Raw genomic sequence first — 72089 nt, 5'->3', positions numbered from 1 at the left:
GATGATGATAAAATGAAAACACTCCCACTCAGTCACGAGCGGAAAAAGTCCGATCCCATCTGGAATCGAACCAGGTACTCCTGGATTGTGAGTCAGAAAGGCAAACCGCTCAGTCTCGATCTGTTGTTGCGAAACAATACACGTTTTAGAAGTCATAACACAAGCGATATGCTGATCGGCTAAGGTGTGACCGGCTTGTCACTGATATTACTATAGAAGTATGGATTAAACATATAGAAGATTGTATAAGTATTGTATTGAAAACGCTCAACCGTATTATGTAGAAAATATCAAACAATAAAAGCACTTTCACAAACATAATACAATTCTAAAGTCAAAGAGTTAATAACTTTTTCAGAGGGTAATTATTAATTCATATTTCGCGTTACATTCGTCAAATCAATAAATATGTGGTAATACACAGCTTATAAACTAGCCTATGTTCTTCCTCAACATTCAAGCTACCTCCATATCAAATTTCATCAAAATCGGTTCAGCTTTTTAGTCGTGAAAGCGTAACAGACAGAGTTACTTTCGAATTTTTAATATTATTAGTAAGTATTAGTATTGAAAGTATTAGCACAGTATAGTATAAAGTATGTATCAGTATTAGTATTAGTATGGATGATTAAGGGGAGCACGAACTGCAACTCAGCTTATCTGCTTCGGGAAATAAAAGCGAAGAGGCTTTTACTGTTGACGGCTGTGTATATAACACTTCTCACTCTTATATCACTTTGATCTCAGTTACAGATCGACGCTGCTCTCTTGCCCATGGGATATCCGTGCAAGGTCAGCAGAGAGAAATTCTTGGGCATTACATGCCTGTTTCAAGAAACTTTATGTTGACTGGCTTGTCTCCACTAACAAGTTGTTCAAAATAACTGCTGAAGGTCTGATTTTAAACAAAAATACTGCTGTAATATTGGCAAGTAAATGTACAGGAAAACAGAGGAAGCCGTAAAATATGGGCAACATACGTTGTAAGGATAACTGGGTTACTACCATTGATTCATCTGCAGTGGATCTGATACGTTGCCATGTTAGTGATTATTACTCCAGAAAGGGACATCCAACACTCAACAAATTATTGGCCACACTTAAGGTAGCAAGTCATTTTCCAGGCAACTGCACATTGCTGTTTATAGTTCAATACAATGTGGGTTTTCACTCCGAACATTTCTGTAGCTGCAAAGTTGTTGTAGGAGAAAGAAACTATGGCTTGCTGACGACGCCAGCAGCATTAGTAAGGGGCGAAATTAAAAATTACATTGCCATTAACAACAAAAACCTCTCTTTCTGCAGTCGAAGTACTGGCGAACGAAGCTGTCAGGAGAGTCATCACTGAAGACTGCAAGAAAGCCGCCATTCATACATACATACATATCATGGTAAAACATTGTAAAATAAAGATATTTTAGAAAATCCAAGAGAGGGAACAGGTCATTAAACAAGACAGTGTCACTTCAAGCATATGTGATGGCAAAGAGAGTAGTGTTAGTGGGGTTCTTCCATTGTCACCACAAAAGATGATGCACAGGCGAAGTTAGCTGAATCTTTGGAGTTAGCAGTTTAAGTGACTGCATTATACTGTCGTTTATTTTGACTCTTAATAACAAGGATATTGTTCGACATCTGAGTTAAAATAAATTTTATCACAGAAATTCAGTTGTTGCCATACAGAAGAGATCTGTCGCAATGTTTACAACATAACGGTAGAGAGACAGCATGAAGGTGGTTCATTGAACCCTCTGCTAGGCACTTTATTGTGAATAGCAGAGTAAGAACGTAGATGTAGATTTGGATGTAGATAATTGCTGCAATAATGAGGTAAAATATTTTGTATCACTATCATTCTTTTTTACAAACTTATAAGAATTCTTACCTCGATTAGGGCTCATAATTTTTTTATGTTAGAAATAAGTACAAAATCTGCTCAAAACAAATAATAATGAGGCAATTATAAATCTAGCTATCTGCATATCGTAATAAAACCAAAAAGGCTACATTTTGTCCAAATTACCTCATTTTGCAGGTATCTGACAGAGTTCTGGTTCGGACCAAATGAAGATGTAGGGTCCAACGTATTTGTAAGATTCTGTTAGGAGAATACGCTCACTTAAATTCAAAAGCAAAAGTTTCTCGCAATATGAAAATTTGCTAACATCAGCAGGAAATCTATTTTCGTAAAATTTCCATACATCATCTTAAAAAAATTGTTGCCGAACGAGTAAATAAAACAAAAATAAAATACAGTGCAGCTCTTACAGGACACAGGGATGTCAGTTTCATCTTTGTACATTGAATTGTTTCGAGTTTGAGAGAGTTAAATGAAATGAAAGATAACGCTTTGCGTTCTCTGCAGGAGACAACTCTGCTCCGTGCGTCCGTGTGCTCATGCTGAAGTATCAGCTCTAAAATGATTTCGAATAGAGTACAGAAGCATAATGCATAAAAAGAAACCGTAAACTATTGTCAAACATTAGACCATTTCTAGCATGTTATATAATTTCACACTTCATTTTCGTTTGATTATTCAATCAGAACAAAATATAAATTTATTTCATCTTAGGGCATGACATCACTGCATAATCGCGAAATGACCCTTCTATTAAAAAGTGTTTAGTAGGCATATGAAAAAGAATCTTAAATAGTTTTATGTCGTATTTGTTGCCATTTGTTTTTAAATTGTAACCACTACAGTTGAATCAGTTGCTTTCTTTCGAAACAGGTGTTTTTCAGATTTAAATGGTAGTGATGACCACGGCACTCAGAGAATCGTAGCAAATTAAAGAATTCTTCAGTCGGTCACCCTCATCTGCCTCATGTCGTTGCAGGCTACAGCTGTCCATACAACAGAATTCATTTGAAATGTGAATTTCCCAAGACTCCTTCAGGAAGAGTAACTGACCAGCCGACAGTTTCCACTAGCTTCGCTAGATGGCGGCGATGATGCAACTTCAGAACTTAACGCGGGATGTTGCGCTCTTACTGAAGTCTCCTTTTGCCATCCAGGAACTTGGTTGGCATCCTTAGGTATGATGATTGTCCATATTTACAGATAACACAGTTTTTCCCGGGTGTTACTCAGATGAAACAGTATAAAGAACAGTACCAGGCAAAACCCATCAAGGCGTGCTGCTGAGGTGCTTCAAATATTTAGTTTGCGATGGTCCAGTTTTAAGATATAAATGACAGAAACAAGTGAGCAACTGATCTATTATGAGAATTAGGAAGAAAACCACAGATGAAAATGATGAAAATCTTAATCTTTTTATTGTTGATTATGACGGTTAGAAGTTTTCTTCGTACGAATATAAAAGCTTTTTAGACCAAATCCTTATTTAAAGGTCGTAGATGCCACTTTAAATGGCAGCTTGCAGAGTGAAACACACCCACTTGTTGCTCTATGACTTCTCTTAATTCATAAGCCTAAGGATATTTTTTCCTCTGCTTTGAGCTTTCAGAAGTTGTTTGTTCTCTTATTCAGTTATTCCCTAAAGTAATAAGTAACATATGGTTTTTTTTGCTTCTAAGCAAAGAAATACCGAGGCTGACTTCCAAAGAGTTCAAAAAAATGATCTGATGGACCTGGAAGAAAGAACACAATTAATGTAATATTAGGTTTGTGTGTGGCATGCGTACCATTGGAATGAAGTCAACACTTGATGTGCCATTATGAACCTGATAAGTCTTCTTACAATATTTCAGAAATATAATTCTTTACTGCTTGCTGATTGCAAATCAATGGCAGTATACTCTATGAGCGATGCGGTGAAAGAAACTGTGAATTTAAATGATGAATGCATAGCAGGAATATATTATAGACACTGTAAGTCCAATAAAATTTTAAACTTAATTTCCTGTACCTTCCATATTTTTCTAGCCAAATGTGCCTTTTCTCTGAAACCACTTATCCAGGAGCAATGAAATTCTAACAGTCAGTCGTCTTAATATTGGTGCATGAAGTGAGATTTTTCTTGACTTCCTAGTTCTATTATAGTGTCTTTTATTTTAAAAATACGTCCCAAAACGGGTCAATATTAAATTTTTTTCGAAATTATAATTTAATATATTACTCCTAAAAATGTCATCTTCTTGGCGAACAATGTAAATGTATGTGAAAAAATTTAAGTGTCCTACTATTAACGCTTCCTGAGAACGGATACATTGAAAATGATCAATTTAACAAGGCGGAGATAGAAAGTACCTACTCTCCTAAAAACTTGGAACTAGCTCTCCTCTTGCAACTGATATTAAGCATAGCAAATTCTGAAGGTTTTTAAAAATATTTCTTTTCTTTTAAAACAAATACGTTTCAACCTTCCTTATACACCAACAATAGAAGGAGGAAAGAAGGGATGAAGGTTCTTAGCTTCGATATGATTAAGAACAAAAGGCCGTGTCGCATCTAGGAAACTGCTTAAGTCGGGGTGCCCAGTTTAGGATTTGAATCCTGATAATCGGGAACGTCGCCACCTGTAGTCTACAGAAACATGTTAGGAAAAGCAATGTACAAATTTTAAGTACAGCTAGCTACTGAAGAGTTCCAATAAATAATTTCGGTTCCAGATGGAATATTATGATCTCTGTTGAAAAACTGTAGATATGTTAAGGTTGATCTTGTTTCGTCACATTCGGTTATCTTTACTTTTTATCGCTGAAGAGAACTTGGGGAGATGGGAGTATGCACGTCCATTATTTAATAATAATCATTCAAGTGAACAAAACGGTATACAAACTTAATATTGTCCCATGGCTTATTCTTCGAGGCTGTAGAAGGAGGTAAGTGATAACGGATTAGACCCTCGATGGCTTGGACGGCGTCAAAATGGTCTCTTGCAGATTACGTAATAATTAATCGAGTATAATTACCGCCCTTTTTAAGAGCTTGCAGTATTTCACAATCAAAACATAAAAGGAATAATAGTTTTCCCAAGTCATCTCATCAGAGAAGCCCTCTGCCTCCTGCATGCCAATCTAAGGAGAGACAGGTATTTTTTTCTAGATCGCAAAACTAAATACAATCAATGAAATACGGCACAAGGGCATAACCCGTTCGCATCTCTATCGCTGAAGTAAATCCAGTTTGTGTGCTGCGACTAAAGATTCTTTCGAGAATCATCCCCAAATTGCGTGCGTATCTGATTTTCAAAATTATTAAATTATGGGAATTTATGTAGACGAATGAGTCCACTTTTTATACACAGCTCTTTCTGTTCTGCAAAGTTCCTCTTATTGCCTAAGGATATGGAATACATACGTGAGAACAGTGTAATTTTCCTTGTGTCCGACCATGCACTGATTGTCGCATGGCCTACGGAACGTACTGACGGTACCAGGTTTCATCTCCTGTACTGATACGGATATCAAACAACACGTGACGACGGTGCTTCGACGACTCCACAAGATGCATTTGCTGTCTGTTTGCAACAGTCTTACGACAAATGTCATAAGTGTGTTGTAGCAAATGGTGATTACTTTTCAACACCACTAAAAGTATTTTGTTTGTAACTTTTGTTTCCTTTATTATCTGAGGCAATTTATCGAAGTTTTCAGACCCACCATGTATTTTTTGTTCCTTTGAACTAACGTATCAATACATATAACGTTAAACATGAGGCTGAGTGTAAAATTAATTATTAAAATTTTCTTCCCCCACGTTTTGAGCAAAATGCAATGCAAACTGCAATGTTTTATTCAAATTTGCTCGTAAAAAGTAAACATTAAAGCTAATCTGTACTTTCTTTGTGTCTCCTGACACTCGCCATTGACTTTTGCAATGTAGAAAGTATGCACGCGACAAGCGCGACAGGGGTCAGGTTTTGTGCGGTGAATGGCAAAAATTTGGCGCCGCGGGGGGGACCAGGCGGCTTCGGCCGTGGCTATATAAGCTGTGACCGCCGCCCAAGCAGGCACACAGCAGCGGAACGTAGCAGCAGCAGCAGCAGCAGCAGCATGGCGTGCAAGGTGAGGCAGCCGGCAGCAGCGCACTCTCGTGTTTACCAGGCGCCGTGGCGACGGCTTTGCCAAGCATTAATTTGAGTTTACTTTCACTTTCCGTATACTCGTAAAAGAATTGAACACAGTGGACGGTAATGAACGATAGACGTGTCTTAGACGGCGAATTTTTTGTTGTTTTCGTAACACCATAATGAGATCGTCTATTAAAACATTATTCCAAGTTCCTCCATGTCAAACTTTTAGGCTACTTGAACCAGGATGATTATCAAAGAAACAAGGGATATTCGTGCTATTTAGAGGAAACACAGTTACTACATTATGCAGTGATATCTGAAAAACTTTTAGAATTGGAATACATTAATATAGTGCGTTGCTTTGCTATTTAAATAAGGATGGGTGCCATTGACAAGCAGTGCTACCAACCTGGACTTCCCATCTTTCTGTAAAAAAAAAAAAAAAAAAAAAAAATAAATAAATAAATAAATAAATAAAAAAAAAATTGATGAATTTTGTATTATATTCAACGGATTCAGATACAATTATATATTTCTTCGAATAACATCTAAAGCGTATGTTCTAGTGGTCATTAGCGGTTTTCAAAGAGCCATGTCCCTGCGTTATCTGCTTTGCTTCGAATGGACTCTTCATACAGCAGAAAATCTCCACTTCATTTTGGCCAAATTTTTCTTGACTTCACATTCCCACTTAGGAATATTGCAGATACCTTCTCCAAGGCCATACCAATACTGGAACATATGTTCTACACAAAAGAGGTAGCACTTTTTATCTGAGACTGTGATGATAGAAAGAATGATAACAGTCTTCTCTTTCTCTGGCAGTTCATCATTCTGTCCGTGGTGGTGGCCGTGGCAAGCGCCGGCTATCTGGGCGCCCCCGCCGTCTACGCCCCTGGCGCACCTCTGGCTGCCCGAGGATACGCCGCCCCCGCCTACGCCGCCCCCGTTGCCCGTTACGCCGCCCCCGTCGCTAGGGCTTACGCCGCCCCCGTAGCCAGGGCCTACGCCCCAGCTGTCGCTGCCGCCCCCGCCGCCGTGGAGTACGACCCGCACCCCGAGTACAGCTTCGCCTACAACGTCCAGGACGCCCACACTGGTGACTCCAAGACCCAGCACGAGAGCCGCAGCGGAGACGTCGTCCAGGGCAGCTACAGCCTGGCCGAACCCGACGGCTCCATCCGCGTCGTCGACTACACGGCTGACCCCGTCAACGGCTTCAACGCCGTCGTGCACAAGGAGGCCGGCGCCCACCCCGCCGTAGCCGCCCCCGTGGCCGTCGCCCACGCCCCCGTGGCCGTCGCCGCCCCCGCCAGGGCTTACGCCGCTCCCATCGCCAGGGCTGCCTACGCCGCCCCCATCGCTAGGGCTTCCTACGCTCCCGCCTTGGCCTATGGTGGCGCCTACCATGGTTAAGGGCTGACATGGACCAACCAACCAACTACTCATCCTCATTTTGTACAAATTTTTGTATCCATTAATGAACATCAATATAATATTTGTCTAAACTATTTAGTGGTACATTATTACTTACTTTCATTTTCATCCCAAACCCAGCCTTTCCAATGTATGCTAAATTACGATGGTTCTCCCAAATGTACGTAATTGAGCTACAGTATTATAACTATTTTCAGTACTTGTAAATTATAATACGTAGCCAATGTGAGACGTCCCCTTTGAACAATTATAGATGACTGTCCTTAAACTGACACACAATATTTTGTTAGCGCAACGCAATCTGACTTTCAAAATTCCCTACAAAAGAATGGCCCTGACTAACATTAAACTATACCTTTCACAAATCACTTACCTCACAAAAATCTTCGCTGCTCAAGCTACTGCAATACAGCGAGCGCCACTACTGCCAGCTAAATAAAAGATTCAAACTATGGAAGGCACTAACTACTGATAGGGATAGTTAGCAAATGAAAGATATTAATAGAGAACAAACAATGTATTTACCTTGATATCATCATATATAAATATAGCAGTTCATGACAAATTTCAAAACTCCGCCATCTCTCTCTCCACATCCACCACTGCTGGCGGCTCACCTCCAACTGCGCAACGCTACGCGCTGTTCACATCCAGCTGCCGCTGCCCAACACTACAATGGCGAGTATTACAACAATGCAAAGCAGACACAGACTGCCCACAGCACAGCCAGTGATTTTCATACAGAGGTGGCGTTACCAATAAAAAAACCTAAACAGCCTACTTACATAGCCCCCATGCTCCCCACAAAAAATTTTACAAATTGGATTGGGCAGTGGCCAATACAGATTTGAAGAAAATTTTTCATAATTACAATAACAAAGAAATCAAATGCACACACTCATTGATACAATGTTGGTCAAAAGCTAAAATTGTCTCACAGTCCATAAAGACAGTCCTAATCGTACATAACAGGAGAATAGCAGTGTTTTTCTCAAAGTCTGAGCAGTAAACGAAAATGCACACAGAAGTAGTGGATTTCCATGCAGTCTTGAAGAAGTAGTGTTGTCCTTCCAATGGAAAGACAGTGCTGACTCTCGACATGCAGACAGGTAATGGGCCACAACAGAGCAAACCCACAGCAGAGTCAGTCGAAATTTTGAAGAGTATTGGTAGGTAGGTCTTCACAGAGCAGACCCACTGTAGTCCTGGTAGAGATTACGGTATTGGTGGGCCACCAGAGGTGCAGACCCACTGCAGTCCTTGTAGAGATAATGGTACTGGTGGGTCATCAAAGATGCAGACCCACTGTAGTCCTTGGAGAGATAGCCAGCAGCCATCTGTTGTGACTGTGCAGGCGCACAATCACCGTTGAAGAGTCTTGCGGATAATATAGCAAGTCCATAACCATCACTTGTGCACTCACAAAGTTTTTGGAATTGTCCTTAGAACCAGCAATGCTGTTATCCAGTCCCTTGCTGAATTATTAACGCACGTGCAAACATTATCAGTCCCTACTTCTCACATATTGTCCATATACTATGACCAACGGAAATGTGTGCAGTGAAATGAATGCTTACAAGTTACTTAGTTTGATAAACTGGTGTCAATTACAATTTTGTAACATGAGAATACAATAACAAAGGTACAGAATACATCATTAAAGAACATAACAATACAGATAACATTTGTAGTAAAACAGGCTTTACAAAAGAATAGGAATAGACATATACATCAGTGTTACAGGAATTATGACATGAGTACATACATAGAAGATCAGAATAACTTGCGAAACATCAACTTCACACATGAGCATTTAAACAGAATGAATAAGGTCTAACATCTTTACAAAGTAAATAACATATTATTAATGCCAATTATATTCGAGGATAACAGTATTCCTCATCATAGTGAATGTAGCTTAATATTAAAAGAAGAAAAAATTCTATGAAACTACACAGAGACAGGAAGAAAACAAATACACAAGGGTACACAAACACATAGTGGGATAACACCAATAGGAAAGGACAGGGTTCGTTTTCAGTGTAACATTTGGTACTGCAGTCCAACCCAAAACTTCATATATCTTTCCTCTTATTTCATCCTTTGTTTCCACCAAAAACATTCTATCTAAGCATGCTTTCTGTATTTATATGTTCACACATTTCTTACCTCAACATTTATTTCCAAGAAAATCCTACCTAAACCTGTTTTCTGTACTTTTTTTTGTATAACTTCTCAATGCATTTCTTATAAATTTATAATAGTTAGTTTCTTATATAGTCTCCTCTTAAGCTAACTTAAATCTACTGAGCTCAGATACTAAACTAAGGGACGAGGCAATGCAGCAGCACATAACAAATTAACACAAACAGCAATGCAAAAAAAATGGAAAATTGCAAAGCAAGCTACAGTAAATATAAATTACCAAGCAATGCAACATTACAACTAATATGAGCCAATGTACAGTAGCAAGAAAAATAAGTCAGTAGTAAAATTAGCTTAACAGAGTAACACAATTTAAAATTCAGTAGCACTATGCCTGGCAAACAGCAGCAGCAAATATAAAAAATATAAAACTTATATCTATACATGACAAAGCTCAAGCAGAAAAGATATTACAGTAAAAACAACAATGCAGATAAGGAAAATGTATATTCACATCTTAATATCTATGTAATTAAAGTGGTGCACCACAACAACTGATTGTAAAAAGAAATATTACCATGTACTTGAAAAGAAAATTATGTGTTACTGTTACTAGTTCCTTCCTATTGTTCTTTCCTTTCCAAGTGCTCCTTTTTTAAAGAATGTGGATCATAAAATAATTATTTAATAGATCTGTTGACAGAAAGTGTTCACATTAGCAAATGCATTTTAATTTAATAAAAGCAATGCTGCAACACAGCTGGAAACCAGATATCAAGTGAAATAAGCAACTACGAAAAGCAAAGCATAAAAATATCATTCAATAGTCATGTGGCATTTCGTAAGTCAGTAGCTCTCAACTCCCATAGAAAGACACTTGTCATAATCAGGTGTGCAGATGTACGAATATTTCCCATCAATTCATAAGCATTGCAGTAATTAGCACAAAGTACGAGTAATCATATGTTTTCAGGTAATGAGCGTGTAATATTTGCGATGCTTTCTACAAAGGAATGTCAATAGCAAGGTTAATGGAAGTAATGAGGGTGTCGCATTTGCAATATTTTCTCTAAAGGAATGCCAATGGCGAGGATAAAGGCCTGCCTTTTTTCTTTTTTTTCTACCTGTGCTTCCGGAAAGGCACACCCTAATGGCTTGTTCTCCAGGTGTTTGACACAGCTGCGTGCCCACGACGCATTACGTGCAGGTGGTCACTTAACTTTCTTACGGAAATATTTACGACACCAGTTTCCGCAACAGTGACAGTCTCACATAAAATTATTTCACAGGTCAAGAATTAGCGTTGCAAATCTGTAGAAAGAAAATCCTATGAATATAACGTTGTCCAAAAAATTTTCGCCGGCATTGTGATACATTCACGCATTTACACACATTTCATAACTCTTAAAGTACGATTCTTGGTTTCCAACATCCTTTTTCACAAGTCAAGAGTCCCTACCCACTATTCATTACTCCTTACCTTATTACACATATACGTATCCATCGACACTCGTCAATATTTCGTCATTATAAATATGAAGCATAATCAAATAACTCATATAGCCTCAACGTATTAATCGTAAACATACCTCAGCAGCATAATACACATCGTCGTCGTAAAAATAACATCATAACACCTCAGTCAAATCTCAAAATCGTCGTAGCTTCCTCCAATAATTAAAAAAATTCTCTGCTCATGTCAAAAGTGTCATCTGCCTCAAACGTACTTTAAAAATCATGAATCCATACCAAATACATCATTCAAAGCTCTCATAGTATCACAATGATTCCGAAAAAATATGAACAGTTTACAAAGTACAGACAAAATACAATTTCATAAGTGTGAAGTTATCCAACTGTGTAATTGCGTAAACATCTGTCACTGATATAGTAAAATAAATGTTTGTCTCTCTCAGTTAAATGATCAGATAGCTGTGTAATTTGTGTGTTAGAGAAATATGGTACCGATGTGTAAAGTTGTATAAGCAAATACCATATTAGCTAGGGTTCCTTGTGCTTGCCAAACACATGGTACACAAAGTAGGCGTGTACCCCCCTGAGGATTAATGTAATTATACCCTCAGGTGTTACAGATTACACCAATGGAATGAAATGTATCACTGAAAACCTTTGTATCATTGTACTTCAAATATCTTTAAAAATAAATGTTTTAAGTACAAAATTAATCACTCAAATACGTGTACTGTAGCGCTAAACTGTGCGTCTTGTAATATAATCTCTGTGGAAGTGTCGTAGTTATCGTCCTCCGAAAGCTAAGTTCTGCAGAAGTCAATGTACTTACCTGATGATAAGCAAAAGTGAAATGCTTTGCGTATAGATATCGTAGTTATTATGCTTATTGGCGTGATGAAGAAAGTACTGTACAGTAACGTATTGTTGTGCCACGAAAAAGGCTGTCTCATTGTTGCTATACCACAAAAGTTACTACTAAAACATGTTTTTCTTTCCAGAAGAATTCAGAAAACTGTGCAGATATAAAACAGATACACCGAAAAAGCAACATTGTAAATTGTCACTCATTAGTAGCGTCGTGATAAAAATCGTGTAGCTGTCACACAAACTAACCTCTGTGTCATCTGGTATCTCTCAGAAAGCACTTTAAATTCAGAATGTATTTTCAAATAAACCAAAATGTTGCATTAAAATCTCATTAGCAGTACTGGTAAATGTTCTAAGTATGTGAGCCTTATAGTCGTTACGTAATCGTGCAACAAACAAGCAAGAATGTACACACACAATAACACTGTGACGTCTGTTCACTATAACAATGCATTCGTCATTTCTGTTTAAATAAGTTCTCTTGGTTCTTGATTGGATATTTAACTTCAAACATTGTTGTATGTTAACAGATTCTAAGTCTGACAAAGCATATTAGTAATGTGAAGCGAAAAATTTTATGACAAAGACAAAGTTAAAAAGCAGATTATCTTTCAATAAATGGTTTTACATGTGAAACCTGGTGTAAACCTTTACTCTTCCTAGTGCACAGAGTTTCAACTCCAAAGCAATTATCATGTTGTATACATCGGTAAAGAATACTAAAATTTTTCTCCAGGCTAGCGTCTTATGTTATTTTTCTCGGAGCCAGCGGGCGCACGCGGCTGCCTGCTGTGCGAGTCATTGTCTGTCTCTTTGTTGGCGCGCGTTGTTATTGGGATTAGGAGACCTAACTTCTACAAATTCGCCTTGCCGAGAGGGCCCAGCTCTATTAGAATCCCGCCAGTTCTGATGAAATTCACGTCCGTCGTTTTGTCGGTAGTTCCTGTAGTTTCTTTCTTGTCGGTTAAGTGGTGGAGAATTTCTCCCTGAATCGTAACTCTGCGCCGAACTGTTGCGTCTGAAGTTATTCTGCCTCCCTTGATAATGCTTGTTTTGGTTCCCATATTGTCTGTTTCTCTGATTGTCTCTGTGATATTCTTTACTACGGAAATGCGATCTTTCTCTGTAACTATTATTACACTGCCAGTGGTTGTCATATTGGTGGTGTCTGTTTTGGTCACGATTTGCGTTGTAAGAATAGGCTTGTCGTGTCCAGTTATTGCTTCTGTCGTCACGAAATTGTGACGGATGTGACCTGTAGTGATTGTTTTCCTGTTTCCGCATTCCGCGATTGTCAGTGTCACTTTCCAGTTCTTGTAACAGTCCCTGAAAAACCTTCAATGTCGTCTTTGCAACGTCCTGCCAAAATAATATGTCGTAAATGTTCAGGTAATTTGATTAAGCAAATGCGGATGAGTTCTGAGGGGCTGTATGGGTTTGTCAGGTACTGATTCTTGTGCAACATGTCTTCAAAATATTTCACAAGACTGGAGAATTCAGATTGTTCGAAATGTTTCATCATTATGATGCCATGTTTTACGCGGTCTTGTGTGGCTTGAGACCAATATGCTGAGAGGAAGGCATGGTAAAATTCTCCTTCACTGTGGCAATCGTGAATGACCGATCGCATTCTTACAGCTGGTTCATTCTCTAAGTAGCCACACATAAATTCTAATCTGTGCTCTAATGACCAGTTGGGAGGAAAACAATGAGAGAATTGATGGAGCCATGCTTGTGGATGACTGTCGTTGCCAGAATTCTTAAATGTTTTGAATTTACGCGTAGTAATGAACAGCTTATAGTCAAAATCGTCATGTCGGCGAGTCGCATATCGGTCATTGTTAAGTCGTTTCGGCGGTTCCATTTCAAAATTCGGTGCACCTTGCCAATTTCTTTCATAACTTCCGAAGTGTCCTGTGTTATTATTTTGTGGTTGTTCCGTATTTCTAAGTCCCTCTTCCCGTATTGCAGCGCGAGTGGCCTCTGAAATACGTAATTCTTGTATTACCTGAGTCAGCTGATCTTGTACTTCCCGGATTTCTCTTTGGTGTTGCGTATTAATTTGATTCTGATTTTGTTTGAATTTCCTAATTTGTTCGCACTCTTCTGTGTCATTAAAGACTACCGGTTTTGTGTCGTTCAGATTATCATCTACCTTCGTAGATAAGTTAGTGAACTGATCCGAAAGTTCGGCTACTTTCTCCGATAGTGAACACATTTCCTCAATGTGTTTTTCTGAACCAAGTTTCAGAGTGTCCATTTGTGTTGAAATCGAATCTACTGTGTTCTTTAAGTTTTCCTGAGTTTTTGCAAGTTGCGTAACCGAATCGGTAGATGCAACTGAGTCAAATTTAGCTTGCGAGGTCTCATGATTTTCATGAACAATAATTTGCAGTTCTTTTATGGCTGCTTCGTGATTCTGTAATGCCTTTTCATGCCGCGAAAAAATAGGTTGAAAATGCTCACAAATTTGAGTTTTTACGTCATTACAGACTTTTTGACATTTCGATTCAATGTTATGTAACTCAGTAGTTAAATCTTCACGCGTTTGTTCAAGAGTTTGTTCCAATGAGTCTAACTTTTGAAGCTGTTGCTGTGTTTGTCTCTGATTTTGTTCCGTTGTGTCTAACTTTTTAAGATTTTGTTCCACTGTGTCTAACTTTTTGAGATTTTGTTCCACTGTGTCTAACTGTTGCTGTGTTTGTCTCTGGTGTTGTTCCATTGTGTCTAACTTTTCAAGCTTTTGTCCCATTTGTTGCATTAATTGTAATAACAATGCAATGGTGTCTGAAACATGTTTCTCAGTGCTTTTAGGCAGTGAAGTTGCACCGGCAACATTCACATTTTGACAAGCGGAAAATGTGTCTTGACTCATTTGAGAAAACGGTGAGAACGCAAAACCTGAATCTACAGTATTTGCAAAATTGTGTCCTGTCATTTCGGATTCCTGAGGCGACCTGTTGCCGACCAATCGATCGATAACGCTTCCCTGTTCACTACCTGTTTCACTGTCTACACCATTGTTTGCAGCCTGCTCCATTTCCCTATGCGCAATTACCAAATTACTACTTTGAACATTAGTTAATTCATTACTCTGCGGCGCTAACACACTGCTTTCGTCTTCACTGTCATTTCTCAGTTTACTTTGGAGCCTAGTATTACGTTTTTCACACGCCATAATTGTCACAATATTTCAAACGATAGCACAGAAAAGCACAATTTGAAGAGCAAAATAAAATAACATAGCAATGGAAATAATGTCTACTTAATTGCCAGCGCAGCTGCGAAATACTTGGTGCAAATCTACATGCATGCCAGAACTGTGTTACTGTACAACAATGAAAAACTACAACTACAAAGGAAATTCTCTCTATGATTACGCGCTATCAATAAACAAAATCTACACTAATTACACAAACTACAAGAAAAAAAATCAGAAGATTCCAGTGAGGTATCCTCGGCTAAGGGTCGACATATGAAACGTCCCCTTTGAACAATTATAGATGACTGTCCTTAAACTGACACACAATATTTTGTTAGCGCAACGCAATCTGACTTTCAAAATTCCCTACAAAACAATGGCCCTGACTAACATTAAACTATACCTTTCACAAATCACTTACCTCACAAAAATCTTCGCTGCTCAAGCTACTGCAATACAGCGAGCGCCACTACTGCCAGCTAAATAAAAGATTCAAACTATGGAAGGCACTAACTACTGATAGGGATAGTTAGCAAATGAAAGATATTAATAGAGAACAAACAATGTATTTACCTTGATATCATCATATATAAATATAGCAGTTCATGACAAATTTCAAAACTCCGCCATCTCTCTCTCCACATCCACCACTGCTGGCGGCTCACCTCCAACTGCGCAACGCTACGCGCTGTTCACATCCAGCTGCCGCTGCCCAACACTACAATGGCAAGTATTACAACAATGCAAAGCAGACACAGACTGCCCACAGCACAGCCAGTGATTTTCATACAGAGGTGGCGTTACCAATAAAAAAACCTAAACAGCCTACTTACAAATGCTGTATGCCATGTAGCACAAGTTGTAGAATGTCTACGCCATAAAACATTTCCAGCAATTTAACCAATTACCAGAAAATAAGGTAAATCTGTCACCATCTAAAAGGTTGTTTGAACACTGCTGTGCCTTACAACCACTGGCTGTGAACAGGTTGCATATGGATCAAAGGTACCGACCAACCACCGAGTCATCCTCAGCCATTAGGCTTCACTGGATGCAGGTATAGAGAGGCATGTAGTCAGCACATCCCTCTCCCGGTCGCTGTCGGTTTTGCAGCTGCTACCTCTCAGTCATGTAGCTCCTCAATTGGAACCGGTGTTACTACTGCGGCAAGGCCGTTGGCACTGTGCTGTACTAGGCATGGTTTTATTGGGCGCAGTACTCTCTGAACGGACTTACCCAACCAGTTATACAGATATACTTACAGCGTGACTTGGAGTCCGATTCACGACACGTTGGAGCTCAGCGTTTCCACATTAACAAACATAGCCAGGGGGGACAGATGTCATAATTGACATATAGGAATCTGAAGCCATATTGATGGGAAGTAGTAGTAGCAGTGTGCTGTGCAAGGTGAGAACCAATTGGATTGAGCCATTGGGCGAGAACAACACAGTTTATCCATGTTCCAGAAAGAGATTTCGTGTCATGTACCACTGTTAGGGAAAGAGCTCAAGGTGACATCTATCTCTGTGTTGTCCTGCTATGTAGGTATGTGTTACTTTTCCAAGTAAATGTTTCACAATGGTACACACTCCGTTTCAGAGAGTAAGATTAATTCTGGATCAGGTCTTGTAGACTGTGACTAAGCCATTTCTCCGCAGTATCATATTTAAGGATCCGTGACTCAATCGGTGAAACCGAAACTTTTAAAGGATCACTTTGTTGTCCGTATGTTTGTGTATCCGTCTGGTTACCCGACTGTTAAAACCTTTTACCTCGGGAACGAGTAGACGTATCAAGTTCAAATTTATGTGATGTCCTAAGGTCTATGATTCCCTGGCGGTGTAATAGATGTAACCTTCTAAGTTAATACAGTCAAAACGTGCGGCCATTTATGTCACCTATTCTGTCACTCGCAAACTCATCAAAACCGACAGGGTACTTCCCATTGATCTAGAATCATGAAAGTTGGCAAGAAGAAAGGCTTTACAGTATAAGTATAGGAAAAGTCCTAAATCATTAAATTGTAATTATGTCACAAAAAAAATTTTTTTGGCGTCATAATACGGAAGATAAATGTAATACACGGTCAACTCTTTTAATAATGAAGGAAAAAGTCAATAAATTGTAATTATATCAGACTGTCTCCGTGTTCGTCCGTATGTTAACACGCCATGTTCTCATGAACGGGTGGGAGTATCAAGTTGAAATTTATGTGTACTCCTTAGGTGGTGTAAAGAAGTTAAGCTTCTAAGTAAGTGGAATTAAAATATACGGCCGTTTACGTCACTTATTTTTATAATCTCAAATTTAGGTTTTAAAACGCCTAAGCTACTTCCCATTCACCTAAAATCACTATATGTGGCAAGAAACAAGCCTTAACAGTCCTAGTAAAGGAAAAAATTGAAAAACGGTTATTTCGAAATTATATCAAATGAAACAAATATTATTTGTCATTAGTTATCCGACTTCAAAGTTAAAATTAAAACGTTCTCGAAAGTTTTGGGATTCTCAGACAGATATCTTGCCGGTATCAATGTCGATAACCATCAAAACTCGTCGTGATTCTCGATTCCTGGAATGTATTAACTGTGTACATACATAATTGAGTTTGTACTGAACCTTCATAGCGCGAGTCCCACTCGCATCTGGCACTGTTTGCTGGAGTGTCAGTCCCACAAGATACGCAGGAGAACTTCTATTAAGTTTGGACAGCAGAAAAGAAGTACTGCTAGAAATATAGTTTCGAGGACGGGTTGTGAGTCACGAGTGGACAGCTTAACCAGACTTTGGCAGTTCCGCAGTGCGGACTGCTCACAGCCGTCCCCGCCTCTGCGCGCGTGCGGTGTTCGTTTACTTCCGCTTCACAGCGCCTCTAAGTCGAACAAACTGTCATACCCAACTCTTATGTGATGATGTCAAGATACTTTGTGACGATCTCATCGGCATTCACATATCGATGGTCAGCAGCGTTCTTTATGTACCTCTTCAGGCTTTCCCGGCGCTCTAATGACATCTTGGGTTGTCGGGTGTTCTACCGGATATCAGCGTCGTACTTGCACGATATTTCGGTCACGTAGCTCGTAACCTTCATCAGGTGCGACCTGAGACTGCTCCTCGAGTGGATCTGGTCCAGTATTTATGCCTATGGCCTTCCCCCTCCACCAACGGCTGCAGGCGCTTCCTCTCTGGTCCGCGCCCATTTCCTGCGACCTGCTGGAGCGTTGCTGCTCCGTTTTCCGTCCGCTGCGGTTCTAGGTGTTGCCTCTGCGGTCCGCGCCCACCAAACCCGCTCCTGGGGGTTCATCTACGGTCTTGGGTACCAAACGTTCCCCCTGCGGTCCGCGCCCGCTCACCACGACCTGTTGGAGCGTTGCCGCTCCGTTTTTCATCCGCTGAGGCTCTGGATGTTCCCTCTGCGGTCCACGCCCACCAGTCTCACTTCTGGGTGTTCCATCTTCGGTCTGGTGCGCCTGGCAGTCCGTCAGGGGCTCGTTTTCCATCTCCGCGTCTCTGGTTCTTCTGTTTGTGTAGTGTTGCAGCTGGCCCCATTGCTCCTTTAACAATTCCAGAGCCGGATCCCAGGCTCTGCTTAGCTGATACCCTGTGTCACGGTTCATAAGATCGTCAGTGATTTTAATTTCTATCGATTCTCTTATAACACTGTCCCAAAATCTGGGTGTTTGTGCTAGAATCTTGGTATCCTCATACTTCATGGCATGATCTAGTTCTAGACAGTGTTCAGCAATGGCTGACTTAGTCACCCGTCTTACTCTAGTGTGCCTCTGATGTTCTTTGCACCTGATCTCCACAGTTCTTGTCGTCTGGCCAATGTAGGACATGCCACATTGACAAGGTATATTGTAAATCCTTGGTTTTCGTAACCCCAGGTCGTCTTTGACATCCCCAGTAGTCCCCCAATCTTGTTGGATGGACAGAAAACACACTTGATATTGTGTTTACGGAGGATCCTACTGATTCTGGCAGAAATAGAGCCAGCATAGGGCAGATATGTCACCTTCTTTGTTTCATCTTGATCTTCTTCAGGAACCTGTGGTATAGTGGCTGGTTGGAGTGCCCTCTCAATTTGTCTGTCCGTGTATCCATTCTTGGAGAAAACTGTTTTGAGAAGTTCTATCTCTATAGGTAGATTCTCTTGGTCTGACAGGGCACGTGCTCTGTGGACCAAAGTCTTCAGAACCCCATTCTTCTGTGCAGGGTGGTGACAGCTGCTGGCCTGCAGATATAAATCAGTGTGTGTTGGTTTTCGGTACACACTGTGGCCAATTGATCCATCTGCTTTCCTCTGGACTAGTACATCCAGAAATGGCAGCTGGCCATTCTTCTCCAGTTCCATGGTGAACTTGATATTAGGGTGGCTTGAGTTAAGACGTTCAAGAAACTCATTGAGCTTGTCCATCTCACGTGGCCAGATCACGAAGGTGTCATCCACATCCAGAAACCATGGGTAACAGAAGAAATACTTCAGTTGATTGATGAAAGGAGGAAGTACAAACATGTTCCGGGAAAATCAGGAATACAGAAATACAAGTCGCTGAGGAATGAAATAAATGGGAAGTGCAGGGAAGGTAAGACGAAATGGCTGCAGGAAAAATGTGAAGACATCGAAAAAGATATGATTGTCGGAAGGACAGACTCAGCATACAGGAAAGTCAAAACAACCTTTGGTGACATTAAAAGCAACGGTAGTAACATTAAGAGTGCAATGGAAATTCCACTGCTAAATGCAGAGAAGAGAGAAGATAGGTGGAAAGAATACATTGAAAGCCTCTATGAGGGTGAAGATTTGTCTGATGTGATAGAAGAAGAAACAGGAGTCGATTTAGAAGAGATAGGGGATCCAGTATTAGAATCGGAATTTAAAAGACTTTCGGAAAAGCATCATCCACACAATTCCGAAGACGGCAAGAGCTGACAAGTGCGAGAATCATCGCACAATCAGCTTAACGGCTCATGCATCGAAGCTGCTTACAAGAATAATATACAGAAGAATGGAAAAGAAAATTGAGAATGCGCTAGGTGACGATAAGTTTGGCTTTAGGAGAAGTAAAGGGACGAGAGAGGCAATTCTGACGTCACGGCTAATAATGAAAGCAAGGCTAAAGAAAAATCAAGACACTTTCATAGGATTTGTCGACCTGGAAAAAGCGTTCGACAACATAAAATGGTGCAAGCTGTTCGAGATTCTGAAAAAAGTAGGGGTAAGCTATAGGGAGAGACGGGTCATATACAATTTGTACAACAACCAAGAGGGAATAATAAGAGTGGACGATCAAGGACGAAGTGCTCGTATTAAGAAGGGTGTAAGACAAGGGTGTAGCCTTTCGCCCCTACTCTTCAATCTGTACATCGAGGAAGCAATGATGGAAATAAAGGATAGGTTCAGGAGTGGAATTATAATACAAGGTGAAAGGATATCAATGATACGATTCGCTGATGACATTGTTATCCTGAGTGAAAGTGAAGAAGAATTAAATGATCTGCTGAACGGAATGAACAGTCTAATGAGTACACAGTACGGTTTGAGAGTAAATCGGAGAAAGACGAAGGTAATGAGAAGTAGTAGAAATGAGAACAGCGAGAAACTTAACATCAGGATTGATGGTCACGAAGTCAATGAAGTTAAGGAATTCTGCTACCTAGGCAGTAAAATAACCAATGACGGACGGAGCAAGGAGGACATCAAAAGCAGACTTGCTATGGCAAAAAAGGCATTTCTGGCCAAGAGAAGTCTACTAATATCAAATACCGGCCTTAATTTGAGGAAGAAATTTCTGAGGATGTACGTCTGGAGTACAGCATTGTATGGCAGTGAAACATGGACTGTGGGAAAACCGGAACAGAAGAGAATCGAAGCATTTGAGATGTGGTGCTATAGACGAATGTTGAAAATTAGGTGGACTGAGAAGGTAAGGAATGAGGAGGTCCTACGCAGAATCGGAGAGGAAAGGAATATGTGGAAAACACTGATAAGGAGAAGGGACAGGATGATAGGACATCTGCTAAGACATGAGGAAATGACTTCCATGGTACTAGAGGGAGCTGTAGAGGGCAAAAACTGTAGAGGAAGACAGAGATTGGAATACGTCAAGCAAATAATTGAGGACGTAGGTTGCGAGTGTTACTCTAAGATGAAGAGGTTAGCACAGGAAAGGAATTCGTGGCGGGCCGCATCAAACCAGTCAGATGACTGAGGACCAAAAAAAAAAAAAAAAGAACCTCCTTGAAGGGGAGGTGTCCATGCTTCTCGTCATTAGAAGACGTAGAGAATCCATACGGATGAAACGCTAAGTACGGCAGGATTGCCCACTGTCGACCTCGCTTTACGCCACTGCGATGGGACCATTTATCTGCGGACTACGGCGACGCTTCATGTGTATTTCACTCCGGGAGCACGTGTTCTGCTGCCATACCTACACGGACGACTTGCCACTCGTCGCATGTTCAGTGGCCGAAGTACAAGGCACGATGCAATGGGTTTTACCCGTTACAGTGCGGGGACAGGGAGTGCTATGAAGGACGTAAAACCACGCGCCATTAAGAACGGCCGTGGCCTTCCCACCGATAGCGTGGCTCTCTTTCAGCTGGTGGACACCCTTCGCTCTCTCAGAGCGGCGTACACGTGAGACATTCGCTGTTCCGCGACGATCATTTTCGGGCGCTATTGCAACGCATGCGGGCGAACAAACAGAGCCACCTACTACGCCAACTGAATATGTGCCAGAGGGTCAACTTTGTCAATACACACCTGGCAGCCCGGATCCCGCAGATTATGCCCATCACTGCGACAATGGCGACCAGACTACAGGCAGCCTTCGCGTATTTTATATGTACCGGAAACATCTTCAATGAGGAGTATGATGCCCTTATCTTACCGAAGGGGGATGGTGGCCTCACGCTTGTTGACGTAAGAGCAAGTACCTCAGCACTTTACAACAATACTATCCTCCAGCTGTGAAAAAGCCAGGATATTAGTTTCATTGGGAATGTTGACCACCGAATTCGCGTGTATTTCGAGACGCCTGCTGATATCATTGGAACATAGCCCACTTCCATTTCCACACACCGTACTTTCCTTTCTGGAATACTGCTACATATGCACCGCACTCCCCACGAATAACCGCCGCATCTACCGCCTTCTCCGACCGTACCCACGCCTAAATTCTGCTGAAGCACGTAGGCCCCTGGTTTTCTGGCCTACAGTTTGAAAAACGAGCCATCAACTATACCAAAACACTGACATCGCCGCGACGAGGTTCTTTCTCATCAACGGCAAATATACTACAAGGCAGGAACTGCACCGCGTCGTGCTGGTGGAGTCACACCTGTACCTCAATTACAATATCGAAGACACGGATTTAAACCATTTTCAGTGTGGTGCAGCAGCAGCTGTCTGGACCCTCGTGCAGAAGATTGTGGCTTTCTACCATGCCGATATATCCTGATGAGACTTAATATCCATCGTATAAATGGCACGCCGTCACACGGATCAGTGGCTTGGCTTTCAAATACCTCTTCCGGGGCGACGTCATCGATACGGCGGACTTCTGGACACGTATCCAAGTACAGTACCACACTCTACGCCGACATCGACACTATAGGGCCTCTTTCGTGAACTATTTAAAACCCGCCCAGGAGCTGGAATCTCGGCGAAACGCGCCACCAAGGCTGGAAACGCCTCCACCCTCTCCAACGATAGAACAGCATTTGTACTGATGGCGAGACGACGGGAAGCACGGCCTAGCAACTCTTCCTACTTTTTTCATATTCCTTTTTATTTTCATCTTCTCAATATTTGTCCTTACACGTGTTTAATCCACGGATGGCTTTGAAACAGCAGCCTCATTTGTTTTTCTTTCGCATGTGCTCTGCTATTGCAGCCATTTATTAATTATGTAAAACTAGAAAGAAAAAAAACGATCACAAACAAAGATCATAAACTCTGTATAGCGTCTCCTCATGACTAGTTTTTTTGTTTCTAAAATATAAGAATACGTCGGACTGTGGCGGATGGAAAAAAAAAGAAGAGCCCTTGTGTCCTGAGTTTTTTTGTTTTGTTACCATAGCTAATATCTCATTTTGTCGTGAGTTTAGAAAATGAGACTGATAAATATTATTTATTTAAAATAAAAAATTTATGTAAAAACTGGAAATGTCCAACAATTCTTATTTAATTTGGTTTGAAAAATAAATACATAGAAAGAAAAGTTGGTAGGGAAAAATGTAAGCAGGAGATCCCTGGTTTCTGGTTCGTGTCCTGGTAACAAAAAAAATTACAGCAAAGTGCATGGTAACTGCAAAGGAACACATGAATATCAGATGTAAATAATAGTTTACTTTCAGTTAATCTCAGGGTACCAGAATAGAGCTCAGATACCTTGCCTAATTTGTTAGTTTATAAATTTGTTTACTGTGTTGTATTAGGTGAGAAATGGTGCATATCTGATGTTACACAGTCGACGCTGTGAAGATATAGCTTGGGATTACTCACATGACATCTGCTGGGACACTTCGAATGTTCACTAATTGATTGTGAAGTGCTTGCTGTTTGCAGATATGTGGACTCTCATATTCAGTTTGTCTTTCTTACCGCGTTTTGATTTTATATCAAAACGGTGGGACTGGGCTCACTGAAATACTCTTGGAGGATTTCAATAATTTCGTAGCACTGAAATGTGCTCAATACCAAAAGGAGCGGTAAAGCAGTTGTGGGATGTGCCGTGAGTAATTTGACTTCACAGTCTCTTCACAAGCTATAAACAGCTCTCTGAACAATAATCTGCCCGGTCTTCTTTTACTCTGGACATTTGTTCTTTCTAAGAAGCTCATGATTGTGTGAGTCACTTACGTAAAGTCACTTCTGAAGCTAAATACGTAGTATACATACCCTTGCCGTTTAAACACGTGATCACATTACTGCCTAAGCTTGGAATTTACTAATGCCTTCTGCCTGAATGGCACTTCCACGACAAATGAATGTCTATAGCTTTGAACCAATCGCAGCGTGCACTAGCCTGTACACTAGCCTGTCCAAGTTGTCCACGTTGGGTGGAGGAAACTTCTTGCGCTTCTCGTTTCAGACTGTCTTTCGAGACTTTTGTGTGCTGGCTGACCTACACTGAGTTTTACAACTGAGAACTTGCATTCCCAGCCATCAGGGATATGGTATATCTATTCATGCAAGAAACTGTACTTCGTTGGAATTTTTAGAAGTTTGTTTGTGATTATGGTTCACAATGGTTCAAATAGCTCTGAGCACTATGGGACTTAACTTCTGAGGTCATCAGTCCCCTAGAACCTAGAATTCCTTAAACCTAACTAACTGAAGGACATCACACACATCCATGCCTGAGGCAGGATTCGAACCTGCGACCGTAGCGGTCGCCCGGTTCCAGACTGTAGCGCCTAGAACTGCTCGGCCACCCCAACCGGCCTTGTGATTATGTAATTAACATAGCTGAGTTCTACATTATGATATTAAACTGAAACATTGGATGTTAACTAGCAAGCTCACTGTGCCTGCAGGAGAAGGGTATATCGTTGCACTCACAAGGAACATTCCCAAGAGTCAATGAAAAATTTTGATAAAATTTGGCAGGTGTTTGTAAGGAGCAAAATAAATCAAAAAAATATTTTTGTTTTTGTCCAGTTTCATGTTTAAGGGGTGAAACACACACCGAAAGCTAATTTGACGTATTAGGTTTAGAGGGAATAGCTTCGAAACAATGAAATATAAAAAAGGTTTTTATGTAAAAGTTGAAGTGTAACTGACGTTCTTGAAAACTGTATAATCTACTTTTGAAAAAATCTGAAAATTTACAAATCACTCCTACACCGTTAATGAATTCTACAAAATAGAAACTTTTATTACAACATATATTAAAGAAGCTCGCATTCTAAGTACATCCATGTGTGATGAAGATAGTTTCTGCAATACCATTATTGGAAAATAAATTGTACACATGTGCTGTTGGAGTATGTACAATATATGTATAAGGGGCGTTCAAAAAGAAACGAGCGGGAGGCATAATTACAGAAACCAGTACCTGTATTTTAGAAGTACTGACCCTGGCTGTTGAGACACTTGTCCCATTGTGAAACAAGGCGGTGAATGACTGTCTCATAAAATACCCGGGCTGCGATGTTAACAGGTTCCACACGTACAGTTGGACGTCATAGTAATCACAGGAGAGAGGTCCGGACTGTATGGAGAGTGGCCGAGAACCTCTCATTCGAATTTCTGCAGGAGTGCCGTGACTATGTTGGCCGTATGAGGTTTTGCATTGTTGTGGAGCAGAGTGACCCCACGGGTGAGATTGCCTGGTCGTTTTGATCTGATCGCTTGGCGGAGGGTGGTCAAGGTTTGCGAGTAGCGCTGGATATTCACTGTTGCCCCGTGCGGCATGAAGTGAATCAGAAGGGAGCCATTTCGGTCAAAGAAGAACGTCAGCATAACCGTTCCTGCACTCGCGTGGACGACGACGTCCAGCTGTACATGTAGAACTGGTTGGCATTGCATCCCCGGGAATTTCATGAGACAGCCGTTCACCACCTTTTCACAGTGGGACAAGTGTCTCAACAGCCAGGGTCAATACTTCTTACGTACAAGTACTGGTTTCTGTAATTATGCCTCCGGCTCGTTTCTTTTCGAACGCCCCTTAAACCTAATTAAAATATCTAAACTTTCATTTTTATTCCAGTTATTTGTTGTACATATTGCTCTATTATGGAGACCGTTATTTCACTTTTTCTGTTCATATTTCTTTTTCTTTTTTTAGTTAACCCTTTCAAATACGTATATTTTGTTAACACAAAATAATGAGCAACCAATTATTACGATACAAAATCGTTGCAGTAATGGTTATCAGTAAAGAAATGTTTAAAACTGAATTGTACCAGTCATATTTCAGTACATTGTAAAACGTCGACGAAGAGAACTGCCAATGTACTAGTGACTGCAGCTTCATTATACCTCTTCTCAGGTCGAGATTGACATCATAATCATGGAGCAGAACTAGATCTCAAAATATTTTCACAAAGTCCTTTCAACACTGAAAGCCGTGTGCGTCAACTGCTGTATTTACCCTGTCGTGCCTTTTGGGATCACCAGATCACTGAAATCACTGAAAAACATTTGTTTTGTTGTTTTATTGAAATATGAACGAATAAAATATGTACAAAGACAGAAATCACCTTCTATGAAGCTAACGTGATGAGAAGTTGTACGGTGTAGCTAGATGCGTTAGAATGATGTTTTGTTTGTAAAGACAGAATTTTGAGCGTTACTACAAATGAAAGAACAGTACGCCAGACCATTTGATGTTACTGTAAAAATTGATATTTGAAAGTACCACGTACGTGGTAACGAAACCAGAAAGCAACATGGACAACAATGAATACTAAGATTTTAAAATACCCAAGAACAGTCTGGCACAAATGAAAGATATTTTGTGAACTTTGCTCAGCCGTGTGAAAGTGAACTGCACAGACTTCGCCCGAGGGAGCAGTGAAAATTTACACTACATAATTTCGGTGTCAGATGGAATATTACGATCTCTGTAGAAAAACAGTAGATATGCTAATGACAATTTTGTTTCTTCACATTCGAGTATCCTTACTTTTTAGCTCTCTGAACAATACTCTGCCCGGTCTTCTTTTACTCTGGATGTTTGTTCGTTCTAAGATGCTCATGATTGTGTGAGTCACTTACGTAAAGTCATTTTTCAAGCTAAATACGTAGTATACATACCCTTGCCGTTCAAACACGTGGGCCGGCCGCGGTGGTCTCGCGGTTCTAGGCGCGCAGTCCGGAACCGTGCGACTGCTACGGTCGCAGGTTCGAATCCTGCCTCGGGCATGGCTATGTGTGATGTCCTTAGGTTAGTTAGGTTTAAGTAGTTCTAAGTTCTAGGGGACTGATGACCACAGCAGTTGAGTCCCATAGTGCTCAGAGCCATTTGAACCATTTTTTTTTTCAAACACGTGATCACACTACTGCCTAAGCTCGGAATTTACTAATGCCTTCTGCCTGAATGGCACTTATTTCTTCCACGACAAATGAATGTCTGTAGCTTTGAACCAATCTCAGCGTACACTAGCCTGTACACTAGCCTGTCCAAGTTGTCCACAGTGGGTGGAGCAAACTCCTTGCGCTACTCGTTCCAGACTGTCTTTCGAGGCTTCTGTGTTTTGAGAGATCTACATTGAGTTGTACAACTGAGAACTTGCATTCCTAGCCATCAGGGATAAGGTGTATCTATTCATGCAAGAAGCTGTATTTCGTTGGAATTTTTAAAAGTTTGTTTGTATTATGTAACAAACATAGTTTAGTTCTACATTATGATATTAAACTGAAACATTGGATGTTAATTAGCATGCTCATTGTGCCTGAAGGAGACAGGTATATCGTTACACTCACAAGGAACATTCCCAAGAGTCAATGAAAAATTTTGATGAATTTTGGCAGGTATCCGTATGGGGCAAAATAAATCAATACGTGTTTTTGTTTTTGCCCAGTTTCACGTTTAAGAGGTAAAACACACACCGAAAGGTAATTTGACGTATTAGGTTTAGAGGGAATAGCTTCCAAATAATGAAATATAAAAAAGGTTTTTATATAACTGTTGAAGTGTAACTGACGTTTTCAAAACTGTATAATCAACTTTTGAAAAAATCAAAAAAATTACAAATCACTCCTACACCGTTAATGAATTCTACAAAACAGAAACTTTTATTACAACATAAATTAAAGAAGCTCGCATTCCAAGTACATCCATGTGTGATGAAGATAGTTTCTGCTATACCATTATTGGAAAATAAGTTGTACACAACGTGCTGTTGGAGTATGTACAATATATAAGGGGCGTTCAAAAAGAAACGAGTGGGAGGCATAATTACAGAAACCCATACCTGTATGTTAGAAGTATGGACCCTGGCTGTTGAGACACATGTGCCACTGTGACACAAGGCGGTGAATGACTGTCTCATAAAATACCCGGGCTGCGATGTTTACCAGTTACGCACGTGCAGCTGGACGTCATCGTCCGAGGCGAATCGTTTGCCCCTCAGAGCTTTTTTAAAAGGACCAAAAAAGCGCAATCACAGTGAGAGAGGTCAGGGCTGTATGGAGGGTGGCCGAGAACCTCCCATTTGAATTTCTGCAGGAGTGCCGCGACTGTGTTGGCCGTATGAGGCTTTGCATTGTCGTGGAGCAGGACGATGCCACAGGTGAGATTGCTTGGTCATTTTGATCTGATTGCTTGGCGAAGGGTGGTCAAGGTTTGCGAGTAACACTGGGTATTCACTGTTGTCCCGTGCTGCAGGAAGTGAATCAGAAGGGGGCCATCTTGATCAAAGAAGAACGTCAGCATAACCGTTCTTGCACTCGTGTGGACGACTTTCAGCTGTACATGTAGAACTGGTTGGCATTGCAGCCCCGGGAATTCCATGAGACAGCCGTTAACCACCTTTTCACAGTGGGACAAGTGTCTCAACAGCCAGGGTCAGTACTTCTAACATACAAGTACTGGTTTCTGTGATTATGCCTCCGGCTCGTTTCTTTCCGAACGCCCCTTATACTTAATTAAAATATCTGAACTTTCATTTTTATTCCAGTTATTTGTTGTAAATATTTTGTTGCATTATGGAAACTGTTATTTCACTTTTTCGGTTCATATTTCATTTCCTTTTTTTAGTTTACACTTTCAAATACGTATATTTTGTTAACAGAAAGTAATGAGCAAACAAGTATTATGATACAAATGATTTGTGCCTGTCGTATTTAAGTTCATTGGAAAACCTCAACGAAGAGAACTGCCAATGTACTAGTGACTGCAGCTTCATTGTACTTCTTCTCATGTCGAGATTGACATCATAATCATGCTGCAGAACTACGAGGGCAGTTCAATAAGTAATGCAACACATTTTTTTTCTCGGCCAATTTTGGTTGAAAATACCGGAAATTTCTTGTGGAATATTTTCAAACATTCCCGCTTCGTCTCGTATAGTTTCATTGACTTCCGACAGGTGGCAGCGCTGTACGGAGCTGTTAAAATGGCGTCTGTAACGGATGTGCATTGCAAACGACGGGCAGTGATCGAGTTTCTTTTGGCGGAAAACCAGGGCATCTCAGATATTCATAGGTGCTTGCAGAATGTCTACGGTGATCTGGCAGTGGACAAAAGCACGGCGAGTCGTTGGGCAAAGCGTGTGTCATCATCGCCGCAAGGTCAAGCAAGACTGTCTGATCTCCCGCGTGCGGGCCGGCCGTGCACAGCTGTGACTCCTGCAATGGCGGAGCGTGCGAACACACTCGTTGGAGATGATGGACGGATCACCATCAAACAACTCGGTGCTCAACTTGACATCTCTGTTGGTAGTGCTGTCACAATTGTTCACCAGTTGGGATATTCAAAGGTTTGTTCCCGCTGGGTCCCTCGTTGTCTAACCGAACACCATAAAGAGCAAAGGAGAACCATCTGTGCGGAATTGCTTGCTCGTCATGTGGCTGAGGGTGACAATTTCTTGTCAAAGATTGTTACAGGCGATGAAACATGGGTTCATCACTTCGAACCTGAAACAAAACGGCAATCAATGGAGTGGCGCCACACCCACTCCCCTACCAAGAAAAAGTTTAAAGCCATTCCCCGCAGCCGGTAAAGTCATGGTTACAGTCTTCTGGGACGCTGAAGGGTTTATTCTGTTCGATGTCCTTCCCCATGGTCAAACGATCAACTCTGAAGTGTATTGTGCTACTCGTCAGAAATTGAAGAAACGACTTCAGCGTGTTCGTAGGCACAAAAATCTGAACGAACTTCTCCTTCTTCATGACAACGCAAGACCTCACACAAGTCTTCGCACCCGAGAGGAGCTCACAAAACTTCAGTGGACTGTTCTTCCTCATGCACCCTACAGCCCCAATCTCGCACCGTCGGATTTCCATATGTTTGGCCCAATGAAGGACGCAATCCGTGGGAGGCACTACGCGGATGATGAAGAAGTTATTGATGCAGTACGACGTTGGCTCCGACATCGACCAGTGGAATGGTACCGTGCAGGCATACAGGCCCTCATTTCAAGGTGGCGTAAGGCCGTAGCATTGAATGGAGATTACGTTGAAAAATAGTGTTGTGTAGCTAAAAGATTGGGGAATAACCTGGTGTATTTCAATGCTGAATAAAACAACACCTGTTTCAGAAAAAAAAGTGTTGCATTACTTACTGAACTACCCTCGTAGATCTCAAAATCTCTTCACAAAGTCCTTTCAACATTGAAAGCCGTATGCGCCAACTGCTGTATTTGCCCCGTCGTGCCTTTTGGGATCACCAGATCACTGAAATCACTGAAAAATACTTGTTTTGTTGTTTTATTGAAATATGAACGAATAAAATATGTACAAAGACAGAAATCACCTTGTATGAAGCTAACGTGATGAGAGATAAGTTATGCAATGTAGTTAGATGACTTGGAATGAATTTTTGTGTGTAAAGACAGTATTGTGAGCTTTACTACGGATTAAAGAACAGAACGCCAGAGCATTTGATGTTACTGTAAAAATTGATATTTCAAAGTACCACAAACGAGGTAACGAAACCTGAAAGCAACATGGACAACAATGAATACTAAGATTTTAAAACAGTCTGGCACAAACGAAAGATAGTATGTGACAAACATTTTGTGAACTGGGCCCAGCTGTGTGAGTCGATTGCACAGACTTCGCCCAAGGGAGCAGTGAAGATTAACACTAAATAATTTCGGTGCCAGATGGAATATTACAATCTCTGTAGAAAAACAGTAGATATGCTAATGCTAATCTTGTTTTGTCACATCCGGGCATATTTACTTTTTAGCGTTGAATAGAACTTTTCCAGTGACTAATATTGTCCTATGAGTCCTTCTTCAAGGTCGTAAAAGGAGGTAAATGTGTAAGTAGGCTGTTTAGGTTTCTATGTTGGTAACGCCACGTAGCGCTCTGTATGAAAATCACTGGTTGTGCTGTGTGAAGTCTGTGGCCTGTCTGCATTGTTGGATAATTGCTGTTGTAGTGTTGGGCAGCTGGATGTTAACTGCACGTAGCTTTGCGCAGTTGGAGGTGAGCCGCCAGCAGTGGTGGATGTGAGGAGAGAGATGGCGGAATTTTGAGAGCGGACGATCTGGACGTGTGTCCATCAGAAAGAGTAAATTTGTAATATTGGATATCATGGACTGATATATATATATTATGACTTTTGAACACTATTAAGGTAAATACATTGTTTGTTCTCTATCAAAATCTTTCTTTTGCTAATTATGCCTATCAGTAGTTAGTTCCATCAGTAGTTTGAATCTTTTATTTAGATGGCAGTAGTGGCGCTCGCTGTATTGCAGTAGTTCGAGTAACGAAGATTTTTGTGAGGTAAGAGATTTGTGAAACGTATAGCTTAATTTAGTCAGGGTCATTCTCTTGTTGGATTATTGAAAGTTAGATTGTGTTGCGCTAAAAAATATTGTGTGTCAGTTTAAGCACAATCATGTAAAATTTTTCTATGGGGTTGTTTCAAATGAAAACGGATTAGTTCCTGGAAGCCTTGGGGAGTGTCAAAATGGCCTCTTGCGCAGTACGCAAAAATTAAGCGAGTATAATTCTCTCCGTTTTTAAGAGCTTGCAGTCTTTAACTTTTCGATTCCACGATCAAAACGTAAAAGGACTAATAGTTTTTTCCAGGTCACCTCATTAGAGAAGCCCTCTGCCTCCTGCATAGCACTCTAAAGCGTGACAGGTGTTTAGCGAGTGAGGTGGCGCAGTGGTTAGCACACTGGACTCGCATTCGGGAGGTCGACGGTGCAATCCTGCGACCGGCCATCCTGATTTAGGTTTTCCGTGATTTCCCTAAATCACTCCAGGCAAATGCGGGGATGGCTGCTTTGAAAGGGCACGGCCGGCGTACTTCCCCATCCTTCCCTAATCCGATGAGACCAATGACCTCGCTGGTGGGTCCCTTCCCTCAAACAACCCCACCCCAGAGACATGTAATTTTTTTGTAGATCGTAAATATAACAATAATTATGAAATATGGCACTAGGATATAACCCGTTCGTACCTCTTTCGCTAATGTAAATCCATTTTGAGTGCTGCGACTAACGATTCTATCGAGAATCATCCTCAAATTGGGTGTGTATCTGATTTTCAGAATTATTAAATAATTTTTCTCTCACTAAGCAATCAACAACTTTTCCACCCCCATCAGTAACGCGAGTCACTAAAACTAAACTACGCCCGAACAAGCCATGAAGGCTCAGCGGCACTGACCGGCCGCCGTGTCATCCTCAGCACACAGACGTCACTGGATGCGGATACGGAGGGACATGTGGCCAGCACACCGCTCTCACGGCCGTATGTCAGTTTACGAGACCGGAGCCGCTACTTCTCAATCAAGTAGCTCCTCAGTTTGCCTCACAAGGGCTGAGTTCACCCCGCTTGCCAACAGCGCTTGGCAGACCGGATGGTCACCCACCCAAGAGCTAGGCCAGCCCGACGGCGCTTAACTTCGGTGATCTGACGGGAACCAGCGTTACCACTGCGGCAAGGACGTTCGCAAAAGGGAGTCACACCGAAAGAGATTTTACACTACTTTGGAATCCCATACCTATATTGTGAAATATTTCATATTCCTTTATTAATGACATTAGAAGAATGTGCAAAATAAGAGAATAATTGCACCTATCAATGACCACTGTTTATCTCTCCATTTCCTTACATAACACTGCAATGGTGCTGAAACGAAAGATCGCAGTAATCTAAGCAATGGGAATTTATTTAGACAAATGAGTCCACTTTTTATACACAGCTCTTTCTGTTCTGCCAAGTTCCTCTTATTGTTTAAGGATATGGAATACGTACGTGAGAACAGCGTAATTTTCCTTGTGTCAGACCATGCATTGACTGTCGCATGGTCTACGGAACATACTGACACACTAGGTGTCATCTCCTGCACTGATGCGGATATCCAACAACACGGGGCCACAGTGCTTCGAGCGACTCCAGAAGATGCGTTTGCTGTCGGTTTGAAAGAGCCTTGTGGCAAATGTCAGAACTGTGCAGCTAATGGTGATTGCTTTTCAAGACCAGTAAAAGTATTTTGTTTGTAACTTTTGTTTCTTTTATTACCTGAGACAATTCACTTACGTTTTCAGACCCACCATGTAATCTGTGTTCCTTTGCACTAACGTTTGCAATAACGTATCAATGCGTATAATGTCAAAAGTGACACTGAGAGTAAAATCAATTTTTTAAAATCTACTCTTAAAAAGTAAACATTAAAGCTAATCTGCACTTTCTTTATGTCTCCTGACACTCGCCACTGACTTTTGCAATGTAGAAAGTATGCACGCGACAAGCGCGACAGGGGTCAAGTTTTCCGCGGTGAATGGCAAAAGTTTTGCGCCGCGGGGGGACCAGGCGGCTCCGGCTGTGGCTATATAATCAGTGGCCGCCGCCCAAGCAGGCACACAGCAGCGGAACGTAGCAGCAACAGCAGCAGCATGGCGTGCAAGGTGAGGCAGCCGGCAGCAGCGCAGTCTCGTGTTTACCTGGCGCCGTGGCGACGGCTTTGTCAAGCATTAATTTGAACATACTTTCACCTCTCGTATACTCGTAAACGGGGCCCAGGAAATCACGTATAACGATGAAGAATTGAACACAATTGCTGGTAATGAACGACAGACGTGTCTTACACGGCAATTTTTTGTTGTTGCTTTTCGTAACAAAATAATGAGATCGTCTGATAAAACATCGTCTGTCAAAACATTATTCCAGGTTCCTCCATGTCTAATTTTAAGGCTACGTGAGTTAGGACAATTATCAAAGAAACAATGGGCATGTTCAGAAGATATATATATATATATATATATATATATATATATATATATATATATATATATAGGGAGAGAGAGATAACAGAGGGAGAGGGAGAAGGTAGCGGAAAATTTAACGAACAAATAGGCTAAGATCAATGATGAGGGTGTTTGTTCCCCACTGTATACTTTCCTGTACAGAAGTAGTTTGTGACATTTGGCACTATATACATATTGTATGAATAATAGCGGTTAATAGCAAGGTGTGTGGTTTGAGAGTGGGCGTGTCAGCGTCAAACTGGTAACCACTACAGCTGAATTTTATATCAGTGCAACTGAGACAGACGAATAAAAAAAAATATCCAATTTCCTCAACACTGAAGAGTTGAGGACCTACCACCTCGTGGCAGAGCACGTCTCGAATAAAAAAAAAAAAATAAAAAAAAACCACTTTAGAATGATATAATATATTAGTCCAACGGATGCAGATGCAATTAAATATTTCATAGAATTACATCTAAAGCGCAAGCTCTACTGGTCACTAGCGCTTATCAAAGAGATGCGTCCCTGCGTTAGTTCTTTTGCTTTGAATGGACTCTTCATACAGCAGAAAATCTCCACTTTTTTTTGCCAAATTTTTCTTGACTTCAGAGTCCCACTTAGGAGTATTGCAAGCACCTTCTACAGGGGCATACGAAAACTGGAAAATATGTTCTACACAAAAGAGGGAGCACTTTTTATCTGGGACTGAGATGTCAGAGCGGGAATGTTAACTGTATTCTGTTTCTTTGGCAGTTGATCATCCTGTCCGTGGTGGTGGCCGTGGCAAGCGCCGGCTATCTGGGCGCCCCCGCCGTCTACGCCCCTGGCGCACCTCTGGCTGCCCGAGGATACGCCGCCCCCGCCTACGCTGCCCCCATCGCTCGTTACGCCGCCCCCGTGGCTAGGGCCTACGCCGCCCCCGTAGCCAGGGCCTACGCCCCAGCTGTCGCTGCCGCCCCCGCCGCCGTGGAGTACGACCCGCACCCCGAGTACAGCTTCGCCTACAACGTCCAGGACGCCCACACTGGTGACTCCAAGACGCAGCACGAGAGCCGCAGCGGAGACGTCGTCCAGGGCAGCTACAGCCTGGCCGAACCCGACGGTTCCATCCGCACCGTCGACTACACGGCTGACCCCGTCAACGGCTTCAACGCCGTCGTGCACAAGGAGGCCGGCGCCCACCCCGCCGTAGCCGCCCCCGTGGCCGTCGCCCACGCCCCCGTGGCCGTCGCCGCCCCCGCCAGGGCTTACGCTGCTCCCATCGCCAGGGCTGCCTACGCCGCCCCCATCGCTAGGGCTGCCTACGCTCCCGCCCTGGCCTACGGTGGCGCCTACCATGGTTAAGGACTGACATGGACCAACCAACCAACTACTCATCCTCATTTTGTACAAATTTTTGTATCCATTAATGAACATCAATATAATATTTGTCTAAACTATTTAGTGGTACATTATTACTTATTTTCATTTTCATCCCAAACCCAGCCTTTCCAATGCATGCTAAATTACGATGGCTCTCCCAAATGTACGTAATTGAGCTACAGTATTATAACTATTTTCAGTACTTGTAAATTATAATACGTAGTCAATGTTGTATGACATGTAGCACGAGTTGTAGAATGTCTACGCCATAAAACATTTCGAACAATTTAAGCAATTACCAGAAAATAAGGTAAATCTGTCACCATCTAAAAGGTTGTTTGAACACTGATGTGCCTTACAACCACTGGCTCTGAACAGGTTGCGAATGGATCAAAGGTACCGACCGACCACCGAGTCATCCTCAGCCCTTAGGCTTCACTGGATGCAGGTTTAGAGAGGCATGTAGTCAGCACGTCCCTCTCCCGGTCGCTGTCGGTTTTGCAGCTGCTACTTCTTAGTCAAGTAGCTCCTCAATTGGAGACGGTTTTACTACTGCGGCAAGGCCGTTGGCACTGTGCTTTATTAGGCATGGTTTTATTGGAAGTGGTACGCCCTTGCCTTATCTCTGAGCTTTCATCTCTGAGCGGACTTGGTTGGTTGGTTGGTTGGTTTTGGGGAAGGAGACCAGACAGCGTGGTCATCGGTCTCATCGGATTAGGGAAGGATGGGGAAGGAAGTCGGCCGTGCCCTTTCAGAGGAACCATCCCGGCATTTGCCTGGAGTGATTTAGGGAAATCACGGAAAACCTAAATCAGGATGGCCGGACGCGGGATTGAACCGTCGTCCTCCCGAATGCGAGTCCAGTGTCTTACCACTGCGCCACCTCGCTCGGTGAGCGGACTTACCCGACGGGTTATACAGAAATACTTACAGGGTGTCTTGGAGTCCGATTCACGGCACGTTGCAGTTCAGCGTTTCCACATTAACAAACATAGCCAGAGGGGACAGATGTGATAATTGACAGATAGGAAGCTGAAGACATTGGTGGGAAGCAGTAGTAGCAGTATACAGTCCAAGGTGAGAACCAGTTGGATCGAGCCATCGAGCGAGAACAACACAGTTTATCCATGTTCCAGAAAGAAATTTCTGATCATGTACCACTATTACGGAAAAGGCTCAAGGTGACATCTAATTCTGCGTTGTTCTGCCATATAGGTATGTATTACTTTTTCAAGTAATTGTTGCACAACGGTGCACACGCCGCTGCAGAGTGTAAGATTAATTCTGGATCAGGTCTTGTAGACTGTGACTAAGCCATTTCTCCGTAGTATCATTTTTAAAGTTCCGTGACTCAATCAGTGAAAACGAAACATATAAAGGATCACTTTGTTGTCCGTCTGTTTGTATATCCGTCTAGTTATACGACTGTTAAAACCTTTTACCTCGGGAACGAGTAGACGTATCAAGTTCAAATTTAAGTGATGTACTAAGGTCTATGGTTCCCTGGCGGTGTACTAAATGTAACCTTCTAAGTAAATACAGTCAAAATATATGGCCATTTGTGTCACATTTTCTGACACTCGCAAACTCATTAAAAGGTATAGGCTACTTCCCATTGACCTAGAATCATGAACTGTGGCAAGAAACAAGCCTTAACAGTCCTAGTAAAGGAAAAAATCCAAAAAGTCTTCATTTGAAATTATATCACACCAAAAAAATATTTTTTTTGTCATTTGTTATCCGACTTCAAAGTTAAAATTAAAGCATTCTCGAAAGTCTTGGAATTGTTACACATATATCTTGCCGGTATCAGTATCGATAACAAGCAAAAATCGTCGAGATTTCCGGTTCCCCGTCTGCAGAACTGTGTACACACCTAATTAAATTTGTACGACGGTGAGTCTCACTCGCGTACCGAGCGAGGTGGCGCAGTGGTTAGCACACTGGACTCGCATTCGGGAGGACGACGGTTCAATCCCGTCTCCGGCCATCCTGATTTAGGTTTTCCGTGATTTCCCTAAATCGTTTCAGGCAAATGCCGGGATGGTTCCTTTGAAAGGGCACGGCCGATTTCCTTCCCAATCCTTCCCTAACCCGAGCTTGCGCTCCGTCTCTAATGACCTCGTTGTCGACGGGACGTTAAACACTAACCACCACCACCTCACTCGCATATGGCCAATTTTTTTCCTGGAGTGTCAGTCCCAGAAAATATGCAGGAGAACGTCTGTTAGCTTTGGATAGTAGAAAAGAGGTACTGCTTCGATGTGTAGTTTCGAGGACGGGTTGTGAGTCACGCGTGGATAGCTTAACCAGCATCCGCCTCTGGCAATTCCGCAGTGCGGATCGCTCACAGCCGTCCCCGCCGCCGCACGCGTGGTGTTTGTTTACTTCCGCGTCACAGCGCCTCCAAGTCGAACAAACTGTCATGGCCAACTCTTACGTGATGATGTTAAGATTCCTTGTGACGATCTCATCGTCGTTGACCTATCGATGGTCAGCAGCGTCCTTTATGTTCAGATGACTTCCGACGTTGCCTGCAACGAGATTATCCAACGGACGCGACAATTACTCAAATTTCGACACCCGACGACTACATCGGGCCTATGGTTGTGGGCCATGACGAACTTAGGCTTCGAACGATCCGTGTTCTCGAACTGCCTTTCGAGGTACAGGAAGAAGTCATCGCGGAGCTAAGCCCTTATAGAAGAGTATACAGACGTGTAGCCGAAACACGGGTACATTTTAGTTGGCTGCTGCCGATCAGTGATGAGTTACGACGGTCAACCCCGAACATGTTATTGGTTATGGCAAAGAGGGCGACGTCCGCAATGGATGCCTGAAACGCCGCATCACACAACTACGGTACGACGACACGAAAGCCGACCGAACCACAACTGAATTTCCAATCACCTGCGTGTTGGCACCGCACGACCACCCCTCAGAAGGCGCTGAGGCGCTGTTCATAACGTTCTCCCAGGACTGACACAACCGAAGGCGTCACAGCAGGTTGCCACCGACAATGCTGCCCGTTAACATAACTTCCAACCGGACCCACCCACACTCGAAGATCACAAGCATACTCGTGAGGGTCTTATGGAGACTGAAGACCGCATTATCCCAGCAGCGGCTTTTGTACCGGAACGACGGGAGTCACTTTCTTCCTAAGACATCGACACACATTGCCGGAAGGAAAAGTAGCCCTAACGGCGCAGGAAACGCAGTAAGACATCAGAATCGACCATTGAGTCAACTTCGTAAGACGAAGAGGTGCCGCAAAAATCTGAAATCTTCTGCTGCCAGGGAGACGCATTCTCCCCAAGAATGACATTCTTGCATCAGAAATTGTGAGCAAGAACCACGCCCGGAAGCCGTAGAAATAGCACGCCCATCGTCGCCGAAGCGGCTGCGTCGACTCGGCCAGCGCCGCCACCTCTCGCCATGTTGAAACCTACGAACCGTTGTTATGGGCAGATGATGGGTTCAAATGGCTCTGAGCTCTGACTTAACTTCTGAGGTCATCAGTCCCCTAGAACGTAGAACTACTTAAACCTAACTAACCTAAGGATATCACACACATCCATGCCCGAGGCAGGATTCGAACCTGCGACCGTAGCGGTCGCTCGGTTCCAGACTGTAGCGCCTAGAACCGCCCGGCCACTCCGGCCGGCCCAGATGATGGGGATTTGCCACTCCAACCTGATGCGGAACTGAGATTTGTTCTTCCAAGCAATGGCTCTGAGCACTATGGGACTTAACAGCTGTGGTCATCAGTCCCCTAGAACTTAGAACTACTTAAACCTAACTAACCTAAGGACATCACACACATCCATGCCCGAGGCAGGATTCGAACCTGCGACCGTAGCAGTCGCGCGGTTCCGGACTGCGCGCCTAGAACCGCGAGACCACCGCGGCCGGCTTTTGTTCCTCCATTACACTGACACTAAAATGAGAGATTATCCCACAACGTCTCCTGCCCCATGGGCTTCCACAATCCTCCACCTCAAAGTTCAGCAGCTATGAGCATATCGTCAGCACGGATCCCCTACCAGGCATACCCAATAATATCGGCTACCACTTTAAGCTTCAAGTACTGCACAACACGACAGGTGCAGCGGACATCGACATAGCCCTTCTACAAGAACTGAGGACAGCAACTTGATGTTGGTCACATGGATACGAGAGGTGGATATGGAATACTCGTGTAGGACCACCCTCCTCCGAGAAGGGCTTGCAGTTTCTAATGTCGCAAATCTACCTGACATGTGAGGGAATCAGAATCATAAAACTACACGCCCTATGGGATAGCTCCTAGGTCCATGCAAAGGTTATCACGCATTTATTTCTCGGAAATACAATCACCTCATTGTGGTCGGAAATCTCAATTGCGATTTTGAGCGTACATACGAATAACCACATTTCACCACATGTCCAGAACTTGGCTTTTTTGTCCGCCACCTTCGTCTCATCGGCACTTGAAGACGGAGAGTGGCACACAGTGATCGCCCGGGGCGTCACACATCACGAGACACTGCGCCGGCCGGCTCGATAAAATATGTATGTCTGACACATTCTATCATCTCCACGCGGAACATTGACCATCTGTCTTTCGGAATATGAAATCTACATCTGTACCATCGACCTTTATAGACAGTCTACATGGCGCAGCGCATACAGTCTATATGGTGCAGCGCAGGACCCTGAAAACTGAACACTGCGCTATTGCGAGACCCCGAATGTCGACAACGGGTCGCAGAAGCTTGATATGATTGTGTCAAACGCATCATGCGGTACGAGGCCACACTGCAGTGGTGGATACTGTGCGCCAAACCGGCCATCCGCCGCATCTTGACACAATATGGCAGAGCCAAAGCCTGGTGGAACCACCTCACAACAGATTTCTACTATATTGCTCAATGCGACCTCATGGACCGTCCCCCGTCCCCTGGGCCGTCAAAAAGAACATCAACGCATCAAGGCAGAAATTTTAAACTTGACCAGGTGCCCTCTGGAAGGAGACATCATACAACCACGCGGCAAAAACAGGATTAGTGGTGAAGAACGTTATATGCGTCATATCCTCAAAATGTTTGTCGACGTCAACAGGCTTTATTGTCAACTTCAGACCTACCTGATGGACTACGGCTGACATCGCAAGATCCCGTCGCCGATGCCTTCATGACGGACGAGAGACACCACTATCAAGAAGTACCGACCGGTGCAGAGGCTATTGTTGAGGTTCCCCAGGAGATCCATCATAAACTGGACGCCGCTGCGGTAACACTCCTTACTGTGGAAGTGACCACCGACTATATCCTTCGAGCTGTGGCCAAAGCATCACTGAATCGGTCTCGTACTGCAAACTTTGTATGGCACACCACTCAAGACACCAACGCCCATAGAAGGCTTACTCATACCTTTCCCGAAACTTGCATGAGGAACACGGCTTGGTAGTTACTGGCCAATCACGTTACTAAATTGCGACTTCAAAATTTCCACGAGAGTTCTAGCAATGCGACACAAACAAATGTTCCGATAAGTTGTGTCCCATGAACAAACTTCCTTAGTTGGCGATAATAACATCAAGACTGCCTTCAGTGATCGCTGTGGCGACACAATTCCGACTGACACGCGTTTCTATTTCCATCGATTTCAATCAAATGTTTGATCGTGTGAGTCACGCATTACTCAACGCAGTGACGGACTGGATAGTGATATCCCCGACGTTCACGGAGGTGTGATCACGCACCTCCTTCAAGGGGCGATGTCCAGGCTTCTCGTCATTAGAAGACTCAGAGAATATATACGGATCGCACGCCCAGTAAGTCAGGGTCACAGATAGCGTGGCTCTCTTTGAGCTGGTGGACATCCTCCGCTCTCTCAGAGTGGTGTGCACGCGAGAGCTTCGCCGTACCTCGATGATCGATTTTCGGGCACTACTTCAACGCGTGCGGGCGAACATACAGAGCCACCTACTACGCCTGCTGAAAATGTGCCAGAGGATCACCTTTGTCAGTGCACACCTGGCAGCCCGGATACCCCACATGGCCCAGATTCTGCCCATCACTGCGACAATGGCTGCCAGGCTATAAGCAGCCTTCGGGTATTTTATATGTTGCGGCCATATCTTCATATTCGAGTATGATGCTCTTACTTTACCGAAGTGGGATGGTGGCCTCACGCTTGTTGACGTAGGAGCTAGTACCACGTGACTTTACACCTCCGGTTGTGGAAAAGCGAGGATATAGTTTCACTGGAATGTTGACCGCCGAATATGACTTATTTCGAGACGCCTGCCAACGTCATTGGTACATATACTACTTCAAATGCCACTGATCGGAGTTTTCCTTTTGGAATACTGTTACATATGCAACACGCTCCCCAGGCTGGAAGACGAATACCTACGCATCTACCGCCTTCTCTGAGCGTCCCTACCCCGAAGCCCCGCCGAAGCACGTCACCCCAGTTTTCATGACCTATGGTTTAGGAAACGAGCCAACAACCATACAACAACACTGACATCACTGTGACGTGGTACTTTCTCGTCAATAGCAAATATACTACAAGGCAGAAACTGCACCGCATCGCGCTGGTGGACTCACCCCTGTTCCTCAATTGCGATGTCGAAGATACGGATTTACGCAGTTTCGAGTATGGGGCTCCAGCAGCTGTCTGGAGCCTTGTACAGAAGATTGTGGTTTTCTACCTTCGAGTGCCCCCTAACACGTCTCTCCTACCATGCAGATACATCCTGATGCGCCTTACTTTCCGTCGTCTAAGTGGCACGCCATCACATCGTAGATCCGGCGAACTTCTGGGCACGTGTCCATGTACAACGCCACACCTTGCGCCGGCATCGACACTATCGGGCCACTTTCATGAACTCCTTAGAACCCTCCCAGGAGCTGGAATCGAGACGAAACGCGCCACAAAGGCGGGAAACACCCCCTCTCCCCTCCGACGATAGAACGGCCGTTGTTCTAAATTGCTCAAATGGCTCTGAGTACTATGGAACTTAACGTCTACGGACATCAGTCCCCTAGAACTTAGAACTACTTAACCTAACTAACCTAAGGACATCACACACATCCATGCCCGAGGCAGGATTGGAACCTGCGACGTGGCGGTCGCGCGGTGCCAGACCGTTGTTCTAACGGCGAGACGAGTGGAGCATGGCGATGCAAGTCTTCCTACCTTCCTTATCTTCCTTTTTCTTTTCATCTTCTCAGCATTTTTCCTTACAAGTGTTTAATTTACGGATGACTTTGCAACAGCAGCCAGATTTTTTTTTCTTTCTTTTTTTTTGCATAAGCTCGGCTATTGTGGCTATTTACTAATCATGGAAAACAAGTTAGAAAAAAGGATCAGAAACAGAGATCGTATACTCTGTATAACGGTCTCTTCATGGCTAGTTATTTTTTGTTTCTGAAATAAAAGAATACACCGGACTATGACGGCTAGAAAAAAAGAAGAGCCCTTGGGCCGCTTGAGGGTGTGTTTGTATTGTTTTGTTTACCCAAGTTAATATTTCATTTTGTAGTGAGTTTAGAAAAGAAGGCTGCTAAATGCTATTTAATTAAAATAACAAATTTATGTAAAGATTGGAACGTCAATCTGTTCTTATTTAATTTGGCTTAAAAAATAAATACATAGAAAAAAGTTGGTAGGAAGAACAGTGAGTGGGAGTCCTGGATTTGAGTCCCGGCAAAAGAAAAGAAAACCAGCAACACTTTGTCCACAAGAAGTAAAGTTCCGTGTTGGATTCCCTGTCTGATACATTGTTTTAATTTGCCAGGAAGCTTGTAGTGCATGGTAACTGCAAAGGACAACATTAATATCATATGTAAATAATAGTTTGAAGCTTCAGATAACTCATGGTGTAGCTTTCTATGAAAATCAGCACATAAACTGGCACTCATTGTATCAGTGGTCATAAATAGGTTGTTAATTATATTCATGCTGACATCAGTTGTTCAAAGAATTATTTCAGTTTATCTCAGGGTACCAGAATAGAGCTCAGTTGCCTTGCCTCATTTGTTCGTTACTAGTTTATAGGTTTGTTTTCTGTGCTGTATTAGCTGAGCTGAGAAATAGTATATACCAAATGTCATACAGTCGACGCTGTGAAGATAAAGCTTGGGATTGTTTACATGATATCTGCTGGTAAACTTCGAGTGCGGGATTGAGGTTGGTTGGTTGGTTGTTTTCGGGAAGGAGAGCAGACAACGTGGTCATCGGTCTCATCGGATTAGGGAAGGATGGGGAAGGAATTCGGCCGTGCCCTTTCAGAGGAACCATCCCGGCATTTGCCTGGAGTGATTTAGGGAAATCACGGAAAACCTAAATCAGGACGGCCGGACGTGGGATTGAACCGTCGTCCTCCCGAATGCGAGCGGGATTGAGGTGTTCACTGATTTGATTGTGAAGTGCTTGCTGTTTTCAAATATGTGGACACCCATATTCAGATTTCAATAATTTTCAGTAATTTTGTAGGACTGAACTGTATACGGTATCAAAGGGAGCGGTACAGCAGTTTTGGGATGCACCGTCAGTAACTTGACTTCACAGTCTCCTCACAAGCTGTAAGCAGCTCTCTGATCAACAATCTGCCAGGGCTCCTTTTAGTATGGACATTTGTTCGGTCTACGATGTTCACGATTATGGGAGTTATAAAGGAAGTTAATAATTTTTTTCTTATTGATAAATGTACAGATAATTTTTCGACTCTAACACCAAAGATTCATTTGAGAAGTATTTAACAGTGATGGACAAAAGAAGATTTACGCTCTTTGTTTATTAGGTTTAGTACTAGTTACCTTTCGTTGTTCTCATGTCCTGGTGATAAGACGTGCTGTGTAGTTACTAGTGAAATTATGCTAAATAATGAAAGCAACTTTCGAAACACTACGATTTTCTCACTTTCGATACTATGAATCCCAGCTCCTGTAACTCTGGAAGATTATTACTATTTTAATTTAGTATGGAGAATTTAGATGGTGGCGACGATGTTCACGACGGCCCTGCTCAACAACAGAGGTACTGAATGCGTTCATCTCTTTCCCTTCGTGGCCGCCAATGTCAATTGCAATATATAGGTCATATTTACCTCGCCTGCAATCTTTCTTTTCATTTACTTACGAAGTCCGATTATTTTCTTTCTTAGATGAATAAACGCATTTTAACCACAATTCATTTTACCTAGGCCACGGGGAATGATGGTACTTAGAATGTACGTGCCTCTATACCGATCGTATGTTCGCATACAACTGAGTGTGTACCGATCTAACTATACTTATGACCCATTCCTCTTACAGTATTAATTCTTATTTTGAACCACCCATTCTTGAATGTACGTGCTCTCTTATTTGTGTAATCAGTCGGGTGTATTCTTTAATAACATTGCTTTTAATACTCAGTGGCTTACTTTCCACAATTGGCCTTTGCCTGCGTCACAACGGCGCTTCAAGCGAAATATTTATTACGCGACATTTCTGACTAAGATTCTAACAATTTAACAGGGCGGTTACAGGGACAATTACTTAGAAATCATTTCTGAAGCGTTCTAGACTGTCTTTCGAGGCTTCTTTGTGTTGCGAGATCTACATTGAGTTTTACAACTGAGAACTTGTATTCCCAGCCATTAGGGATAAGGTGTATCTATTCACGCAAGATGTTGTACTCGGTGGAATTTTTAAAAGTTTGTAATTATATAAAAAACATAGTTTAGTTCTACATTATGACGTAAAACTTAAACATGCGATGTTACGCATGCTCACTATGCCAGCAGGAGACAGGAATATCGTTACAAAATGGTTCAAATGGCTCTGAGCACAATGGGACGTAACTTCTGAGATCATCAGTCCCCTAGAACAACTTAAACCTAACTAACCTAAAGACATCACACACATCCATGCCCGAGGCAGGATTCGAACCTGCGGCCGTAGCAGTCCCGCGGTTCCAGACTGTAGCGCCTAGAATCGCTCGGCCACCACGGCCGGCAGTATCGTTACACTCACAAGGAATATTCCCTAGACTCAATGAACGATCTTGATGAAATTTGGTAGGTGTTTGTAGGGAGCAAAATAAAGCAATAAGTATTTTTGTTTTCGCCCAGTTTCACTTTTAAGGGGTAAAACAAATGCCGAAAAGTAATTTGGTGTATTGGGTTTAGAGGAAATAGCTTCGAAACCATGAAACATAAAACACTTTTATATAAAGTTGAAGTGTAACTCACGTTATTGAAAACTGTATAATCAACTTTTGAAAAAATCATAAAATCTACAAATCACTCCTACATTGTTAATGAATTTTGCGAAATAGAAACTTTTGTTGCAACATAAATTAAAGAAACTCACATTCCACATACATTCATGTGTGATGAAGGTAGATTCTGTAATACCATTTTTGGAAAATAAGTTGTACAGAATGTGCTGTTGGAGTATGTGCAACACACCTAATTAAAATATATAAACGTTCATTATTATTCTAGTTATTTGTTGTATTATGGAAACTGTTATTTTACTTTTTCAGTTCATACTTCTTTTTTTTTTTTTTTTTTTAGTTACAGGTTCACATATGTGTATTTTCTTAACAGAAAATAATGATAACCAATTATTATGATATAAAATCTTTACAGTAATGATAATCGGTAAATAAATGCTTAAAACTGATTTGTGCCAGTCATATTTCAGTACATTGGAACACCTCGACGAAGAGAACTGCCAATGCACTAGTGGCAGCAGCTTCATCATATTGTTTTTCAAATAGAGATTGACCTAATAATCATGCAGCAGAACTAAATCTGAGAATCTTGTTACAAAGTTCTTCCAACATCGAAAGCCGTATACGTCCAACTGCTGAACTTGCCCCGTTGAGCTTTTTGGAACCACCAGATGAACAAGTTCCTCGTCCTCAGTTGCGACATTCACAACAGTTGTTTCGCACTGACCGCCCCAGGAATCTAACGATAATACAGATTTTTCTCCTGCACTGGGAAAGAAAACTTCTGTCAAGAATCATCTGACATGGTCAGGCGTCACAAGAACATTTTTGGCTTCAAAAAGAAGTTCTCTACTTCTCTGTGAAAACTCTCCATTAGTTTCTTTTAAAACTATGAACAGGCTGGTAAACAGTTTGCTAGTTTCAGAGACTGCAGGGCTGAATCGTTTAACTGTAACTGATTACAATGGCTGCGGTATGAATTCAATTTTCTTTACACCAGTTTGGAAAAATAGTCCGCATAGAATGGAACTCCAGGTTGAATCCGGTCTGTTCGAAGTTGTACAAATTTTCAGCTCCCAAAACGCTGTTGTACTCCTTAACTTGCGCTAAAAGTCGTAAAATGATTTCGTCGAGATCATTTTCATCGTTTATACAGTGTCTACTTATAAACTTTGTGTTTTCCGAGATAAAATTCCGCGCACCTTTTCAAAATTCAGTAGCCATTTGGGGCATGCATTGATATTGTGTAACTTTACTTCCCTGCTCATTTGCAAGACCCACTTTCGAATGTCGGTATCTTGGATAAACAGTCGATGGTCCATAGCCTACACTACTTCTTGTAAAGTCCAATAGTGTACTATCATCATCTTATCACTTTGTGTGCCATCACGAAAAAAATATTTTTCCCATATTTTTCATTGACATAACTTTGTGATATTTATGCTGCATGGATGAAAGCGACCCTTTTCCCTTGTTTCCGTTTTTTCAAAATTCAACTGCAGACTTCTTATAATCGAAATTTAATTTGGTTTCTGAAGAAAGGACTGCTCATGTGTTTTACAACCGGATATACAATCACTGTCAATCATTGCTATATCATGGAGTTCATCCATCAAACTGTAGACCATTATCTTGTTCTATTATGGTCGAATGTCTATTCACGCTGTCACAAATCAGTGCAATAATGGTGTCTTTCAGTTCCACTTCGGGAAAACTGGTAGAACTCTCAGGGAATTCCATACTGTATAGATGATCATTTAGCATTCGGTAAATATTACCCGGGTTAACGGTTGACACTTTCCCTATTTGTAAACAGATGTACTTTGTACACAATGCAAAATCTCGGGTCAGTTCAACAACAAGTTTGTTCAACATCACAGGTTCAGTGCATACATCTACATCTACATTTATACTCCGCAAGCCACCCAACGGTGTGTGGCGGAGGGCACTTTACGTGCCACTGTCATTACCTCCCTTTCCTGTTCCAGTCGCGTATGGTTCGCGGGAAGAACAACTGTCTGAAAGCCTCTGTGCGCGCTCTAATCTCTCTAATTTTACATTCGTGATCTCCTCGGGAGGTATAAGTAGGGGGAAGCAATATATTCGATACCTCATCCAGAAACGCACCCTCTCGAAACCTGGCGAGCAATCTACACCGCGATGCAGAGCGCCTCTCTTGCAGAGCCTGCCATTTGAGTTTGTTAAACATCTCCGTAACGCTATCACGGTTACCAAATAACCCTGTGACGAAACGCGCCGCTCTTCTTTGGATCTTCTCTATCTCCTCCGTCAACCCGATCTGGTACGGATCCCACACTGATGAGCAATACTCAAGTATAGGTCGAACGAGTGTTTTGTAAGCCACCTCCTTTGTTGATGGACTACATTTTCTAAGGATTCTCCCAATGAATCTCAACCTGGCACCCGCCTTACCAACAATTAATTTTATATGATCATTCCACTACAAATCGTTCCGCACGCATACTCCCAGATACTTTACAGAAGTAACTGCTACCAGTGTTTGTTCCGCTATCATATAATCATACAATAAAGGATCCTTCTTTCTATGTATTCGCAATACATTACATTTGCCTATGTTAAGGGTCAGTTGCCACTCCCTGCATCAAGTGCCTATCCGCTGCAGATCTTCCTGCATTTCGCTACAATTTTCTAATGCTGCAACTTCTCTGTATACTACAGCATCATCCGCGAAAAGCCGCATGGAACTTCCGACACTATCTACTAGGTTATTTATATATATTGTGAAAAGCAATGGTCCCATAACACTCCCCTGTGGCACGCCAGAGGTTACTTTAACGTCTGTAGACGTCTCTCCATTGATAACAAAATGTTGTGTTCTGTTTGCTAAAAACTCTTCAATCCAGCCACACAGCTGGTCTGATATTCCGTAGGCTCTTACTTTGTTTATCAGGCGACAGTGCGGAACTGTATCGAACGCCTTCCGGAAGTCAAGAAAAATAGCATCTACTTGGGAGCCTGTATCTAATATTTTCTGGATCTCATGAACAAATAAAGCGAGTTGGGTCTCACACGATCGCTGTTTCCGGAATCCATGTTGATTCCTACATAATAGATTCTGGGTTTCCAAAAACGACATGATACTCGAACAAAAAACATGTTCTAAAATTCTACAACAGATCGACGTCAGAGATATAGGTCTATAGTTTTGCACATCTGCTCGACGACCCTTCTTGAAGACTGGGACTACCTGTGCTCTTTTCCAATCATTTGGAACCTTCCGTACCTCTAGAGACTTGCGGTACACGGCTGTTAGAAGGGGGGCAAGTTCTTTCGCGTACTCTGTGTAGAATCGAATTGGTATCCCGTCAGGTCCAGTGGACTTTCCTCTGTTGAGTGATTCCAGTTGCTTTTCTTTTCCTTGGACACTTATTTCTATGTCAGCCATTTTTTCGTTTGTGCGAGGATTTAGAGATTTAGAGAAGGAACTGCAGTGCGGTCTTCCTCTGTGAAACAGCTTTGGAAAAAGGTGTTTAGTATTTCAGCTTTACGCGTGTCATCCTCTGCTTCAATGCCATCATCATCTCGGAGTGTCTGGATATGCTGTTCATTTTGATAAACGGAATTTAACGTAAGACCAGAACCTCCGAGGATTTTCTGTCAAGTCGGTACATAGAATTTTACTTTCGAATTCACTGAGCGCTTCACGCATACCCCTCCTTACGCTAACTTTGACATCGTTTAGCCTCTGTTTGTCTGAGAGGTTTTGGCTGCGTTTAAACTTGGAGTGATGCTCTCTTTGCTTTCGCAGTAGTTTCCTAACTTTGTTGTTGTACCACGGTGGGTTTTTCCCGTCCCTCACAGTTTTACTCGGCACGTACCTGTCTAAAACGCATTTTACGATTGCCTCGAACTTTTTCCATAAACACTCAACATTGTCAGTGTCGGAACAGAAATTTTCGTTTTGATCTGTTAGGTAGTCTGAAACCTGCCTTCTATTACTCTTGATAAACAGATAAACCTTCCTCCCTTTTTATATTCCTATTAACTTCCATGTTCAGGGATGCTGCAACGGCCTTATGATCACTGATTCCCTGTTCTGCACATACAGAGTCGAAAAGTTCGGGTCTGTTTGTTATCAGTAGGTCCAAGATGTTATCTCCACGAGTCGGTTCTCTGTTTAATTGCTCGAGGTAATTTTCGGATGTGCACTCAATATAATGTCACTCGATGCTCTGTCCCTACCACCCGTCCTAAACATCTGAGTGTCCGAGTCTATATCTGGTAAATTGAAATCTCCACCTAAGTCTATAACATGCTGAGAAAATTTATGTGAAATGTATTCCAAATTTTCTCTCAGTTTTTCTGCCACTAATGCTGCTGAGTCGGGAGATCGGTAAAAGGAGCCAATTATTAACCTAGCTCGGTTGTTGAGTGTAACCTCCACCCATAATAATTCACAGGAACTATCCACTTCTATTTCACTACAGGATAAACTACTACTAACAGCGACGAACACTCCACCACCGGTTGCATGCAATCTATCCTTTCTAAACACCGTCTGTACCTTTGTAAAAATTTCGGCAGAATTTATCTCTGGCTTCAGCCAGCTTTCTGTACCTATAACGATTTCAACTTCGGTGCTTTCTATCAGCGCTTGAAGTTCCGGTACTTTACCAACGCAGCTTCGACAGTTTACAATTACAATACCGATTGCTGCTTGGTCCCCGCATGTCCTGACTTTGCCCAGCACCCGTTGAGGCTGTTGCCCTTTCTGTACTTGCCCAAGGCCATCTAACCTAAAAAACCGCCCAGCCCACGCCACACAACCCCTGCTACCCATACTGGGAAGTACAGGCAGTCCAGAGCAGAATCCGAAGAAACGTCCGTGTTATGTGAATGTAGGCTTTCCCGGTGTATACTGCTGATGAAATCTTCTCGGACTTCCATCCGGGTAGCTGCGTCGAAAATCCGCGACGTTTCGATGAGTGTCATTCTCATCATCTTCTGGCTATCATCTTCGCCATTAGATGATGAGAATGACACTCATCGAAACGTCGCGCATTTTCGACGCAGCTACCCGGATGGAAGCCCGAGAAGATTTCATCAACGTTCGTGTTGATGGCCACGTCCAAAAATCCGTGCGATGCGTAGTAATCCGAAGAATGTTCCGCGAGAAAGAGCTCCTGAAGAGTGTAGCGAGGTCCAGAAGTTGTGCGGGGATGTGCACTTTCTTTTAGATTTTTCGGTTCTGTAACCCTGAAAGGGGAAGAGTTGGCTTTTCTATAGCTTTCTAAGTTGCTCATTGTTCGCTTCTGCGCTACAATTTTAACATTTTATTTTTATCTTTTATTTACAAACGACTGCAAGAAGTTCTTGCTACTCATTTATTTTGATAAACGGAATTTCCACATCATATATTTATTTCATTTTAGGTTAAGTTAATATAAAGGTATAAAACATAAAAGATTAAATGAAAAACATAAGTATATGCAAGTGAGAATACAATAAGACGTGAGGTATTAAAACATGTAATGTGGGATGCACAGTAAGAATATAGAAAAAGTAAAGATGGAAATAACTTTTCAGAAATTTAGGGGAACATACTGTCTATAATAAATGCTACAATACGGAGGTTCTCTGTTTTCGGAGTATTGTTTGTTGTTTTAAGTTACAATACTTGCAATAGTTACCGTCTTGGTGGGGTGAGGATGAGAGGAAAGTTGTTTAGGGGTGCGGAGTGTGGGTGTCTGTTTGATTGTGATGAGGTCTGGTTGTTGTGTCCCGCACACTGTACAGGATGCAAGCTGCTTCGTACGTGCTTTGTCTTCCGGAGTGTTGATAGTGTTATTTGGTGCGTGTGTGTATGTGTGTGTGTGTGTGTGTGTGTGTGTGTGTGTGTGTGTGTGGGTGGGTGGGTGTGAACAAGTGCGCACGCGTGATATTACGTTGTTTTGTTTCACTGTCTGGCATCTAGGTGGGGTGGCCTGGTGGTGTTTTTTGTAGGAGTTCCGTTGCGAGTGCTATGTAAGAGAATATTTTGGAGGTATTTTGCGGTACCATACCCGCTGTGTGTGTGTGTATTTGGATCGTCTGTTGTCACTGAGATCGCTAGTTAGAAGGTTGGGGTTGCTGTACATCTTGTCTTTAATACAGCCCCACAAAGAGGAGTCGCATGTGTTCAGATCCGGAGAATGTGGCGGCCAATCGAGACCCAGGCCTGTGGCCTCTGGGTATCCCACAGCCAGAATGCGGTCTCCAAAGTCCTCCTTCGTACATCAGACACTCTCCTGCTTCGATGACGTCGATCTCCGTTTTGCATGAATCACGTCTTGTCGAAATCAGGGTCACTTTGGATAATGGGGATGAAATCATCTTCCAAAACCTTCACGTACCGTCCGGTAGTCACCGTGACGTTAAGAAATATCGCACTGATTATCCCGTTGAGGGTGAAGAGGCTTCCCGTTTGCGAAATGAGGATTCTTAGTCCCCGAAATACCGCAATTACAATTATTGACGAACCCATCTAAATGAAACCAAACCACGCTTACGCATGCTGATTCCTATCATGCCCCGTGGTCAACAGTGCAGTTTGAATGTCCTAACGCTAACCGTTCAGAAGTTATGACGATTTTTTTATATAGTTCAATAATTCTCACCCTGTAAGTGTAACACATGGTGAGGAAATAATAAATAGGGTGTAGGGTGATGCCGCGCGGGATTAGCCGAGCGGTCTCAGACGCTGCAGTCATGGACTGTGCGGCTGGTCCTGGCGGAGGTTCGAGTCCTCCTTCGGGCATGGGTGTGTGTGTTTGTCCTTAGGATAATTTAGGTTAAGTAGTGTGTTAGGGACTGATGATCTCAGGAGTTAAGTCCCATAAGATTTCGCACACATTAGAACATTTTTTTAAATGAAAGGTATGATCCATTCAGTTAGGCGAAAAGGGAGACCTAGAAGAAGATGAATCGACGAGGTAATAATGGATATCACCAGTATGGGAGTCCAGGCGTGGAAAAGAGCAGCAAATAATCGAGAAGTGTGGAGGAGGATTGTTGAAGGAGCCAAGGCTCATCAAGAGCTGTAATGCTACTGAAGAAGAAGAAGTAGTTATATTTACTAAATAATTTGTGATGTTAATATAAAATGACTCGTTTCATATCATTACAATTTAACGGGCAAATGGAACATGGGTATATGTTACTAATTAACTAAGACACTCATATTCGCCACTGACGTTTTGCAATGTAGGAAGTATGAGGTGAACAAGCGCGACAGGGATCAGGTTTAGTGCGGTGAATGGCGAAAATTTTGCGCCGTAGGGGGGACCAGGCGGCAACGGCTGTGGCTATATAAGCTGTGACCGCCGCCCAAACAGGCACACAGCAGCGGAACGTAGCAGCAGCATGGCGTGCAAGGTGAGGCAGCCGGCAGCAGCGCTCTCTCGTGTTCGCTTGTCATCGTACCGACGTCTCAGCGCAGCTTTATGTAGAGCTTAGTTCCACCTGTCGTACGTCATAAACGAGGACCACGGAATCTGTTCATCACTTAAAATGGAACTGAACATTGTGGACGATAGTGCGGAGCAGGAATGTGTTAGACGACACATTTTTGTTCCTTTCTTAATACCTTAAGGACATAACTATTTCAAACATTACGCCAAATTCCTTCATGTAATATTTTTTATGGTACTTGAGTCAGGACGATTATCAAAGAAACCACGTACATTCCTACGATTCAGAAGCCACAATAATTAGTACACTACGATTCAGATAACGTGGGAACATGTGGAATAGATTAATGTAAAGTATAGCACTGCGATGTAATTGTGGATGTGCGCTTTTCGCAGGCAGTATTGAACCATCTGAACTTTCTTTACTATTTCATACAAAAACTTCGCAGTATGTTGTAGCGTATTAATCCACGGATTGTAGATATAATAGTAAGTTTTGAAAGGAGACTCAGTATTGATGCATGTTTTTAAAATTACATTAACGCTGTTCTTCTTTTGCTCCGAATTTCATTTAGCGAATTCCAAATTTTTCTTCACTTCAGACTCTCATATGGGAATGTTACGGATACCTACAAAAAAAGATATCTGCTGCAGAGCCACAGCAGTAAGGGAGAACAATTTCTACATAAAAGATGAAGTATTGTTTAATTAGGATTGTGACGATAGCAAGAATGATAACAGTGTTCTCTTTCTCCGGCAGTTGATCGTCCTGTCCGTGGTGGTGGCCGTGGCAAGCGCCGGCTACCTGGGCGCCCCCGCCGTCTACGCCCCCGGCGCACCTCTGGCTGCCCGAGGATACGCCGCCCCCGCCTACGCCGCCCCCATCGCTCGTTACGCCGCCCCCGTCGCTAGGGCTTACGCCGCCCCCGTAGCCAGGGCCTACGCCCCAGCTGTCGCTGCCGCCCCCGCCGCCGTGGAGTACGATCCGCACCCCGAGTACAGCTTCGCCTACAACGTCCAGGACGCCCACACTGGTGACTCCAAGACGCAGCACGAGAGCCGCAGCGGAGACGTCGTCCAGGGCAGCTACAGCCTGGCCGAACCCGACGGCTCCATCCGCGTCGTCGACTACACGGCTGACCCCGTCAACGGCTTCAACGCCATCGTGCACAAGGAGGCCGGCGCCCACCCCGCCGTAGCCGCCCCCGTGGCCGTCGCCCACGCCCCCGTGGCCGTCGCCGCCCCCGCCAGGGCTTACGCCGCTCCCATCGCCAGGGCTGCCTACGCCGCCCCCCTCGCTAGGGCCGCCTACGCTCCCGCCCTGGCCTACGGCGGCGCCTACCATGGTTAACGACTGACGTGGACCAACCAAGCAACTACTCATTCTCACTTTGTACAAATTTTCGTATCCATTAATAAACATCAATTCATCCAAACAATGTATTTTTTCATTATTACTTTTTATAATCCGAAGTAATATAAACTACTACAATTGCATGCAGCAGCGAAGACCTTCTGTCACTTTTAATATACATTTGTGTCATTTTATTATGTATACTAGGTGGTCGTAAAGTCCCGTTACAAACTGCCAGAACTTCTATAGCGGTATGAGTATATAATATATTGAATAGGAGCTCATGTCCGGAAACGTACCGTTTCCGTTCTACGACGGTTTCAGTTCATATGTTTGACTCATCTACTTATGCTTGAAGAACTCACTTGGGCGTGACGCACTACAATTATTAGGTAACAGTTCGAAACGAAAGGTAACGACACATCCATTTATCACTTCAGCACATTTTTTTTTGTATTAACACTCAAACATTACATGTTCGCAATAAACCAAAACAAAAAGTAATCCAGGTACAGAACATAATGGTTAAGCGTTAATACAAATGTACTTCAGTGATAAAGGGATGCTTTATTATATTTCTTTGTTACCTAATTACAGTACTGCGTCAAACCTAATTCAGTTCCTCAAACGGAGGTGGATGAGTTTAACATCTGAATTGAAACCATCATAGAACGCAAATGGTACGTTTTCGAACATAAGTTCCTATTTAAAATATAATGTACTCACTTCCCTAAAGAAGTCCTAGAAGTTTATAACGGGAATTTCCGAACATCATGTATTTGTAATTAGCCAAAAGAGGTTCATTAAAATTTACAGTAAGAGGTCGTTCTAATATGTGACCGACAGAAGACTTTCTGGAAGACGGATCGAAAGGCCTCTCCAAATTGCCTGAGAAACGGATTTCAGGCGATAACTGTGGGTATTACGAAGCTTTGGCAGATGCAAGCGTTTTCCCTATGTCATAGGATACTTCTCGGTTTACAAGGTCCAAACATTCACGGAAGATAGGGTTATTGGTCTTAGGTTACTCCAGTGTTAGGTGGGTGATGGAGATCCTTAGGGATGTTGTGCTGTCAAGGAGAGGAAGAAATCCATTGTGCACTTTGTGTGCCTACCGGAAGGAGTCAACCCAGATGTGGAACGGACGCTTCCAGATACCACGAAAAGCGCAGAAAGCAGCCAACTGCAGGTAGTGGCTCACGTCGGTGGCAACGATGCGTGTCGCTTAGAATCAGAGGAGATTCACTCTGGTTTCAGCGTAAAGACAGTCAGTCTGGTTTGAGACATCTGCAACATTGTTGATAGGACTTTGCGTCCTTTGGTACGGAGCTAGGTGGCTATATTGTTAGCGGAGCGTGTGTGGTGCGGACTGAACGATATTTAAGTTAGAGGATGCTGGAAAAGCTCAGACAGGCGTACGGTCTCTGAGAGAGTGGGTCAAACATAGGACGATGGTAGATTACATTTGTAAATTGTCGTATCTGTGTTGGGAAACGACCAGAACTTCAAGCAGTCATGGGAAGCACTTAAAAAACAATCTTCATAGCTATTTAAAGTTGGCTAAGGCAAGGGAAAAGTTTAATCGAGGTTTTGACCAAGGGCAGAAGGGTATAGACTAAATTCAGTTTTTTGGGGCGTGTTTGTTGCTGCTAGAGAAAGCTTATCATGTAGTGAAATGGAAGTAGAAGGAAGGAAGGAAGGAAGGAAGATTAGGGTTTAATATGCCTTGAAGAACTAGATCACCCAAGGAGAGGGAAGGAAGTAGCCCGTGTCCCTTCAAAGGAAATTTCTCGGAATTTGCCTGGAGCGATATGAGGAAATCGCAGAAAATTTGGATGGTCGAACGCGGATTTGAGCCGTCGTCCCCCGAACATGAGTCCAGTGTGCTCACCACTACGCCACCTCGCTCTCTCTGGAACGAGATAGTTGCTGCCAGTGTGGGTAGAAGTTACACTCGACAAAGTCGGTGTTAGGCATAAAACATGATCCAAGATTGTAGCAAATAGTTTCTTCGAAAATTTTTTAAACAATTAATTCAGGAGTCCACATGAAGTGGAGTGATCGCGAAGACTTCTTTGTGACAAAAAAACCTGAACAAGTATACAGTGTCATGATGGATATAGAATTAGTAGCCGCGAGTTCGTTTTAGCGTGACTAAACACCGTAACATCAAAAAACAAACGCAAAATGAATCTGTTTAAAATGAAGAAAAAAACTGTTTGATGCTTTGCTAATTGAGTGAGGGTTTCTATTCTTTATAGCGAACTATGTAAGATATGGTTTGAATTTAAAGAGAAGGCGGTGACAGCAATTGATTTTATACGGAATATATCAGTAAGACGCGAAACAGGTCTGAACATTTGCAGAAGCAAAGAAAGAAGTATGCCAGAATTAAAAGAAAGTAAAATCTCAAAGAATGGTGATTAGTTACGGAAGCTCAAAATTAGTGCCTCCTACACTTAGATATTCTTTTGACAGTCACCATTACGAAACTGTCTCGAAAAATGGCAGAAAATCCGAGTATGTTCTGGTGATAGCGTACCAAAAGCAAGATGCAAAAAATATCTTCCACGCGCGTTAACAACGGTAATGATATCGGCGAATGCACCACTAAAACTTTGCTAAGCATGACTTTCCGTTGATACTTTTACGAAAGAAGATCCGGTAAATATTCCATAATCCAGATCAAGAAGAGCTGCCAACATGCCTAATTTGGATACTCTTGGTGTAGCGAAGCAGCTTAAGTCAGTCAATAAAGGTAAGTTCCTTAGTACAGATTAACACAGATTAGGTTCCTTACGGGATATATTGATGACAGCTCCATTTTTATCAGTCGTGAACAACCACTCGCTCGACAGAAGATCACGCAAAGACTGGAAAGAAGCGCAATAGAAGTGACCTGCCGAATTGAAGACCCATATCTCTGCTATTAATTTATAATGGGATTATGGACCATACACTGTGCTACATTGACACATAAGCAGCACAGATTCAGAAAATGTCGTAATTGTGAAACAACTGGCTCTTTATACAAACGACGTAATGAGTGCTATCGAAAGGACATCGCAAATTGATTCATCATTTCTAGGTTTACAAAAGGCTGTCGACACCGATCATCTCAACTTGTTCCTAATCGAACTGCATGCCTGTGGAGTACCGTCTAAGTTGTGAGATTAGATTCATGAGTTCTGTTAGTCTTTAGTAATCGAAGGGAAGTCACTAGAAAAACCGAATTATACTGTATCTAAGGTTCTCCAAGGAAGCGTTATAGGTACTCTGCTGTTCATAGTCTGTATAAACGATTTAGGAGACAATTCCTCTGGAAAACACTTAAGTGTTTGTAGATGATACTGTCGCTTACCATCTAGTGAAGTTATCAGTAGATCAAATCGGATTACAAAATGATTAAGTCAAAATATCTGCATGCTGCGGAAAATAGCAGCTCAGCCCGAAGGAGAAAAGTGTGAGATCCTTCATTATGAATCCTAAAAAAAAGTTTTGATTAAAAGACAAATAGCACAGATTTAAAGGTTGTCGATTCAACTAAATGCGTAGGAATCACAACTAAGGTCAATTTAAACTGGACCTCTCATAGAAAAAATTGTGGGGAAGCTAGCCAAAAATTGCGTTGTATCAAAATAATACTGGGAAGGTGTGAAAAATCTACTAAAGCGACTCCTTACGGTACATTTGTCCGTCTTCTTCAGAAAACATTGCTTTGCCTGTGAATATCATTGACTTTAAAGGATGTTAATATGATACTCGCATCATTATTTGGTGTGACAAATCCATTTAAGAACTTAGTTCAAGTATTTTAATAGAATGTGCTTGCACTACTCGTTACATCTTTTCGAAGTATAAATGGGAGTCGCTTTCTGCAAACTGACACAAGAGCTTCTATAGACCTGAAATGGAGTCCACATAAAAGCTAAGAAAGAGAATGACCCCATACAACGCCTGAACGCCAGACATAGGTCGGCCACAGACCAATATCTGTGTTACTACACGGTTAAAACGAAGCATGGCGCAGAAACGGTTACAAAAATATATTTTCACCATCTCACACAATTTTTGACGGAATTTAAAAATTTAAAATCTGTTCATTGAGAGATATAATCTTAGATAGGGTGAGGCAAATACCAGTGGCCTAGACGAGTGGATACGATGGGATGTGAACCACACTCCATGATGCGCACACCACGTGTATCCCCGACAAGTGATCCACACCCGTAACTTGGAGCACATTTTCACAATGTTCACGCTGACAGAGATGTTAGTAGCGGTCAGTATGTTCGCGGCCATATCTGGCCACAAAGCACACCAAATATATCAGTATGCGATTACTTTGTGTGTGGAGCCCGTTAAGTCTAAGGTGTATCATAACAGCCGTCATAGTGTTCAAGAGCTGCAGCAGAACGTTTCGGATGAGATTGCAGAAATCCCAGCACTCCAGTTTCGATCCGCCTTCAGCAACTTGCTGACCTGGACCAAAAGTGCTAAGAGATGAATGGTACTCACTTTCAACATCTGCTGTACTGAGATTAGTCCTGTATTTCCTTTCCACTGCTGCTTTTCTTTGTACACTGGAACTCGATTCTCCGCGCCACTTTTATTTGCCCCACCCTGTATAAGAGAATATTACAGTTAGAAACTATGTGTATATCTTGAGGCAGCGCAAATCACCCAGATATATTCAACTAGTATTTGAGAATGAAAGCATTTAGCGATTTCCAACAAAGTGTACACATAATTTCAAACCCTTTCTAACATTTTCTCGGTGACACCCCCACAAAATAATGAAAAGGAAAATGTTATCTCTTATCCAATTTCCCTGTTCATATAATTAAACCGGCGCATAACGCAAGGCTTTTCATTATTTGTTTACTACTAACTCTATTAGCAATGCATTTTGCAGATGGTGTCCACATACACCACAGAATTTTCCTGCAAAATTATATCACACATAGTTCAGGAGATATGACGTCATAAATAATAAGATTGGCGAAGGAGTTGCTTTTGCTTAAAAAACAGTGCAAATTAACCAGATCATACTTACACATTCCTCCACAAGAAATATTCTCAAAAGTTACTGTTCACAACACATTTTGCAGACAGAGCTGATATATATACACCAAAAAAAGTTTTGCATCACTTCAGTTCCGAAAGTTCCGGAACCTGTACAGAAAATTGGAACTGAGACCAAAATGAACATCAAAAATTCAAATGGCTCTAAGCACTATAGGACTTAACTTCTAAGGTCATCAGTCCCCTAGAACTTAGAACTACTTAAACCTAACCAACCTAAGGACATCACACAAATCCATGCCCGAGGCAGGATTCGAACCTGCAACCGTAGCGGTCGCGCGGCTCCAGACTGTAGCGCCTAGAACCGCTCGGCCACCCCGGCCGGCAAAATGAACATCATTTCTACCCTTTTTGTTGTTCATGAAAACCACACATTGCATGTTGTACCGCCATACAGCGAGACATTCAGAGTTGGTGGTCCAGATTGCTGTACACTCCGGTACCTCTAATAACCAGTAGCACGTTCTCTTGCATTGGTGCATGCCTGTAGTCGTCGTGGAATACTGTCCACAAGAGGATCAAGGCACTGTTGGTCCAGATTGTCCCACTCCACAACGGCGATTCGGCGTAGATCCCTCAGACTGGTTGGTGGGTCACGTCGTCCATAAACAGCCCTTTTCAGTCTATCCCCAATCATGTTCGAGAGGGTTCTAGAGAACATGCTGGCCACTCTAGTCGAGCGATGTCGTTATCCTGAAGGAAGTCGTTCACAAGATGAACACGATGGGGGCGCGAATTGTCGTCCATGAAGGCGAATGCATCGCCAATACGCTGCCGATATGTTTGCACTATCTGTCGGAGGATAGCATTCACGTATCATACAGCCATTCATGACCACCAGCGGCGTACGTCAACCCCACATAATGCCACCCCAAAACAACAGGGAACCTCCACCCTGCTGCACTCGCTGGACAGTGTGCCTAAGGCGTCCAGTCTGACCGGATTGCGTCCAAACACGTCTCCGATGATTGTCTGGTTGAAGGCATATGCGCCACTCATCGGTGAAGAGAACGTGATGCCAATCCTGAGCGGTCCATTCTGCATGTTGTTTGGCCCATCTGTACCGCGCTGCATGGTGTTGCGGTTGCAAAGAAGGACCTGGCCAACGGCGTCGGGAGTGAAGTTGCGCATCATGCAGCCTGTTGCGCACAGTTTGAGTCGTAACACGACGTCCTGCGGCTGCACGAAAAGCACTGTGCAATTTGGTGGCGTTGCTGCCAGGGTTCCTCTGAGCCATCCTCTCCGCCATAATCCGTATGTAGTGGTCATCCACAGCAGTAGTAGCCCTTGGGTGGCCTGAGCGACGCATGTCATCGACAGTTCCTGTCTCTCTGTATCTACTCCATGTCCGAACAACATCGTTTTGGTTCACTCCGGGACGTCTGGTTAATTCCCTTGTTAGAGCCCTTCCTGGAACAAAGAAACAATGCGGACGCGATCTAACCGCGGTATTGATCGTCTAGATATGGTTGAAATACAGACAACACAAGCCGTGTCTCATTGTCCTGCTGGAATTGCCCAAGTCCGTCGGAATGCACAATAGACATGAATGCACGCAGTTGATCAGACAGGATGCTTACATAGGTGTTACCTGTCAGAGTCATTTCTAAACGTATCAGGGGTCCCATATCACTCCAACTGCATATGCCCCACACCATTACAGAGTCTGCACCAGCTTGAACAGTCCCCTGCTGACACACAGGGTCCATGGAATCATATGGTTATCTTCGTACCCGTACACGTCCACCTGCTTGATACAATTTGAGACGAGACTCGTCCGACCAGGCAACATGTTTCCATTTACCAACAGTCCAATGTTGGTGCTGACGGGCCCAGGCGAGGAGTAACACTTTGTGTCGTGCAATCATCAAGGCTACACGAGGGGCCTTCGGCTCCGAAAGCCCATGTAGATGATGTATCGTTGAATGGTTTGCTCGTTGAGACTTGTTGACGGCCCAGCATTGGAATCTACAGCAATTTGCGGAACGGTTGCACTTCTGTCACGTTGAACGATTCTCTTCAGTCGTCATTGGTGCTATTCTTGAGGATCTTCTTCCGGCTGCAGTGATGTCGGAGACTTAATGTTTTACCGGGTTCCTGATATTCACGGTACACTCGTGAAATGGTCGTTCGGGAAAATCCGTACTTCGTCGCTACCTGGGAGATGCTGTGTCCCATCGCTCGTGCGCTGACTATAACACCACGTTCAAACTCACTTAAATCTTGATAACCTGCCATTGTAGCTGCAATAACCGATCTAACAATTTCGCTAGACATTTGTTATCTTCTACAGGCGTTTACGACCGCAGCACCGTATTCTGCCTGTTTACATATCTATGTATTTGAATACGCATGCCTGTACCAGTTTCTTTGACGCTTCAGTATATCACTAAATGTACTTGTAAAATTATGTCGGACATAGTCCACACGATGTAAGGCCATTAACGTTGAGATTCGCGAAGAACGTGCTTTTGCTTAAAAGATCAGCGCAAAATACGCAGTCTATCCTCATCCAGTGTCTGATAGTGAGAGCACATATCGACTACCAACATAGTTTAAACGTAATTTCTAACCTTTTCTAAACTTTTTCTCTTTTACATGCTTTTTTCAGTCATCAGTTTCCGACTGGTTTGACGCGGCCCGCCATAAATTCTTCTCGGGTATCAGCCTTTTCAACTCAGAGTAGCAGTTTCAAACTTTGTCCTCAATTATTTACTAGAAGTATATCAGTCTTTGTCTCCCTTTACAGCTTTTACCCTCAACAGCTCCCTCTAGTACCATGGAAGTTATTCATGATCTTTTAATAGATGTCCTATCATCCTGTTCCTGCCTTCTTATCAGTGTTTCCACATATTCTTTTCCCCACCGATTTCTTAGAAAACTTCCTCATTCGTTACCTTACCAGGCCACCTAATTGTCAACATTCTTCTGTAGCGCAACATCTGATATGCTTCGATTCTCTTCTGTTCCGGGCCAAGAGAGGTGACGCAGTGGTAAGCACACTGGACTCGCATTCGGGAGGACGACGGTTCAATCCCGCGTCCGGCCATCCTGATTTAGGTTTTCCGTGATTTCCCTAAATCGCTTCAGGTAAATGGCGGGATGGTTCCTTTGAAAGGGTTCGGCCGACTTCCTTTCCCATCCTTCCCTAATCCGATGAGACCGATGACCTCCCTGCTTGGTCTCCTCCCCAACTCTTCTGTTCCGGTTTTCTCACAGTCCATGTTTCACTACTATACAATGCTGTGCTCCAGACTTACATTCTTAGAAATTTCATCCGCGAATTAAGGCCTATGTTTGATACTCGTACACGTGCTAGATCTCTGTAACTTCGTGATTCCCAATTCTGAAGTTAAATTTATCGGTTGTACCATTTCTGCTAGTTCTCATTACTTTTGTATTTTTTCGATTGACTCTCAAACCATATTCTGTAGTCACCAGACAGTTCATTCCATTCAGCAAGGCAGCAGGACAGTAATGTCATCAACGAGGCTTATCACTGATATACTTTCATCTTCAATTGTAATACCACTCGTGAACCTTCCTTTTATTTCCGTCATTGCTTCTTCTACGTGTAGATTGAACTGTAGGGGCTACAGACTTCATCCCTGTCTTACACTCTTACACTCTTATTGTTCGCTCTTGATTCTTTTACGTATTGTATATTACCGGTCTTTCCCTATAGTTTAACCCCACTTTCCTCAGACCTCCGAACGTCTTGCGTCATTTTGCATTGTCGAACGCTTTTTCCAGGTCGACAAATCCTATAAAGATGTCTCGACTCTTCTTCAATCTAGCTTTCATTATCAACCGGAATGTCAGAATTATGTCTCTGGTGCCTTTACATTTCCTAAAGCCAAACTGATCGTCATGTAACAGACCCTCAATTTTCTTTTCCATTATTCAGTATAATACTCTTGTCAGGAACATGGACGCATGAGCTCTTAAGCGAATGAAATGAAGCGAACGTATAGCATTGATGGCTGGAAGTCATCCCGTGGGGAAGTTCGGCCGCCGAGTTGCAAGTCTTTTCAGTTAACGTGATGATGGGCGACTTATATGTCAATGATGATGAAAAAATGATGAGTACAACACAACACCCAGTCACCGAGAGGAGAAAATCTCCGACCAGGCGTGGAATCGGACCCTGCGCCAACGGTTGGTAGTCAGACGCGTTGACCACTCAGCTAAGGCAGTGGAGAGGTCTTAAGTGATGGTGCAATACTTCTCATACTTGTCGGTTCTTGTAGTCGTCGGAATTGTGTGAACGATGCTTTTCCGAAAGTCTGATGGTATGTCGACAGCCTCACCCATTCTAAACACCAATGTGAATAGTCGTCCTGTTGCCAGTTGAATGTAAATGTGAATCTGTAGGCAACTTAAAGCTTTTGGTAACAAAAACTGCGAGTATGCATAAAGAACAGGTGCGAAATCTAACTAAGGAGAAACGCAGAGATGCAATGCGTACTCCAGAAACATTGCTATCATTCTTGGTTCATACATTTTGGTAATGGTTTCTAAATAAATTGAAAATTAATCGACTCTCAAGATGCGTACAGTGGCTCTGGTTTAAATAAACTGAACTCCAATTTCATTTCGTTTGACTCCATAGCATTTAATCAAATGTCAAAAATAGTTAAGTTTTCACTGAAATCACGCGACAGTAAACAAATAATTACAAATATTGAATATCACACGTATAATCTCTCCTTAAAAAATTCAGTAATCAAATTCTTAAATCCAATTATCGATAAATCCTAACAAAAAATCAAAAGCAAAACGACTTCTCGTATGAAAGTCTGACGAACCAAGAATGCTGCATTATCAAACCCCTGCTGCAAATAAAACAAATTTAATCATTAGCTGTAATCCATTCTGTACAAATATAACCGTATCAATGTAAAAATCAATTCTTTTCCTCTCCGGAATAAGTCTTCTATTGATTCATAATACAATTGCAAAAAATTCCATTGTTTGTCCCTTGCTGCTACTAAACCAAAACTCGACATCTAACACCAAAGTTCAACTGATTGTCTCCTCTCCTCGCGATCGACAGATAAATCTGGCGCGCTTCTTCGCAGAGCAAAGATCACCTCTGACTCATCTCTGCGCGGCGCAGCATCTCTGTCGAGGCTGCGCACGGCTGTCTATGCAGTTCAAACATTAAGAGCGCGATTTCAGACATCCAAAACAAGAAAAATTAACACCCACGCCTTCAGAGTTTGTGGGGTGAGCGGTTTACTGGTTGGGTAATGAAAGAAATCTACCGATAAGAGTGCGGTGTTTCTCTATGAAGAACGTCAACAATCTTTTTGAAGGAAGGTTAATTCGAAAAATAGCTTTCGCACTAAAACGTTGACCTTGTAATTTGACCCTACGGGAATAGGATATATACTACGAGGCATGTTTTTTAAGTAAGTACCGTTTTGAAATTAAAAAATGACGTGCTAAGATATCTCAATAATTTTTATTCTTACATGAAAGCCTCTACTTTAATCTACTTTTCTACGTTGTACCAGTTTTTGAATACCCTTCTCATAGAAGTCTGCCGCCTGACTTGTTAACCACTGCATCACCACTGTTTTGACTTCGTCATCGTCTTGAAGACGCTGACCTCCCAGGTGTTCCTTCAAGTGCAGGAACAGATAGCAGTCACTGGGCGCAAGATCTGAGCTGTACCCAGGATGATCTAGAGTTTTCCATCGAAAAGCTGTGATGAGATCTTTGGTCTGACTCGCCACATGCGGACGGGCATTGTCTTGCAGCAAAACGATGCCCTTGATCAACTTCCATGCTTTGATTCTGGTGTGACGTAGGCCACCTATGTTTCATCGCCCGTTAAAATTTGGCTTAAGAAATCATCACCGTCGTTGTACCGCTTAAGGATAGTCAATGCACTGTCTAAACGTTTGGTTTGGTGCACATCCGTCAACATTTTCGGTACCCAACGTGCGCACAATTTTCGGTAGGTTAATTCAAGTACTCGGTCACAATGCCATACAAAACACTATGACAAACACTAGGAAAGTCATTTCGCAAGGAGGAAATCGTAAAATGTCTGTTTTCTCTCACCTTATTGTCCACTTCCTGCACCAAACTTTCATTAACGACAGAAGGACGCCCACTCCGTTGTTCATCATGCACATTTGTGCGGCCATCTTCAAATGCTCTCATCCACTTTCTTACCATTCCATCACTCATAATGTTTTCCCCGTAAATTGCACAGATCTCACGATGAATATCGATCGCTTTCAGGCCTTTAGCACTAAGAAATCTTATAACAGCCCGTACTTCACAGTCGGCGGGACTCACGATTATCGGAGGCATCTTAAACACTCAGTACACAACGTAAACAAGTAAGAATCAGACTGTACTGGCGTCAGTGCGTAGATTAAGCCACAGGCTTTCATGTAAAAACAAAATTTTTGAGATATCTTAGCACGTCTTTATTTAATTTCAAAACGGTACTTACTTAAAAAAACACGCCTCGTATTTTCAACAAAAAAATTAATTCTAAAATTACATATACCAATCATGCCAGAAACACAGTGTCTCTCTCGTAATTTTTTTTATCATATATTTCAGGTTATGGTCACAGAAATGGTAGCATTACCGGCTCTTGCTTATTATCATGTCATCAGAGGATATGAATACGTTCGAGCTGACGATTTACTATGTAAGTCATTTAAATGGTGTGATGATTACGCGGTAATTGCTCGATACTGTCTTCGATGCCACATGTGAGACTTGAGTTCGTCCCAGTATTTCTTACATTTAATTTTTTTTTTTTTTTTTTTTTTTGGTTTTCAGCACAAAGTAAAAATAGTTTTACGTATTATGTCATGTTTAAAAACAGTGAAGTGAAAAAGGCTAAAGAATTTTTGCGCCTCTATTCATCACTCATTTTAGCTGCTGAAGTTTTGCAACATGGAAAGGGCGACGGGTGTCAACTTTTGCTCGGTGAGTGGCCACGACTTTTATGCCCAAGGGGGGACCAGGCGGCGACGGCTGACTATATAAGCTGTGGCCGGCGGCGTAGCAGGCACACAGCAAAGGAACAGCAGCAGCAGCAGCAACATGGCGTGCAAGGTGAGACAACCGGTACAGTAGCAGCTCTCACTGGCGTTTGCCCGGGGGCCGCCGAAAGGTCCTGGGCCACGTGCGTCTGTCTAGAGCGGACTGCGTTCTGTTCATACCAAAACTTTTGCAGTAACTTACTTTTAAGGGAAGCAATTTGTTGGGCAGTATGAGGAAGCTATCCGACACATGAAGTACATAGGGGTGGAAACGCTGGGCAATAGCAGTGGATGGATATCTTTCACGCCATTTCTTTCCTTAACTTACAGAAAAATGGTTCAAATGGCTCTGAGCACTATGGGACTTAATATATTTGGTCATCAGTCCCCTAGAACTTAGAACTACTTAAACCTAACTAACCTAAGGACATCACACAACACCCAGTCATCACCAGGCAGAGAAAATCCCTGACCCCGCCGGTAATCGAACCCGGGAACCTGGGCGCGTGAAGCGAGAACGCTATCACACGACCACGAGCTGCGGACCCTTAGCTTACAAATCTTTTCAAATGTAGAAGGGGTATTATCAGAACCAGAATTTTCAGGCACTATTACGCGTAAAACGTGCATGCATACATGCAGTATCACATCATTAAACGTGCGTAATGGGACAGCAAAACAATAAAAATTTGTTATATGTAAATACAGTTCTATATTTATTTTCATTCCCTTCTAAAACAGTACGCGACAGTCAATTTAACCAAATTTTCTTCACTAAGCCTAATTTGTTTATCTGCCAAAACATTTACGTACGTGAAAAATGAATGCCCCTTCTATGCTACAACAAATGTCAGGTGCATACTTAACTGAAAAAATTTCGGACAAAGGCGGATCACGGTGAAAGTCTTTTATATTTTCGCCACAAAATATTTTTCTGTCAACTTCATAAACTTAAAATCAGGATTTTATCCGATAAATTTGTTAGTCTTATCTTTTGCTGCAACTCTCATTTCTTGATTTTTCGATCCCTTCAACCATTGTCAAATATTCTACCAGTTACCTGAGGATCCCAACTTTGTTATTTCTGCAGACAAATGCTAAAAATTTGGTTTGCTGTAAATCAGATCTTGCTTCAAATCTGTTTTCTTGAAAGCTGTATTAGTGGCTCCCAAAGCGTCTTCGACCCAGACCCGAAAAGAAAAAAAAATAGAGCAATAACTTAATTATTTTCAATAGAACGAAGCAAACAGATGAACACTTAAACAAATTTGCGGTAATTAACGGACTCTTACCGACTTTACTTCATCACAGTCCTTACCGTAAAAGATGGCGGCATTTACCTAGGTACCCCAACAGGTTAAAATACGTTGTGGAGACAAAGCTAAATCTGAGAGTATAGCTCTAAATGTGGCAATATGTATACATATTTTGAAAATACCTTCAACAGCAAAAAAGTCAACGTATGGCTTAATTAATGCTATCTGCAGTGTCAAACCGTTGTATTTTGTGCGTCTATTTACCTTGTTTGTGTAGGATATCAACGAATACACATTGTCCTATTTTAGACGTACTGCTTCAGCTACACGATGTAGCACCATGGGCTGAACTAGGAACATACTTTCGGTTACGATAAAAAATTTTAACTGCTTTCCTGGGCTTCGTCATATTCGCGGTAGCATCATTTAACAGTAGGATCCTTTCTCTATTCAAATTTATTGTACATTCATTTCCACCGACGTCTACCGAATTCACGATGCAGTTTATATACTGTAACAAAATTCACTAAACTGCTCATGTTCCACACTTTTGGCGTAATTAATATGAAAGAAACATCAGTGAAAGATGTAACCCGAGTGATGACCATCGACTGCAGGCATTCTCCTGTAGGTGTTAGTTCCGAATCATAATCGTATAACATGATTAGACTTCGCATGACCTGGAGAAGAACTAGTGATACGTTGAAACCTTTAGATATCTACAAAATGCTGGGTGTCTGTCTGCATACTTCTGCTCGTTGCGTTTGAATTAATTTTTCTTTTGCAATAGATAACAGTACTGATTGTCTTAGGATTCATCTCACGATTCTATTATTGACATTTATTTTTCTTTAATTGAGGGAAGAACTTCGAGGTATAGTTCTAGCCTATAATGTTACTTCCTGCTTGGTATATGATACCTAAATGTATGTGATTCTGTAGTAATTTGCACTGAGGATTATTAGATGAAGTAACTATACACGGTACATTTAGGAAGTACATTACACGTACTGCCAAAGGCCTTGCAGCAGTGGTAACACAGGTTTTCGTCAGATCACCGAAGTTAAGCACTGTCGAGATTGGTTAACAGTTGGATGGGTAACCGTCCAGTCTGCCGAGCGCTCTTGACAAGCACGGTGCACTCAGCCGTTGTGAGGCTCATTGAGGAGGTACTTTACTGATAAGTAGCGGCTCCGGTCTCGTACACAGTCAACGGCCAGGAGAGAGGTGTGCTGAACACATCCCCCCCCTCCTCCCCTCCCCCCCATCCCTCCGAGGATGAGACCGCGGTCGGTTGGTACCGGTGTTCCTTCGAGGACTTGTTTGGACGGAGTTTTAGTTTTAGATTATGCATACTGCTTCATCAAAGTGTCAGTGACAATGAAAATAAATAGCTTCTACTTTTCACAGTTTATCGTCCTGTCCGTGATGGTGGCCGTGGCTAGCGCCGGGTACCTTGGTGCCCCCGCCGTCTACGCCCCCGGCGCGCCTCTGGCTGCCCGAGGATACGCCGCCTCCGCCTACGCCGCCCCTGCGTATGCCGCCCCCATTGCTCGTTACGCCGCCCCCGTCGCTAGGGCCTACGCCGCCCCTGTCGCCAGGGCCTACGCCCCAGCTGTCGCTGCCGCCCCCGCCGCTGTCGAGTACGACCCCCACCCACAGTACAGCTTCGCCTACAACGTCCAGGACGCCCACACTGGTGACTCGAAAGCCCAGCACGAGAGCCGCAGCGGAGACGTCGTCCAGGGCAGCTACAGCCTGGCCGAACCCGACGGCTCCATCCGCGTCGTCGACTACACCGCTGACCCCGTGAACGGCTTCAATGCCGTCGTGCACAAGGAGGCTGGAGCCCACCCCGCAGTCGCCGCCCCCGTGGCCGTCGCCCACGCCCCCGTTGCAGTTGCCGCCCCCGCTAGGGCTTATGCCGCCCCCATTGCCAGGGCTGCCTACGCCGCCCCCATCGCTAGGGCTGCCTACGCGCCCGCCCTGGCCTACGGTGGTGCCTACCATGGTTAAAGACTGATGTGGACCAAGCAACCTCTCATCCTCATTTTGTACAAATTTTTGTATCCATTCATGCATGTCAATATATGTCTATACAAATATTTATGTTACAGTCTTTTATCTGAACCACTTCTACTTCTTATTTTAATCCCTGTTCCTTCAGATGACTGAACAACTGCTCATCTACAATATCTTTGCTAAGTAGATGCAAGTACGGCATACCACTGAGATGAAGTAACGAATTCTGATGTACGGAAGCTCGTTGATGGCGAGGTATAGGTGTAGCTGGACAATATATTAATGGCTTGATTGCAATTCCTCACTCTGACAACATAGTGAGACGTTGTTTAACTCTGGAACACTGCTGTGAGGAATAAGACGCGAGAACCACTACTGCCCGTAGAATCTCTCAACACCACTATGCTTTCACTTTCTAGACAGTCAAGCACGCAACACGACACTAGATATGCAAATAGTGTCGACCTTGCCATATGTGACATGTGTTTCAGTCACCAGCATTCCCTCTGCACACTGTGTGTGAAGCTAAAACAAAACGAGGGTCCCACGACTCCCCGGATGTCAGTGTGAACGAACACTCATTCAGAATCTACGATCGTACCTGTTTGTAGGGTGTATCTCATATTGAGAGCATTTCATTGGTGATACTTATTTGCTCTTACCCACTATTCCCAACGTATTTGATATGATACAACTGCAACGCTCACGTATTACACAATATGTGTAACTAACAAGTTCCGTCTAGGTCCGAGACGCAGCCCCTCTCAAACACACACACCAACTTCTATCGTACGTTCTACTTCCTAAGCAGTTGTCTCAATGAATGACTTGTAAGATCTACGTATTTTTTTTTTCAGTATCGCCCACACTTCTAACTCGAAAGCCCAGCCCATCAGTCGTCACGATACTACGAGTCCTATAACTACAACGGAAAAAAGAATATACCTTGGGGAAACAGATAAAATTGTTGCTAAATTACATTTAATGAGACTAAATGATTTGCTTTATATAAATGTATGTAATAAATATTGGGTGGTGGATAGCTGGCTTTATAAGAAGAATGAAAGGTTAGAGTTCAAAATCGTCAGCACCGTTACAGTTCAGGAAGAAATAAAGTTAAAGGTAGCTGAATAATGTCTGACTGGGAATCGAACGCACTTTCTCAGGCATTTTCTTAGAAGGTGTCATCATGATCATTGCGGATTTCTATTAGCAGGGTCGTGAGGTTGCTCTGGAACGGCGTTCTGAAACTTTCTGACGTTACTGCACCTGACGGTGATTCAGCTGGTTTAAAGTGGGTACTATGGAAGGGGACTTGTATAAGATCAAGCTTTCCAATGGCGTAGTACATCGTATATAGGATTCTTGACGTTGTGATATCTTTTTATTGCCAGTCAGATAGAGAATTCTGGTGGCTTACAATGAATGTCAGTCATATCGACAGAATCGTTTGAATGTTTCCATTCTGCAACCTATTAATCAAGTTTGGAAACCTTTCCATATGTTTACACTGCTAACTATTTGAATTGCAATATCATGAAGATGATTTGTAAGAAACACCAAACTGGAATGGCATGTATTGTACAGGATGAGACAGCTATGACAGGTTACCCAAACCGTATCCAGAATGAGTAAATATATCAAGGTGAGATTTTCGCGAAGTTACAGCGAACAATATGACAAATTTCCTGACGTTCGCAAGTAATTCTTATCGTTTACAATCTTCTAGTTACGAGACCGACATTGTTTTCTCTAATGGTATTATATAATTTTTTCTGTGGAATTTAGAAGACGCTTTTAAGAGAAATTCAATGAAATAAGATTTATGGGACTTGATGAAATAGTATCAAGATAACAGCGCCGCTTACCACTGCCAACCTACAGCATAAGAGGTTCCACAAACGTCTGCTCTATTATACCAAATGTCAGCAAACACGTCACTCAGGTACGGTTCATAATTTTAATATCGTGATTGTTATACAAAGTACAAAAATGTCGACCTTAAGCACTGCTGCACAGACAGTTGTTTTGATTTCGCTACAGACAAAAATAGGTAAGTGTTAAATTTGGTGTGTGGTGAAGGCCAATTTGCGTTTTCTGAACAACTGTTCCAATACTCTCAGTCGTTTCCTTAAGAGGGTCTGTCACTACACCCATCTTGTTGGAATCACATTGATTGCTTTATGTTCAGTGGAATGTTTTCCAATCTCTGCGGCAGCAAAACATCTTAGATCTCGAGATAGTAGAATGTTTCCAGAATGAGATTTTCACTCTGCAGCGGAGTGTGCGCTGATATGAAACTTCCTGGCAGATTAAAACTGTGTGCCCGACCGAGACTCGAACTCGGGAC

At 42.7% G+C, this 72089-nt stretch overlaps 4 protein-coding genes across 4 annotated transcripts; all 4 read left to right on the top strand.

Annotated features, from left to right (window-relative positions):
* Nucleotides 1–5947: 5947 nt before the first annotated feature.
* On the top strand, nucleotides 5948–7489 carry LOC124595069 (cuticle protein 18.6). The gene is made up of 2 exons (XM_047133650.1): nucleotides 5948–5970; nucleotides 6804–7489. The coding sequence occupies exons 1-2, from the start codon at nucleotides 5959–5961 to the stop codon at nucleotides 7392–7394; spliced, it is 603 nt and encodes a 200-aa protein (XP_046989606.1). The 5' UTR covers nucleotides 5948–5958; the 3' UTR covers nucleotides 7395–7489.
* Nucleotides 7490–33642: 26153 nt separating this feature from the next.
* On the top strand, nucleotides 33643–35428 carry LOC124594021 (cuticle protein 18.6). The gene is made up of 2 exons (XM_047132373.1): nucleotides 33643–33654; nucleotides 34642–35428. Exons 1-2 carry the CDS (start codon nucleotides 33643–33645, stop codon nucleotides 35338–35340), a joined length of 711 nt encoding a protein of 236 aa, XP_046988329.1. The 3' UTR covers nucleotides 35341–35428.
* Nucleotides 35429–35506: 78 nt separating this feature from the next.
* Nucleotides 35507–54357, top strand: LOC124594020 (cuticle protein 18.6-like). The gene is made up of 3 exons (XM_047132372.1): nucleotides 35507–35521; nucleotides 40462–40632; nucleotides 53719–54357. Exons 1-3 carry the CDS (start codon nucleotides 35507–35509, stop codon nucleotides 54355–54357), a joined length of 825 nt encoding a protein of 274 aa, XP_046988328.1.
* Nucleotides 54358–69097: 14740 nt separating this feature from the next.
* On the top strand, nucleotides 69098–69733 carry LOC124594019 (cuticle protein 18.6-like). Its single transcript, XM_047132371.1, has one exon. It carries the CDS (start codon nucleotides 69098–69100, stop codon nucleotides 69731–69733), a length of 636 nt encoding a protein of 211 aa, XP_046988327.1.
* Nucleotides 69734–72089: the final 2356 nt, after the last annotated feature.

This window comes from Schistocerca americana, chromosome 2, assembly GCF_021461395.2.
Source record: "Schistocerca americana isolate TAMUIC-IGC-003095 chromosome 2, iqSchAmer2.1, whole genome shotgun sequence".
NCBI lineage: Eukaryota > Metazoa > Arthropoda > Insecta > Orthoptera > Acrididae > Schistocerca > Schistocerca americana.
This window is presented reverse-complemented; position numbering and strand designations above follow the sequence as displayed.

Coding starts and splice junctions, on each gene's coding strand:
- LOC124594020 (XM_047132372.1), top strand. Junction 40,633..53,718: donor ATAAACTGGACGCCGCTGCG/GTAACACTCCTT, acceptor TTGTTTAATTAG/GATTGTGACGATAGCAAGAA.
- LOC124594019 (XM_047132371.1), top strand. CDS start 69,098: ATGAAAATAAATAGCTTCTACTTTTCACAGTTTATCGTCCTGTCCGTG.